General features: G+C 37.3%; 1 protein-coding gene across 2 annotated transcripts; it reads left to right on the top strand.

The window, feature by feature from the left end:
* Positions 1–12,730: 12,730 nt before the first annotated feature.
* On the top strand, positions 12,731–37,661 carry PWWP3B (PWWP domain containing 3B). 2 transcript variants are annotated; one of them, XM_037067741.1, is made up of 6 exons: positions 12,731–12,784; positions 14,952–15,131; positions 30,387–30,538; positions 31,288–31,386; positions 32,717–32,774; positions 33,802–37,661. In XM_037067741.1, the coding sequence occupies exon 6, from the start codon at positions 34,018–34,020 to the stop codon at positions 36,079–36,081; it is 2,064 nt and encodes a 687-aa protein (XP_036923636.1). In that variant the 5' UTR covers positions 12,731–12,784; positions 14,952–15,131; positions 30,387–30,538; positions 31,288–31,386; positions 32,717–32,774; positions 33,802–34,017; the 3' UTR covers positions 36,082–37,661. The 2 variants fall into 2 exon arrangements, with proteins under 2 accessions (XP_036923636.1, XP_036923637.1); XM_037067742.1 differs by lacking the exon at positions 31,288–31,386.
* The last annotated feature ends 34,428 nt before the right edge of the window (positions 37,662–72,089 follow it).

Here is a 72,089-nt window from a genome sequence, read left to right as displayed (position 1 = left end):
GGAGAAAGAGAGACAGACATGTGCCCTGAGTGGGAATTGAACCAGTGACCTTTTAGTTTGCAGGCCTGTGCTCAGTCCACTGAGCTACACCAGCCAGGGCCTGATAGCTTTTCTATTATGTGTATCTGGAAAAAAGTATTTCTTCTAACACTATGGATGCAACTAGAAAATAAAGAGCAAGACAAATACATTTAAATTAAGTCTATTTTTTATCCCTTCTTTTATAATTTGAGGAAATAAGCTTTTTATATTATCTTCTAGCCATCTGGAGACTACAAGAGATGATTTGATTGTAGAAGACCCCTTGGTAATTTTATTACTCTGAATTTAGTGTTAAAATTTGGAGGAAGAAAATAACAAAAGGGCTTTTATGTGAATAATGAGTGTGTAACATGTAAAGTGGCATTATATGTATATGGACCCAGATTAAAAATAAAATTATAACATAGGTACCTAAGTATAGGAACACTTTTGTTCTTGGCTATCTCATTAAGCATAGTGACTATACAACACATTTAGAATAAACAGCACAAAGAAACACAACAATAAGTAAAAAATTAAGCTTTTCCTGAAGTGAAGAATTTATGAGTAGGAAAAGAAGCATTATAAAAGAATACAGTTTAACTATTTTGAAATGAAAACATACATACAGGTGAGACATATTACACCTTTTTGCTATCTGAGTAGAGTATGTGAAAACACACATCTATATGATGTTATTGTGAGAACAGATTTTATATTCAAAGATTATTTTTTGTTTTAGTTATTTAATGCTATCCTTTTTATTACTCTTAGGTTGTTCTTATTTAAATTAGTGTACCATTATAAGTATATATTTACACATATGGACTAGATGCACACAAATACATATTATAGAAATGTTTAAACTTGAGTTTGACATTTAATCTGAACTTTAGAAAAAGTAAATATTTTTATATGTAAAACTCTAAATAAAATATATTGCATTGTGACTTGATATGTTTGATTCTCTGTGTTTATGGATTCTGATTTTCTTAGGAATTTTCCAGGTACCCCCCAAATATTTGCTTATTATTTTCAAGGTCTCAAAGTCAATTAGAGAACTTAGAAATTAAATTTAGGTTGGCATTCAAGAAAAATACAATCATTGTTAGTATTAAAATTTGACTTTATAATAATACAGAGAAAATTTATATTATAGTCCAAATGGAATAATTGTAGGCCCACATATTTTGAAGCAATGTCTGAAGTTGGCAAGAATCAATCCTTTAGTTAAAAACCTGCCTTACTACAATTTAGTTTCCCGTTTTAAACATTTAATGGGAGTAATGGTACGTTTACTGAGAGGTGAAATCAGTATATAGATTATAATCCCAAACTGTTGCCAAACTCAAGGAGTTTGTTTCTTGGGGTGTTCTATTCAAGAAGATGTGGTTGTAACCATTTGGTTTATTCACTTGCAGCAATAAAGGAGGTAGGATTAACATGCAAAACTGTCTTCCTCAATGGAAGCATAGCCACTGTTAATTACACTGTTTGGTCAATTACATGCTGATTTCTTCTTTGCAGTTAGCTATACTTCTCTGGTTGAGCTCCTGCCAAGCTAATTTCTTTACAGCTGCATCTAGAGTACACTGTGCTACATTTTAACATTTAGCATGAATAGTCTTTAGTAAGAATGGTTCAGACTTTCATGCCCTTATTCTGACAAAACTACACAAATCAAGGAAAAGACAAGTGAAAGGGCTATGTGGGTTATGAGTCCCATAAAGCAGAGAGCTCCACATAGTTTTTAATTATCTCTATAGTTTTTAATTATCTCTAGTGTAAAAAATTTGGACATCCCCAAAGTTTGTATTTTTATAAGGTATATGATGTCTATGCAGAATGTATTCAGCCAGGTAACATGAAAAATAGAGGCAGTTATGGAAGAAGAGACAGGACACAAGAAATATTGTACATAGGACAATGACACCTCAGTCCCCTTCAAAGTAGGCACCTTGGAACATCACACAGTTCTCCCAATCACCATCAGCTGTCCCATTGTATTTTCCTGAATCTTATCCATGGTCTGAAATCTCGTCCTTTTCAATGGCATTTCTGGTTTTGGGAAAAGCTAGATTGAATGGCGCCAAATCTGGGCTGTAGGGAGACTGAGTCACCTAGGTGATATGATGTTTCACCAAAGTACTGCACAAGACGTGATGCATGAGTGGGCGCATTGTTGTGATGAAGCTGCCAGCCACCAGTTGCCCATAGCTGTGGCCTTCTGAATCATCCCAATAGTTTCTGCAGAGGAATGTTCAATCTTAATGCAAAATTTGATGCAGATTCATTGCTCTACTCACTCAGTCATTTTGAATGCAGTGACCACACAGTACATATGCTCACTCAATAGTGTCTACTGCCCCCACTGACTATAGTAAAGTCATCGTTATTCACGCATCACATCCAGGATACTCTCCTTGGCTGCCAGGTCACATTGATTTTGCACAAAAAATTCTCATTATATCAGCAGTGGTTAGAGTTATTCTGAACAGACCTCATATAGTAATGGGCCATATATATCTTCAGATTCTGTTTTTCCTTTCTCCTATTATTGCTATGTCTTCATTAGCCTCTTGCTATACACCTAATTAAGTTAGTGCTAAACACTTTTAATCATTGTAACTTTGTTTACATGTCTTCATATATGACAGTGTTAGTCTTTCTTTACTTCTTCTTTAAATTTTTATCACTTTTTAATTTTTTGAATATAGTTGTCTCCATTTTCCCACCATCACTTTGTCCCCCCAACCCTGACCCTTAACCCTACCCTACCCCTCTTTGGCTTTGTCCATGGGTCCTTTATACATGTGCTTTGACAAGGTTTCTTAATGACACTCCTTTTTCAGAAGTTTCCTAGAAATTTATGGATGTTTCTCATTATATCAACAATGGCTGCACTTTTTCCAGACAGATCTTGTATAATGTACCAAACTACAAATAACTTATTATGAGCATTTAAAATATTTATAAGTAGAAGCCCATAAATAAATCAAGATTAAAAATTGAATTTTAAATATTTACTTCCTCCACTCCACTGGATAGTTTGAACGTGTGCTTGAGTATACATAGTTCTCCGAGGAGAGCGTTTCTCTACTAACAATTTAGATGTGCCACTCTGCTACTTAAAGCTCTAGATGTTGTCTGTTAACTTTTATAATGTTCAACTTTAAAGGATAATGTCAAATTTCCCCCCCAAATTTAATTTAAATAAATACTTCAGCAGTGTATGGACTTTTCAGTTGCTCCTTATCCTCACCAGCATTTGTTATATACATGTTTTATATTTTGGTGTGTTTGTTTTCTATGTTCCATTGGTTTCTTTTAAAATATTTCAATGCTAGGAACCTAAGTAGCCTAATGGATAAGGCATAGGCCTCCTAAAATATTTTAATACTAAAGAAAAGTAAAATAGTAACAACTATAAAAGAGCAAACCTCAGAGAACCTTTTTGTTTTGAATAGCAATTTTTCAAGGTCTTATGATTTTAAAGAGCAAAGTTTGTCAGTTCTCTGTTCCCAATGTTGCTATGTTTTAATGAACAATGTTTGTTAATGTTAAATCCTTGACAAGCAGTAGAACTGATTCCACAATTTTGCAGAGATTCTCATGAAAAGAAACTAGTTTTATAGAGTTGCTGCATTGAGAAGCTTTCAATTTTGAAATAGTTATAGAGATTTTGAGAAAATGTGCTATTAAACATCATATGAGGCATTACAAGACCAAAATGAATAGACTTTAATCTGGAGAGAACAAAATGCTTTGTAAATTAATAGAGCCTCAGGAAAAGCTGACCAGAATTTTCCTCCACTTCTGTTAGAATGGAACAAAATAATCTTGCTTTCCCAGTAATGTACATAAACATTTACAATTGTATCATATCTTGAAAATAATTTTAAAATTATAATAAAATAGTGTAGCAGATAAAACCAAAATGCTAGCCTTATTAAGGGAGGGAAGTGAATTGCAGGATACAGCTCATTTTGAGAGTGAAATGGGACTAGTAGAACCCCAGACTTAGGCAAATTATGTATCTATCAGCTTAAAGATTTGTCTACTCTAGAAGAAGCACAGAGAGGCTTCAAGTTGCATTACTGGAGCTTTATGCACAAGGAAAGTAAATATCAGGAGCAGGAAGGAAGTTTTGAACTGTCTATACATCTCCTTTGTTGAGTTTTCTACTCTTGTTCACTTATTGAAATAAAAGAACTAGTTTAGGGATATTTTAAATATATTTTATTGATTATGCCATTACAGTTGTCCTATCCCCCCGTTTCATTTCCCTCTACCCTGCACACCCCTCCCCCACTACTCCCCCCTTTAGTTTATGTCCATGTGAAACAAGTTGTTTAGATTCTATATTTCCCATACTATTCTTGTCCTGCCCCCTGTCTATTTTCTACCTACTGTCTATGCTACTTATTCTCTGTACCTTCTCCCCAATTCTCCACCTCCCACTCTCCTGTTGCTAACCCTCCATGGGATCTCCATTTGTATGGTTTCGCTCCTGATCTAGCTGTCCTCTTAGATTGCTTTTGTTTTAGGTGTGGTTGTTAATAACTGTGAGTTTGCTGTCCTTTCACTGTTCATATTTTTATCTTCTTTTTCTTAGATAAGTCCCTTTAACATTTCATACAATAAGGGCTTGGTGATGATGAACTCCTTGCACTTGACCTTATTTGAGAAGCACTTTATCTGCCCTTCCATTCTAAATGAAAGCTTTGCTGGGTAAAGCAATCTTGAATGAAGGTTCTTGCATTTCATGAATTGGAATACTTCTTTGCAATTCCTGCTTGCCTGTAAGGTCTCTTTTGAGAAATCAGATAACAGCCTGATGGGCACTCCTTTGTAGGTGACTGTCTCCTTATCTCTTGCTGCTTCTAGAATTCTCTCCTTCATTTTAATCTTGGCTCATGTAATTATGATGAGCCTTGGTGTGTTCCTTCTTGGGTCCAGCTTCTTTGGGGCTCTCTGAGCTTCCTGGATTTCCTGGAAGTCTATTTCCTTTGCCAGATTGGGGAAGTTCTCTTTTATTATTTGTTCAAATACGTTTTCCTTATTTGTTCAAATAAGAGGAAGAGCAAACTTGTTGCTCTTCCCCTTCCCCTTCTGGTACCCCTATAATTCAGATGTTGGAGCATTTAAAGATGTCCTCGAGATTCCTAACCCTATCCTCATTTTTTGAATTTTTGTTTCTTCATTCTTTTCTGTTTGTTTTCTCTTCCTTCTAGTCCACTCCATTGATTTGAGTCATCACTATTTGTTCCCTGTGCATTTCCCTTCATTTCAATTAGTTTAGCCTTCATTTGTTCCTCTAATTTGTGAATAAAATCAGCCAATTCTGTGAACATCCTTATCACCAGTATTTTGAACTGTGCATCTGATATGTTGGCTATCTCTTGGTCACTTAGAATTATTGGCTCTGGAGCTTTGAGCTGTTCTTGAGCCATAATGTTTTGGTCTGTTCACACCTGTTAGGTATGAGGGGCAGAGCCTTAGGTATTCACCAGGGTGGGGCGACCCAGTCTCTGGGTTGTGATACTGTATGTGAGGGTGGGGTCAGAGAGGGGCAATAGCATTTGTTCTTCTCTCTCTCAGATTTTGGGCCCCTCTGCTGCTTCCTGCAAGCAAACATGGCCCCCCTGGTGCCAGCTTCCAGGTATGTGGGCCTGTTCACCCTCCAGGACCCTGTGGATCTCTCCAACAAACTCTGTGTAAGCCTGGGAGCCTCTCCCGGCACCTGGACTCAGAAAGTTTTTTCAACTGGTGTTTTCAGGCTCTAATTTCCATCACTGGGGCCCTAGCCTGAGGGGTCTGTCTCACTGCTTGCTCCTTTGCCTGGTTTATTGGTCTGGCTGAAGGGTTCGTTGTTGTTGGACTTCCATACAGTTCAATTTTCTGTATTTTGGTTGTGTTTTTGTACTAAAACTTTGTTGTCTTTAAACTTGGTTATGTGAGGAGGTACAGTACTTCCACCTATGCCTCCATCTTGGCCAGAAGTCACAATATTTTTATTTATACAATCATATGCACTGAAAATAATATCTAAGTTTGTTGTTGACTGTTTTTACTTTGGCCTGTTGTGATTTTAATATATATATATATTCTGGCATTTTTTTATTATAGAATTTGTTATTACCAAATCATAAGCATGTGATTCTGTAATGTCATAGTTAGGCACACCATATGACATTTTACATGAAGTGTTCAAATTAAAATTATAAATTATTACTCCCATATTATTACCCTACCAATCACAGTCAAGCAGGCCTTACTTCTGCTTGTCCCTGTGTGTGTGCGTGTGTGTGTGTGTGTGTGTGTGTGTTGTTTTCAATTTCAGGATAGTCAGATTTTGTTTGATGATCTTTCTTTAGAAATGACTGAAGGGAGGAAGTATTAGAATAATTGAGTAAAAGGAGACACATTATATCCAGGTTCAGATTAAAAATGATAAAAAATTAATTTTACCTAAAAGAATGTATTAATTCACTCTATTCACAATCAAGACACATCGCATGCCTTTTTTATTTTTAGTGGAGTTTGACTTGACGGTAGTATATTTACTGGGGATAAAGTATGAGAGAAAGCCTGAAAAAATATGTAAGGAATATTTTAACTGCATCTTTATGATATGAAAAAGGGATTTACTACCATTTACTTTTTTTTCGGGAAGTTGCCCACCCTAAGGGTTTGAATGGAAATGCAACAGATGCAGGTTGCCATTACACTTTAAAGTTCTTTAAAAGAAATATTTCTTTCCTTTAACTGTATTTTGGTTTAACTTGGTGATTCTCCTACTAAATGAAGGAAGGAACTCCTGCTTTGTCCATCAAGCCAAGAGGGCAGGGCCTCCTCTAGTTGAGAAGCATGTGAGGGAGCCTCCCTGGGCAGTCTTAGGGGAGGAGCCCTGTTACACCAGACTTCAGAAGCTTCTACTAAAGGGCAGAAGCCTGGGGATAATGCTGTTGTAAGATCTAATTTTTATCAGAGATTTCTGGAGACTTTGGAGTAAAGGTGAGAAGAGAAGGACTGTTGCTTTGGAGTAGTGTGACAAGAGTGTTATTTTGTGAGAATCATTGTTTCTGTAAGGGAATTAATACCTGGATTTCATATTTTTCCAGATATTTCAAAAGTCCATATTTGACAAGTTGGGGAGGTGGTGATCAGATTACACCTGTGGAAAAATTACCTCATGGGATTGCAAAAACTGAACTTTTGAATACAGTGTTTTATGTTTCCATCAAAAGGCAGTGGTAACAGAGATAAATAATGAACCAGAACTTGAGAAATTAATCTTCCTTACTTTGAAAATAAGATTGTGATAATCCCAAATGAAAAATGAAGTTAGTTGGAGGTGTTGGCTTTTTATACTACTTTCCTTGTGTTTATTATGTTTCTACCAAAATATGTTTCAGTGGTTTGTATAGTAATAACCTGAAGTACTCTATAACTGTGGAGATTAAGTACTTGTGAGAATCTAAAGCTTGGTTATTTGTCAGGGGATACTTAATGTTTAAAAGAATTTCTGGTTTACAGATGTGCAAAGGATGACCTTTGTCTACATCTCTACCTATCTATCAAAAGAATGATATGTTTCTATTTGTATTACAAAGTGAAAATATTTGAAAATCGTAACCTAAAGAATATTAGACATATATTAAGATGATAAAACACAACAAACAATATATCTAGTAATAAAGGATATATAAAGGGAAAAAGAGAGGAAATTTTCCACTTTTTTCTTCCACATTTTAATTAGCATGTAGTACCTATGTCAGCATAAAAATAATAGCAATGGTAATTTTAAAATATGGGGAAAAAACTACCTTACCAAAAATGTGTAAACACAAAGAAACACAGAAAGATGTTCAAATGTGTTGGTGAATATCTATAATTTTAAACAATATATGCATATATATTAAATGAGAGGGAAAATCAAAAGGATTAGACTCAAATATAATCAGTAAACAGCTCAGGGTTTAGAGTACTGATGGTATATATTGTCTTCTTTAGATTTTGTGTACCTTTAGATTTTTCTGGAGACACGTAATGGAGTCAAAAGGGAACAATCCATTCTGTTAATAGACATTTAAATAGATACCCCAACGCACTGCATTGTCTCTAGGTGAAGGTGGATTTTTCTGTGGATCTGAGAACACTGGCTGTGTGGTTGTTTGTGCTTTTCTTGCACTTCAAATATTTAGACTATATCGGAAACTTTGGTTGAAGCAGAGATATTTATTTGTATTTTATGTGCTTTTGAGGAAATAGTTGAAAATATATTTAAACACTTTGGGATAGTCATATAGGACAGCGAATGCCTAATGTTTAATAGCTTGCAGCTGTAAAAAGAATAGCATTCATTTATTTGGTTTGATTCCCTGTTTCCTTTTGAATATCCTAGATTTATGTCAGAGATGCACATGACCTAGGGAATCTGCATATGAAGCCCACTGAGGCCCAGAAAGTTGGTACGACCTTAGAAATGTAGAGCAGGGAGAAGCAGCTAGAGTAAGAATCACAGTAACTAGATCACAGGGCCAGACTGTCCATGCTCTACTTGACATTGAGTGAAGATTTTCCTGTTTCATGAAATATGAAATGTTTAACATTAAAAACATCTTGAGAACTTCAGGTATAATTCATTTTGCTTCCTGCTCTGCAGCTGTAGCATTTTAAATTGAAAGCCAGATTTCATAGTAAAATCATGGTAAGTGGAGACTTTGAGGTACATACTATTTTGCATCATGTTCTGCCACCATAATGTTTTATAATTAAAGGCCATAGCTTCTAGCTTAGGGAAAAAATGTTCATGTGTTAAACCATGATGAAGAAATTGTGCAAGAGGCTCTTCAGACATTTTGAAGTTCCAGCAAGTGGCCTGACACTCCAATCCTTGACAGCTATGCTAGGTTATCACCACATACTAGATTGTATAGTTACAAAGATTTCTGTAAGGTTTTATGTCCTTCCTTAAGTAGACATATGTATACTCTCTTGAATAATTATTTTGTAGTGATTTGACATATTAGGGCCTTTCCTAACAACCATCAACATTCTCTTTAAGTCATGCTCGTTTTTTTCTTTTAATCCAATTATTTATTTATTATAGTTATTTAATTATTTTTCAAGTACAGTTTTCTGTCTATTAGTCCCATACCATCCCACCCCCTTCAAATCATGCTCTTAATGAGGTTGTTGGTAGTGGACCCCACTATCAGTGTCCATGAGATCTTTCTTTGCTTTGGACAGAGAGGGCAGGTATAACAGCTTAGAAAACATTAAAACTTAGCATTTCCTCATGATATCCCAGTGGGATCCAAAAGGCACAACTTACCCAGGAACAAAAATAATGTCCCTGACACAGAGAAATACTCTCTCACATACATTCCCTTCTCATAGTACAACAGAAATAGTAAAAAAAGAGGATACTTGTTTTGTGTTATCATAATACCTCTTTTCTGTTTTGTTCCCCTTGCCCCAAATAAGTTCCATTTATCTGACCTTTATCAGATACCTATTGTTTATTATGATTTCTATCTTGTTTTCATTCTAATTCTCCATATTCTTTTTTCAAGCTATTTTGTGAAGTTTCTGAAGAAGAAGCTATAATGAATGAGAACCATTTACTAGCCCTAATGCAATAGAGTTATGGGCTCCTCAAAACACTGCTTTTCTAGAAAAACAGGCAGCGAAAACCAGACAGGTGACTTAAGGATTTTTCCACCATATTTCTCATTTGATTTCTTGTCTATATCCAAATGCATTAATTGAACATGAGCAACTTCAGTATTCCTTTGGTTAAGTTAGGATTTCTTTTCCTCTTTTCCCATTCTTTCTCTCTCATTTGTCTCTTGCTTCACACTTAGCTATTTAACTCTTTTTTGTTATTGTACCATGAAATATGGTTTAATATTTAGACAACCTAAGTTAATATCAGAGATGTACATGACTCATGCATCTTTCTTAACTATGCTATCTTGTATGAGAAGATGAAAACTCAGCATTGTCAGGGATTTGAAAGTTTTCTCTCCACTTAGATAATAAAGGTCTCAAACCCAGAACTGTCTGCCTGCCTACCTATTTGAACACTTCAGAAACAACTCTGTTTTAATGCCTCTATGACAGACTCTTAAAGACAAGATATTGGGTTCTTCTACCAGAAATCTGTATCTCCTCATCAAAGAACCCTTGATGTCCTTTATTCAGATTGGTTTCTGGAATAATTTTTAAGTACAATGACCTTTCTGTTATGTGTTTCTGAAAGAATGTTGGAGTCTTTCTTTAGAGTTCCCAATGCAGACAGTTTTATTTGTTTTCACTTGTCAATTACAGGAAGAGCTGTGTCATACTGCAGATCTTTTTCTCTAATCTGAATAGTCAGATGGTAAGAGATAGGAGTCATGTTTACTAGTTCACTCTAATAATGCAATGGATTGTGAGTGTGTCATCAACTTTAATTATATATTTTTTATTTTTAAACTCAGCATTATCTTATGATAACTAATACTCAGAATGATACTTTGGCAATTATAGGCAATAAAAAATTAAGTCTTAATTTCTTGAACACTTTGTGAACAAAAAAAGCTCGATAAAATGGATAGAAATGTTTTTGCATATTGAATTAGCAATTGCAAACAATAAAAGCACAAGAACAAGGAGTTGTCTGTTTTAAAGGAGATGGAATGAAATGGGCATGTCTCTGTATAACAAATTATTTTTTAGCCTCTGTCCAGGTATAGCTACATCTGAAAGGGAAGGTATTGCCAAGCCCTGCAGCACAAAGACACAGGTCATAGCTACACTATAGCCAAGTGAATGCTATCATGAAGATAAGGTCAATGCAAAAGATAATGAAAAAGATAATTTTTATTTTGTGTGGGAATGTGTATATATGTAAAAGATAGAGAGTTAATAGATAACTATGGTAGTTACTGAAGATGATTGTAGTTCACCAATGTGTTCACTAGCAGGGACATGAGATTAAACAATACTCAATCTGAGGTTATATTCACTAATGTCCTCAGATCTGAAAGTGAATGATATCCTTAGCTCCATCAAAGAGGTGGTATTCCAAAACCAGGAGACAGAGAGTACTGGTAGAAACAAAACACATCCTTCTCTTTGGGGTCAGATAGACTTTGATTTTGTCTCGCCCTTCGCCCTCTTCACATCTTTGTAATCTTGCACATGAGAAAAAGTACCCATTTCATCAATCCTTTGCCAACTCACCATTGCAATATTTCTTTGCTTCTTTCTAAGTCAAATTAGGTAGAAAATGAAATGTTGTTTGTATTTACATTTCTTTTACTATTAGGGAAGCTCAGTGTCTTTTATGTATTGTTCACTTTTAATCTTTATTTGAATGTTTGTATTTTCAGGAGCCCCTATAAATAACATGTCCCTTTCTTCACTTGACATATGGATATTTAAAAAATGATGTTGCAGATGGAAGCCAAGATGTAATCTTTTGCACAAAGGGATGGCAAATTGAAAGACAGTGGTTATCGAGAGATTTAAGTGGGACTTATAACAACAAATTTAAACAAATTTACCAAACAGCCTAGGGACTTAAAACATATAAGAAGAACAGAGATACCTATAGTTGTATTACATAAATTTGCTCACAGAGAAGTAAATATCAGGACCAGGGAAGAATTACGCCCTCAGAACATTGTGAATTGCCTATTGATGTCCTTTGCTCATTTTTAACTTTGTGACTTATTTCTTATTAATTTTTAATAGCTGCTTTAGATTAGAGATTGTTTTTAATTTAAAGGTTTTATCAAGCGCTGGCTGGGTAGTTCAGCTGGTTAGGGCATTGTTCATAAATGCCAAGATTGCATGTTTGATCTCAGGTCAGGGTACATACAAGAATCAACCAATGAATGCATAAATGAGTGGGACAAGAAATCTCTCTCTTCTCAATGTATAAAAAAATTAAAAAGTTTTGTCAAATTATTCTGTTTTTAACTTTGGTTTACTGTGTTTTTACCATAGTTTTTTTCAATTTCATTATATTCAGATACCTGTTTTCTATAGGATTTTGATTAATTTTTTGTTGGAGAAATTATTTTACTTCAAAAAACTATGAAATATATGAAATGTTCTAAAGGATGATTGAGACAATCTGAGTAAAAAGAAAGACATATCATGTCCCAGGGCCACAAGAATTAAAATTGTAGAGATTTAATTCTTCACAAAATTATGTATTAATTCACTGCAATCACAAACAAGAATGTAACACATTTTTTTTACATTTTTAATTTAATTTTCTCAATTTAATATTCTTTTGAATTATTTTCTGGAGTGCAGAATAATGATTACACAATCATATACTTTACAAAGTGTTCCCCTGATACTTGACCAGCTAGCTGTATCTTAACATCTTCGTAAAAATAAAGTGCCAGAAAGTGCAAGAAAGATATGTAAGAGATATTTTTAAATGGGTCTTTATAGTATGACAAAAGGATTTGCTACTTTTCAGGAAATCACCTACCCCTGTGTTTTGAACGGAAATTAAAGGGACACATGTTGCGATTTCGTTTTGAAATCCTTTAAAAATGACCGTTTTTCCCCTTTAAGTGAATTTCAGTTGACTTGGCGATTCTCCTCCCTCTAATTGAGGGAAAGGCCCCCTGCCTTCCCCATCACAGGGAGGGGGCGGAGCATTCTCAGAAGCTTGGAAGAGAGCCTTTCCTGGCCCATCTTGGGGGAGGGGCTGTATTTCACGAGGCTGCAGCTGACAAGAAGCTTCAAGGTAATGGCTGTCTTAAAGCTAGTTATTTTCTGGGATTCTTCGGGCTGTGGTATTATGGTGGAAAAACAATAGATTGTTGACTGTGAGAGGTGGGAATGAAATAGGGTTTTGGGGAAATTGCTGTTATTGTGACAGAGTCAACCCCCAGAAAATTTAGTTTCTCCCGATATTTTCTGAAGTCCACAGTGTGGGAATGGGAGATCAGATTACCGCTTCTAAATTAAGACTTCAGTGAGGCATGCTGTTCCTGTTAATTTTTTACATGGCATGCCGTGTTTCTATCTCTTTATTACAGAGTTTATTATATTTTGATGTAAACATTTTACACAAAATTACTGATAAAAATGTAAACATAAAAAGTGACACATACAAACATACATATAAATATACACAAACATGAAAGGTATCCAGATATGCTGCTGAGTGATAGCATATGTGTGTTTGTGTGTGTGTGTGTGTGTGTGTATGCATTTTCCTTAAGGAGAGAACTAGAATCCTCTCTTAACAGTCAGCATCTCTGGAACATTCAGATCACTGGGTGTTTCAAAATATATTTTTATCCAGTTTCAACATTTTTAGAATTGATTTATTCTATGATCGTTTTTTATCATTAGAAGGACAAAATGAAGCTGAAACAGTACCCCCTTTTGGTTTCAGACAAATAAACATTCATAGACATACACACATACAGACAGACGTGCAAACGTACCCCCTTGTTTGGTTTTTGCCAATAGTGGAAATTTTCCTGGATCTGATCAAGCCCATAGTCTGGTTGCCGTGTTGGCTACAGCCCTGCATGCATCCTCCTTGCAACTCATTCTTTCAGACCCACAGGTATGGCAATCGTCAGCAAGAACTGTCTTTATATTTTAAGTTTAAGAGTGAGGCAGAGAGGGAATGTGGTTCATTTCTATTAGAGCTTTTTAAAATATTATGTGGCATGATGCAATACATACAATCGAATGCTATATAGCTGACAAATGGAAATATGAACATGTAGTAATTTGAAAAGATGTCTGAGAAGTAGTATTAGTTGAAAAATGAAAATTGCAGAATGGCAGAGATAAAGTACTGTATTAATACAATTTGTGTAACAAAATCAGAAAAAATATAAGGTTACCTACTAATGGTATTATTTGTATGGTTGGAGAGATAGGAAACTTTAATATCTATTTAAAATAATTTGTAATGCATATTTAGTCATATTTAAAAATATCAGAAAAAAGTTTGAGATAAACTGTTACAAATTAGGGGGTAATTATATTTTAAGCGATTCATTAAAAATGACATTGAAAATACTAATATGGAAAAACTTTCAAACCATGGACTTGAGCATAGTAAAAAGGTTTTCTGAAATTGTATGTATCCATGTATACATGTAAAGAAAAATATGGAATGATACTCAGGAAACAATAATAGTGATTATTTTTCCCAGAATTATACTTTTTTTATAAATCTTTATCTTTTCAGTTTTCACTAAGCATCCCATTTCTTTTGATTAGACCTTTGGAAGTAAAGACATTATCATTCTATTTTTGTGCAATGCATAACAAAGCTATAATTTTGAGCATAGTATATTCTGGAAGCCTGAGAAAACTGCTGGCTTGGCAAGATGTAGTTTCCAACCTTCTTCTGTAAGGAGGATCTGGTAGTAACAAGATGCAGTTCTGGTACTGGTCACAAGATGGCACTTGCTAGATTTTCAAAAAAAATTTTAAGCAACTATTTTACAAAGTGAACAAAGCCATGAAACCTATTTTATATTAGCAGACTGTGAAACAGCATGTAAAGTGTAATTGTAATTCTGTTTACAAATTTATATGTGTCTTGAATAAAAGTCCCCAAATTAGCACCAATGGGAGAAGTAAAAAAGCATTAAAAATATATTTACATAGAATTTGGCCAACCAAAGAATGAAAGCAATTGTTATTTCCCTGTTTCCTATCCATACCTCACACTTTTCCTGAGAGAGATGATTTCAGCATGAACCAAGTAACAACTGTGTCACAGAGAACATTTTAATAAAAACAAAAAGAAAATAAACATAACATCTACATTACAGATGAGAGTTCATCTCTTTCCTATGTTTCACAATGACATGCTGCTGAAGGTTTTTTTTTTTTTCCATTTAACTGGTCGATTCCCTGTCTCCTTTTGGACAACCTAGGTTAATGTCAGAGATGTACATGACCTAGGGAATGTGCATGTGAAGCCATCTGAACCTCAAAAAGGAAGTGCAACCATAGAAGCATTGACCAGGAAGAAGGTCCTGCTGGACAAGCAGCTGGAGTGAGAATCAAAGCAACAGGATTATTGGACTGGGCCCTCCAAAGTCTATGTGACATTGGTAAGGCTTTCTCCTTCCCGTGTTAAAACATGTTTAAGTTGAGAATATGGAGTGCAATTTATTTTAATTCTAGCTATTAGCCATACCATTTTAAATAAAAAACCTTAGATATTAGTGTTAGGATGTAATTAAATATGTTAAATTCTGATAAAAATTATACAAATGGCTATAATGATGTTTACTTATGGAAGACTTGTAAGTCTCAACCAACTGCCTGACTCTAAAGGAATCCTTGCAAATTACCCTATTCCATAGGTAGCTGTTGTGTCCAAATATCTGACCCCTCAGTACATTTTCTTAATGAAGTCATTGTGTTATTGTCTGAGTCCAAGAGATAACAACACCATTATTAGTGCCTGGCTGCCTTGGGTAGATAAGGCAGCATTAAAAAGTTAAAAGATTACCCTAGAATAAATCTTGAGAGGCCCCAAAGTATCAAAATATCCAATAACAGAAGTGATGTCCCTAAACACCAACATCCCACCCCTCCCAATCTCCTACCATATACAGGCTCAATCATTCCTTTTATGCAGTAACTTGAATAAGGCCTGTATACTGGGGCATTATAGAACTGCTTCTCATTTCTGAAATTTTGAGTATTTTCCCCCAATATTTCTTTGGTGCCCAGTATGTATTTGTATTTTTGTATATCTTCTCCATTTTCATTGTCCATCTTCTTTCTTCTTTTTTAAAATATTTTATTTATTTATCTTTAGAGAGGAAGGGAAGGAGAGAGAGAGAAAAATACCAATGTATGGTTGCCTCTCGTGTGTCCCCTGCTGGGAACTGGCCTGCAACCCAGGCATGTGCCCTGCCTGGGAATCGAACCGCGATCGTGTGGTTGGGAGGCCCGTGCTCAATCCACTGAGCTACACCAGCCAGGGCCATCTTCTTTCTTCTTTAACGGAAGAAAGCCTTTTACTTATTCTCTTTACTTTTTGTTTGAGTATCCTCTCATGTTGTCCATTCAAGTTATTTTAAAGCTTCCTTGCAAGTTTTCAGGAGGATATGTATGAGCACAAAAGGAGAAAACTATTAAGAGCCCTAGGACAATAGAGGCTTCTAACATCACTGTTTTTTGTTTAACTAGGCAGTGAAACACAGATCAATGGCCTAAGAATTTTTCTAGATGCTTCAGATTTCACAGATTAATTTCTAGTCTATATCCAGATGTAGTAACCAATAATATACACTTTCAGATCTTCAGTGGTTCATTTTGAATTTCTTTTCTTCTTTTCCCCTTCCTTCTTATGTTCATATCTACTCCTGCTACACTCTTAGACTGTTGCTGAACTTTTAAAATTATTTTAATTTTGTAATATCTTTTGATACTTGTAGTAGCATTTGTCACTCCAGCCAGCTAGTAAAATTAGAAGAACTCTCTCCCAAATCCATGTCGGTATATCTACCTATTTGAGAAATTTTAACATACAACCCCTTGTCATAATGCTTGTCTGAGAAACTCTGAAGTTTAGACATTTTATCTTTAGCAGTTTCTCATATCTCCTCAATAAAGAACTGCTAAGTACTTTTATTCAGAGTGGTGACAGGAATAATTTTGGTCCAGCCTGGATCTTCTCTTCTGAGTGTGTCAGAGAATGGAGAAGGAAGTGTGTTTTTCTTTGAATCCTCAAGGCAGGTCCCATGGAGGTCTGTCTTTTTGCTTGTTAATCCAGGGACTAATGCTACAGCTTAGTCCCTCTAATTTAACATTCAGCATGTAGTAAAGCTTTGTGCTATGATGATTAAGTTATAAGGTTCTCATCAGCCTTTCTTTTATTATGTTTCTAATTCCATCATTCTGAATCTTGATTTTTGCAGCTTCATCCATTGGCACTGTGTAGGTTTTAGAGTTAACCACAATACAAAATCTTCAAACATAGCAGGTTTATCTTCTTGTGACTTTTGGTCACTGCTTGGTATTAGTTTTCTTTTTTCCTCTTTTTATTCATGTTCACATACATTTCAACAGAGATTACATGTCCCTTTGGCCCTGCAAGTGATTCACTGTCTGGTTTGCCTTTTAATTACTGAGGATGCTCATCCTTAGTAAATTTTATTCTGCTGTTCTTTCTCTTCATATGGGCTGATATTTATCTAGTGAACATTAATAACAAGAGGTCAACTTTGTTCACAACCAGTTTTAGTTTCTTGTGCCTATGTTTTAGGGGTCATGGACTATTTTGAATAGTCATTAAGTATCCAAGATTCTTTGCTTTACCAGTGCTCATGGCTCCCTCATGCTCTTTGGGGGTATTCTAAATGGATCATTTTTACTCTTTTATATGGATGTTATACACTAAAAATTTGAAATTTGTTTATTCTGTAACTACTCTTTTTCATATATTTGGTTTCTGCTTTCTCAGTGGGGATATATTCTTACCTTGATCTCAATGTCCAGATTATAACACTTTGGTTTCTACTCCTTCCTTTCCTTTTGCTCACATGGTTTAGTGGCATGTGAGAACTTCACTGTAGTTAAAGGCTTTGCCAATGAAGATAATTTCACAAACTATAAGATGTTGATGTCATTTGGATTCTTAACATTTGTCTTGTGTTAACTTTCAACAAAAGAGATATTTAATGAAGATAAGAATATATAGAAAGAATTGTACCACTGCATCAAAAGTCAGTTGTCTTAGGTGCCCCCCTAACATTTTCAAGCAAGTTTAGAATAGATGTTAATAAAAATTAATTAAAGAGATTGAACTATTGAGTTTCTAATATATTCTTTGAACACTCCAGAGGATATTTTCACACATACATTGTAATACCCAGGACCTTCTTTGGCAATCATTTACCTAAAGCACAAATCAATATTCCTATATGTGGTCCCATTGTTCTCATAGTAAAATACTAATTTTTATATACATTATACCCTGACTTGGGGTATTTTCATAGCACTAAAGAGAATTCAGTATAGTTTAAAAGTCGAATTTACTTGTTTAGGTGTATAGTTTTATAGTTTTTACAAATATGTACAGTCATATAACAACAAATACAGGCATGCCACAGAGATATTGCAGGTTCAATTCTGGACTACCACAATAAGGCTAATATGACAATAAAACAAGTCACACAAATTTTTTGGTTTCCCACTGCATATCAAAGTTGCATTATACTATGTTGTAGTCTGTTAAGTGCTTAAGAGCATTATTTCTTTGGTTCACAGGCCCACGCTCAGTCCACTGAGCTATGCCAGCCAGGGCTTTAATAGCATTATTTCTAAAAAAACAATGTACACACCTTAATTTAAAAATACTTTATTGTAAAAAATGCTGACTTATTATCTGAGCCTTCAGCGAGACATATCTTTTGGTTGGTGGAAGATCTCGCCTCATTGTCAATGGCTGCTGACAGATTAAGGTGGTGATTGTTGAAAGTTGGGGTGGCTCTGGCGATGTCCTTCTTTTTTTAGTTTTTTTATTGTTCAAGTACAGTTGTCTCCATTTTCACCCCACCCATTGTCACCTACCCCCCTCGAACCTACCCCCTTTGGTTTTGTCCATGTATCCTTTATACATGTTCCTTGATGGACCTTCCCCTATTTCCCCCCATTATCCCTCTCCTCCTTCCCCTGTGGTTACTGTCAGTTTGTTCTTCAATTCAAGGTTTCTGGTTATATTTTGCTTGCTTATTTTGTTGATTAGTTTGCACCTGTGGGTGAGATCAATTTCTTAAAATAAGACATGCCTGCCCTGGCTGGTGTAGCTCAGTGGATTGAGCCTGGGCCTGTAAACCAAAAGGTTACTGGTTCAATTCCCAGTCAGGGCATGCCTGGGTTGCAGGCCAGGTCCCCAATAGAGGGCACTTGAGAAGTAACCGCACATTGATACTTTTCTCTTTCTCTTTCTCCATCCCTTCCCCTCTCTTTAAAAATAAATGAATAAAATCTTCAAAGAAAATAAGACATGACTTCTTCACTAACGTTAATCATTTCTAGTTTTGATAAAAAGCGAGAGATGTGAAGCTCTGCCTTTAGCTTGAAAACGTAGATACCATTGTATGCTTTTTAGTTGGCCTAATTTTGATATTGTTGTGTCTCAAGGAACAGGAAATCCTGAAGAGATGGAGAAAGACAGAAGGGTGGCAGGTCAATGGAGTAGTCAGAATACACACATGTATTAGCTAAGTTCATAGTCTTACATGCGTGTGGTTTGTGGTGCTCCAAAACAAATAATAAATCAGAAATTACTGATCCAGTATTATAATATTGAAAAAGTTTGAAATACTAAAAAAGTGGCCAAAATGTGACACAGACATGAAGTGAGCAAGTAGTGGTAGAAAAAATGGCACCAGTAGACTTTCTAGACACAGAGTTACCACAATCCTTCAATTTGTAAAAAAAAAAAAAAAAAACAATACCTGGGAAGCACAAATAAGAAGAGCACAATAAAGGGAAGTATGCTGTACAGTCAAGTTACAAAATATTTCCATTACTCCAAAATGTTCCCTTCTGCCCCATTGAAACTCTCTGTTCCAGTTCTTGGCAACCAATGACCTAAATTCTGCCCCTATAGTATTTTTTATTTTCCATAATGTCATAAATGTAACATACAGTATATAGACTTTTGCATCTGGCTTATTTTGCTTAACATGTTGATGGAATTTACCCATTTTGTTGCATGTATCCATAGTTAATGCCTTATTATAGCTGAGAGGTATTCTATTATTCTACAATTTGTTTAATAACTCACCTACAGATTTACAGTTTCAGTGATTATTAGTAAATTTGTTATAAACGTTCCAGAACAGGTCTTTGTCTGTATATAAGTTTTCATTTTTCTTGGGTAAATACCTAAGAGTGTAATTTCAGGGTTATATGGTAAGTTTATGTCTAGCTATGTTAGAAAAGTCACCAAAGTGTTTCCTAAAGCACCTGTGATATTTTATATTTCCACCAGATAAAATAAATAAGTTTCATTAGCTCTGTATCATTGCCAGTAACTGATACTGTCAGGTTTTTCCCCCTTTTTAGTATTAGTCATTTTTACAAAGGTGTTAGTGGTTCCTCATGATTTTATTTGTATATCCTTAATTACTAATATCATTGGAACATTTATTAGATGTTCATTTGACATTCATATATAGTTTTCCCTTGTTATCTGAAAGTAGAGTATTCCTATGAAACCTTTCATAAGCTAAATGGCCTAAAGCAAAGAAAGACTTAACATTAATTTATATGGGAAAAATTTCTAGCATTCCTAAATCCCAAAAATAACCTACCAAATCATAGTGAGTTAACACATATAACTTAAAATAACACTAACATATAGTAAAATCAGGAATGTGATACACAGCCTATATAAAGTACAAATAATGCATGCACAGTGTAGTTTCAATTATTAAAAAGATTGACTGCTTTCTCCTTATGTGTAAGATAGCAGAACACCTCAGTTTGTACACCCATTTATCCACTCAAGCAATAGATTGTCCACTTTGTTCAGTACTGGGTGCCAACTGAAAGAAACCACTTTGCTGCTAGGAGAACCACTTAGTAACTTCTACAGCTTTCAAGATTCTTTCTGCATGTAAATAGCAATAATGGTGGACACAGGCAAGTTCAAAACATGCATAATGTTTCATTCACCATGACTGAAACCCTTAATTACATCTACTTTTATGCTAAACCTAACACCTTTACAAGTTCTCTTAGGTTTTTCTGATACCTAAGGTTTTTCTATTTTTTAGGACACACCTTGCTAATGGATGCACAAAGTAAATTGAAGTAAAGCATAGGTGCTCACAGACACAGTTCACAGTTATGAGGGATGAAGGTTGACAGATGCTGAGTGTAGTTCCTGGGGAAGGGGCTGGGCAGTGACACTCTTGCTGTTGGTGGTGCATGCTGCTTTTATAACTGCTCACTTCAAAACAAAGGCTAAATGGCTATTTTTTCACTTTTTCTTGATAAAAGAGAAAATTGTCTTAGGATTTCTTTTGGTTAGCAAAAACAGGTACTAATATAGGTCTTTAGTAAAATTCAAGTGGCATAATGTGAACTTTTTAGAAGTGAGCGATACTTGTATCTTCATTGATGAAGGTCTGTTTTAAATTTCTTGTTCATTTTTATTGGGTTGCTAATGTTCTTATTGAATTATAAGAGCTCTTTATATATTCTGGAGAAAAGCTCTTTATCAAATATGTGTTTTGCAAATATATTTTCCCACTCTGGATTTTTCCATTTTATTTTTTAAGAAGTTTTTAAATATTTTATTTATTTATTTTTAGAGAGAGGGGAAGGTATGGAGAAGGAGGGAGAGAAATATCAATGTGTGTTTGCCTCTCCTGTAACTCTCCCACTGGGGACCTGGTCTGCAACCCAGGCATGTGCCCTAGACTAGGAATCCAGCCTGGGACCCTTTGGTTCCAAGGCCAGCATTCAATCCACCGAGCCACACTAGCCAGGACTCATTTTAATTTTCGAGAGCAGAATTTTTCAAGTCTAATTTATCAAAAAATTTATGGTCCATTTTTTGTCCTAATAAATCTTTGTCAAAATGAAGGTTTCAAACATTTTCTACTTGGTTTTCTTCTGGGAATTTTATAATTTTTGTTTTGCATTTAACTCAGGAATTCACTTTTGAGTTAATTTTTGTATATGACCTTAACTAATGTGTCAAGATGGATATTTTTGCATATGATGACCAATTTTTTCAACACGATTTTTTGAGAGTTCCAGCATTATTTGTTGAAATTTCTCCGTTTAACTACTACTGTGAAAAATCCATTAAGTATAAGCAGTGCCCTCTGTTGCAATATCCTCCTCTGCAGCCTCCTTTCCCAGGACCTAGGCACTTGTGGGGATGCTCACATTTCTCCGAAGAGCCCCTGCTCTCCGCTGACTCTGCCAAGGTCTATGTCCAGTCTTGTAGGGCACAAGCCTGATCTTTTGCCGGTGCTGTGTTGGTGGTGGGCATAAACTTGGGTGTACCGAGCCGCTACTTCTCTGTGGTCTGTGCTGGCAGCTTAGAGGCTACCACTAAGCAGTACAGCGACCTCAGCATGTGGGGAAGTAAAATTTGCTCTGTCCACTACTTTTTCTGTTTGAGGAACTTGGGCTTGGGAATCACCTCTGTTCCTAGGCAAGGGACCCTCACTGGCTGCCATGTTACAAGTGACTGTGACCTGCCTTGTGGGTCTGTGCCAGTGCCTGCGTTGACCTTTTCCTGGCCGACCGCCAGCTGATCTAAAGGAGCAGGTTCTCTAACCCAAGAAAGGCAAGGGTAGGGCCTGAAGTGAAGGCAAGCTGGGATGTAGGATGGATCTGGATCCTCATTCAGAGAGCAAAGAGACCAGGCCTAGGGTGTACTGAGGATTCTTGAGCCCACTACAGAATTCAGAGTTTTGCACAAAACAGGCACTCAATAAAAGTTTGTTAAAATCGAATGGGTTTTAGCATCTGCAGGCAGGCAGGCAGGAAGCCAGTGGAGCTGCCAGAATTTTAGTGTGAGTCGTGGTGTGGAGGCACTAGAGAGAGAGGTAGCTGGAGGATGTTAGCCTGAACTCTAAATGGACCAGCAATCTTGAGATTGGGTTGGTGCAGACAAATATCAGAAAGGATTGTATAAAATTGATGTGGTTCTTTAAAGCATAAATGAATATTTACTGCTCTGTTTGTATTGTATTTATATAAATTATGCTAGTAATATACTGTCTTGATTACTGTACTCCTGAAATCTGAAAACATGAGTCTTCCAACTTTATATTTCTTTTTCAAAATTGGCCTGGCTGTTCTGGCTTTTCCAAAAGTAAACATTTTAGAATTATATTCTCAATTTTTACTAAAAGCTTGCTGGGATTTTTATTGAGATTTTACTGATTTTATAGATATGTTTGGGCAGAAGTTATATCCTAAAAATACTTTAACTTTCAGTCAGTGAACACGGTATGTTTCTCCATTTATTTAGGTCTTTGTTAATTTCTCTCATCAGTGTTTTGAAGTCTTCAGCATAAAATCATGCACATATTTATTACGTTTGTTCTACCTTAGTATTTTTTGTTTTGATTGGTATTATAAATGGTTGTTTTTAAAACTTCAACTGCCAAATTTTATTGTATGGAAATTAATTGTTTTATATTAACTTTATTTTTTTTTCTGAATTCTTTTTTTATTTACTCTTTAAAATAGATTTTTCCCCAATTTTTTTATTTAATTATTTTTCAAGTACAGTTTGTTTTATATTAACTTTATATCTCGCAATCATAAACTTATTAGGTCTAGTAGCATTTTTTGGTAAATTCACTGAGATTTGCATAGATTATCATGTTTTCTGAAAATAGTTTTATTTCTTCTTTACCAACTTGTATGCCTTTAATTTATTTCTCAAGTATTGTATTGCCTAAGATCTCTAATATAATGTTGAATAGAAATGGTAACAGCAGATGCCCGTGACATGTTCCTAATTTTGGGGTAAACACATTTCTTGTTTTACCATTAAATATAATGTTAACTTGAGGGGTTCTGTAAATGCCCATGATCAGTTGGAGGAAGATCCATTTAATTCTTAGTTTGCTGAGAGTTTTTATCATGAATGTGTCTGGAATTATGTCAAGTGCTTTTTCTGTATTACTTGAGATGATCTTCTTTTTCCTTTTTATTCTTTTGATATTTACATTGATTGATTTGCAAGTGTATAACCATCCTTACATTCCCACAATAAATTGCATTTGGTAATGCTGTATCCTTCTCTCTATATATCATTTTATTTTCTGTTATTCTATAACATTTCCTGAGTAGCTTCTACATCTATGTCATTGGACCTATCTTTGTTTATGAGATACAGCCTGTAGTTTACTTGTTATGTTTTTTTTCTAGTTTTAGTGTCAGGATACTGCTAATATAAAATACAGATTTTATATTATGCCCGCCCTTTCTCACTTAATTGCCATGTAGCTTTCGTAACGTACATTGCTTTGATTAGAATGGAGCATAGAGTGCCATAGGGTTTTTCTCAATGATCTTCCTCTACCCTAAATTTTCAGCAGATCCTTCACACTTGAACCTCTAGAAGGATGCCTGTTTTGTGCTCTTGCCTATTTTACAGTAGTAGACTCCTGTTATTATTAGATGGTAGGATCTTGGTGAAACAGGGAGCACTCCCTTGTCCTGCTCAGCCTTAAACTTAGGGAGCCCCTATGCACCTGGATTGTGAGGGTTGCACATTTTTCAGCATTCTTTCCTTTTGGCAAGGCAACTAACTGCTGATTTGCATCTGGGTTAGGTCTTTGGTGAAAGATATATTCTTACTCCTTCCTCATCAGTATCTGACCACTGCTTTTTATTCCTGTAGGATTCTGGGCCCAGGATTTTCTGCTCCTCCTCCAGAAACATTTTTTTAACCTGGGTCAACAAGGAGAGGGTTTGCTGTTTCTCCTCTAGTGGCTTAGTGCTTTTGCTTCCCATAGAAGGGTTTGGATGGTATATGGAGTTGGCATTTCTGTCGTCCAGAAACTCTTGATTGCTTCCTGCACACCTGAACCACTGAAATGGGCTTTTTATTCTGCTTTGTCCCCAGTCATGTTTGTGTGCTTCTGATTAAGGACTGTGAAAAGAACTTGGCTGTTGAATGTATTAGTGCCTGGGATGCTAGATACTCCAAACTACTGACACTTTAACCCATTAAGAATGTGAGAATTAATTAAGATTGAAGTTGATTTCTTTTTACCTGCTTCCTGGCAGCCCCTTGAGTCTCCATATTTGCCAAAGGTGAAACAGTGCTTATGTTCCTATTTTAAGAGATTGGTAACCCTTTGGAATCTGGTTTATCTCAGATCTCTGATGGGCTTAAGGATGCTTATTGTCTATATTTCTGTTATTAAGTTATGGGCAACATTTTATGGCTTTTTATATCCTAAGAGGAAGTGAAACTGATGCTTTCTAATAATGTATGTATGGGTGTTATTTTTGTTTTCTTTGTTATTAGATATGTTTTATGAAGATGCAAATGGTTTTTAAAGCATACTCTTAAAGAGTTTATTTGTATATAATGATTATTGAATTTTTCTATTTAAATTTTTATTTTTCAAATTATCCATTAAAATCATACTTTATTATAGAAAATATATGAATTTCTCTGTATATGCTTCTTTGTGTTTTACCCACATAGATTTGTGTGTTCATTACCATAGTCGGAATACAGAGGAGTTCCATCACCCCCTCAATTTTCTGTGCTATCCTTATACAGTCATACCCCTCTCCTTACCTAATTCCTGGCATCTTAGCATGATCATGTCACCATCAGTGTACTTCTGTCTTTTTTGAGAATGTTATATAAGTGGAGTCATACAGTATTGTGGTAGACACATCGTAAGTGACTCACCTCCTTGTATAATTCCCTCTGCCTAAGTGTGAGCAAGACATGTGACTTGTTTCTAATCAATAGAATTTGGCTTAAATGATGGGATACCACTCACTGATATAGTTGCATTATGTATGTAGGACTAATTTATATTAAATTAGATACAGAGCCAGGTATAGAATTCTCTAAGTTCCAGTTACTCCTAGTACATAACTATTGCAAATTAATTAATTAACCCATTCATCCAATACACATTAATAGAACATTTTACATTTACAATAGAGTAAGTACATTGTATCATAATGATTAAGAGCATGGGCTCTGGAGACAAATACCTGTAAAATTTATTAACCTCTCTAATGCCTCATCTACAAAATGGGAATATTCCTAATACCTATCTAACAAGATTTTATAAGTATCAGAGGATGATGTAAAGAGAGTACTTGGTACAATGCCTGGCACACAGTACTGAACACTTTTGGCTTTCATTGTTGGCATTATTATTAATGACATTACAGTTGTTATGCAGAATGAATCAGTTATAGAGGTTATCTTCCATAAAATTATCATGTGATTATTGAATGAGGTAATATATGAAGTGCTTGGAACAATGCCTGGCACATAGAAAAACTTTTATAGATATTATTATACTTATAATATTTATCTTCATCAAAATAGTCACATTGGCATTTTTATTGGTTAACATTCTTCTCCCACTACTTCTACAAAACAGGAAAATATAAAGTATTATATAAAGAATTTATGTTTTCCTGAGCATTTTGTTTGGAAAATAGTGAGGTGTTGTACCATACACTGATTAATCTACAATATAGAAATTAAATAAAATAAATACAAGGGATTGTAGTTTTAATGTAATGACAACACTTTATGTGCCTTTGTTTTTTTCCAAACATGTGAAATGGGAAGACAGAATGAGAAATATTAAATGATAAAGTATATAATTGAATATATCTCTTCACTTAACTAAAGTTGTATTTTACACTGGTCTAATAATTCTCTTGAGACCATAGAGTTATAGTTTGAAAGCTTTGAAAAGATTATTTCTGTAATAAGAATGATATTTTGATGATGACTGTTACTTTGTTCTAGAAGAGAGATTAGAAAGCACAGTGATTTATGTAGGTTTGAAGTTTACTGTTCTACTAAGTTAAAGTGATTGGAATGAGGCAGTCCCATTATTCAGGGATTCAGGTACTTCTCACTTTGATGAGTTACATTCTTTTTTAAGTATATTGATTATGATATTACACTTGTCCCATTTTTTTCTCTCCTTTATCCCCCCTCTGGCCTGCACCCTGCCACCCACCAATATTCTCCCCTCTTTAGTTCATGTCTATTGGCTTCTCTATTTTCTTTTTTTAAGAATTTACTTATTTATCTTCAGAGGGGAAGGGAAGGAGAGAAGGGGAGAAATACCAATGTATGGTTGCCTCTTGGGAGTCCGCTGCTGGGAACTGGCCTGCAACCCAGGCATGTGCCCTGACTGGGAATTGAACCAGGACCGTGTGGTTCACAGGCCCGCACTCAATCCACTGAGCTACACCAGCCAGGGTGGCTTCTCTATTTCCTATACTATTCTTAACCTCCCCCTGCCTATTTTATGCCTACCAATTATACTTCTTATTCACTATACCTTCCCCTCCCTGTTCTCCTCTCGCTCCCCACTGATAACCCTCCATGTGGTCTCCATTTTGGTGAATCTGTTCCTGTTCTAGTTGTTTGATTAGTTTTTGTTTTTCAGGTTCAGTTGTTGATAGTTGTGAGTTTGTTGTCATTTTTGTGTTCATAGTTTTTGATCTTCTGTATTTCTTAGATAAGTTCCTTTAACATTTCACATAATAAGGACTTGGTAATGATGAACTCCTTTAACTTTACATTAGCTTGGAAGCACTTTATCTGCTCTTCCATTCCAAATGATAGCTTTGTTGGATAGAATAATCTTGGATGTAGTTCCTTGCTTTTCATGACTTTGAATAATTCTTTCCACCCCCTTCTTGCCTGTAAGGTCTCTTTTGAGAAATCAGCTGATAGTCTTACAGGAACTCCTTTGTAGGTAACTGTCTCCTTTTCTCTTGCTGCTTCTAAGATTCTTTCCTTATCTTTAATATTGGGTAACTTAATTATGATGTACCTTGGTGTGTTCCTCCTTAGGTCCAATTTCTTTGGGAACTCTCTGGGCTTCCGGGACTTCCTGAAAGTCTTATTTCCTTTGCCAGATTAGGGAAGTTTTCCTTCATTATTTGTTCAAATAAGTTTTCAATATCTTGCTTTTCCTCTTTTCCTTTCAGCACTCCTATGATTCAGATGTTGGAACATTTAAAGTTGTCCCAGAGGTTCCTAAGCCTCTCTTCATTTTTTGCATTCTTGTTTCTTTATTCTGTTCCAGTTGGATATTTATTTCTTCCTTTTGTTCCAATTTGTTGATTTGAGTCTCTGTTTCCTTCCCTTCACTGTTGATTTCCTGTATATTTTCCTTATTTCTCCTTGTATAGACTTCATGTCTTTCTTCATTTTGCAACCAAGCTCAGTCAATTCTGTGAACATCCTGATCACCAGTGTTTTGAACTCTGCATCATATTGGTTGTCTATCTCCTCATCTCTTTGCTCTTTTTCTGGAGTTTTCATCTGTTCTTTCATTTGGGCCATATTTCTTTGTCTCAGCACACCTGCTATGTTGTAAGAGTTGGAGCCTTAGATATTTGCTATGTCAGGGCAACACTCTTTGCTTTGTTGTGGCACTGTCTTTGGGGGAGGGTCAGAAGGAACAATACCACTTGCTGGCTATGCTCTAGCCCCACTTTCCAATCAACTGTCCTGTGAGACTGTGAGTTTCTCCTGCCCTTTTAACTCCCACAGTTTTACAGCTAGAGGTTTTGAGTGTTTTGTTTCCCTTTCAGCAAGCCCAGCCTCACCCACACATCCACTGCCTTGCCATGGGTAATCTCCTCTGGATGTCTGCCCTTCTCTGCCCCTCCTACCAGTCTGGATGAATGTTTAACACCTTGGTTTTCAGAGTTCCACACAGTTCAACTTTCTGGCAGTTCTGGTTGTTTATTGTTTTTAAATTGGCTGTTATCTTTCATTTGATTGTGCAAGGGATCAAAGCGTTTTCTACATACACCTCCATCTTGGGTGGAACTCCAAGTTACATTCTTTATCTAAGTCACTTAATGGGCCAGAATGGCTGGCTGAATTCTGTCATCATCAAATTGTAGGGGAGAAGCAAAAGAAGGAGGGAAAGTAGAAAAAAGTGCAAGTTGGCTGTTCAACCCCTTTTGAGGTACCTTCTCTAGAACCTTTATACCTATTTCTGCTTACATTTTTTGGCAAGAAATTCTATCACATATCCATGGTTTATAGTAAAGGAATCTGGAAAAATAATACTTTTTGAGAGGTTATATAGTCATCCTGAGTGAAACTAAGATTCTGCTAATGAAGAATTCAAAGAGTAGATTTAGCATCTACAACTAAAAGTTTCTTCTGTCTTAGTTATTATAAACATGATACACAGTTGTAAAAAGGGCATTAATTATATAATAGAAGTCTATACAAGATCAAAAGGGAAAACTTTCTGTGGTGGAGAGAATGCTATATGTCCACAAGACCATGTTTCATTCTCCTCCTGAGTCACAGGGAGACAACCTTCCCCAGACTCTATGGCAGTTTTGGCTACTTGATTGTGACCAGTAGTAAAACTTGCTAGACCTGGCACCTAAAACCTTCCATAGGATTTTTTAACACCCTTCTTTATAACATTGGTAGCCAGGTGAGAAGAACACAATGGAGCATATCAGGGCCAAAGGAGATGGTAGAATAATAGAATAGAAGGTTCTATTCTATTCTAGTAGAGAATCATTAAGGGAAAATAATTAAGGAACTCTTAATGATTGCCTTGGAATAGAGAACCTTCCCCCTTTCTGACCATATGATGAAGTACATTGAACTTTGACATCAGCAAAATAAACTTTTGGGGTCGAACCTCTGATATTTAAGGGTCGTTTATAATATAAAACATTACATACAATTATTAGACTCCTCATTAATACACTAGCCTAGAGATGATCATCATTATTTATTGGTATTTATTTCAATATTAATGCTTATATAAATGTTGATTAAAAATATATGTGTATATATATATTTGTATATATATGAGATATTATATGATACACAGCCATTTCATCTCCAAATATTTTCATTCACTAAATTATCACTAATGATATTTAAAATTGACTTTCTAAGTTAAATCAGAAATCAAAATGTATTACAAGAGAGTCTTAGTAAACACAATTTGCAAAATTTATTTTAGACTTATGTATAAACAAAGACATAGAAATTTTTAAAAATTAGTTTCCCCACATTGAGTTGCCTGAGTGAAAAATACCAATGAAACATCAATATAAGAAGAAGAGATTGCTAATTATGATTCAGGTATGTGGAATGTATAATTACTACCAAACCACTGATTTTCAGCCTTTAGTTGGAAACATCCGACTTTGTGAAGAAGTCCGTGAAACTTTCCTGAAGCATTTAAGAAAAGAAACATGTAAAAGGAATGACTACCTTTCCTAGAAACAGAAAAAATATTATAAAGGAGTAATTTTTTATAAAATAATGTACAGTTTTAGTGCAATCCCAATAAAGATTCTTATCTATTTTAATTAATCTTGACCAGCTGGGTTTTAAATTTACCTGCGGTGGTAAGGTGCCAGCTAAGGCAAGGAAAAATATGTCAAGAATATTTTAAAAGAGATTTTTCTTTTAATAAAGTGATTTGCTACCACCTTTAATCATTAAGTTACACACTTTAAGGGTTTGAATGGAAATTAAACAGATACTTGTTGCCATTTCATTTTTAAATTCCATAAGGAAAATTTTCTACCCTTTAACACTACAGCAGTTTAACTTGGCTGCTGTCCCTCCTCTGATTCAGGGAGGGGCCTTTTGTCTTCCCAATCACAGGGAGGAGGCGGAACATTTTCTAAAGAAGCTTGGAAACATTCTGTTTGGGAAGCATTCGGTGCCTGGACAGTCTTGGTAGAGACACTGCATTTCAGGAGGCTGCTGCTTACAAAAAGCTTCAAGGTAATGACTGTTTTAAATCTATTTTCCAGGGACTTCCCAGGGCCCTAGAGTAAAGATGAGAAAAATACTAATGGTGGTCTTGGAGGGAGTGAAAATGTTGTGTGGTTTTGAAAGAATTGCTGGTATTTTGAAGGAATTAATCCTTTAGAATTTCTGTATCTCCCAAAACTTTAAAAGTCCACAGTGGGAAAATGGGTGATAAGATTACAGCCTCTGTTATTAAGATTTCAGTGCAGTATTCATGCTAATATACTGGCTTGGCATTCCATGCTTATGTTGCTGGAATTTTGTTACTGTTTGAACAAATTTACATAGAAAATGATGGATAAAATATTTGACGGCAAGGGGGAGAATGCTTATAAGTGCTTATAAGTTGATTGTCACACAGAAAGATTATGTGTCACCTTTATATGAACATGGAAAGAAAAACAGTTATGTAGTTTACTGAAGATACTTATGTATACACATGCATAATGTGTATACACACACATATACACACACACACACATACATACCCTGGGAGACAATAAACTCCCATGTTAGCATTTCCAAGTGGTCAGGTTACTAGTATTATAATACTACTTTTTAGCCTATTTAAGCATTGTTAGAGTAGATTTTTCCATGATTATTTTTATAATCATGAAAGAAAAATGAATGTGAAACAACATGCCCATTTTGTTTAAAACACATAAGCATTCATAGACATACACAGATATGCAAACATGTTCCCTTTGTTTTTTCGATGATAGTGGACATTTTCCTGAACTTGATCAAGTGTGTAGCCTGGTTGCTGTGTTGGCTACAGTCCTATGTGTGTCCTCCTTGCAGCTGATTCTTTCAGACAACAGGTATGACAATTGTCAGGAAGAACCACTTTTCTATATCTTTTAATAGTGAAACAGAGAAAGGATTGGATTTATTTCTATAAGCAGTTTATAAAGTATTATGTGAATGCTGTAACCACCCAGTAGAATATTATGTATCTGAAGAATAAATATATGTGGTGATTTGAAAATAAAGGTGTATGTTGTAGTAAAACATATATGGTACTACAATACATGCACCCAAATCTGGAAGAACATATCTGTTGCACTCTTAGGATCGTTTGTGTAGTAAGAGAGACAGAACTAGCTTTACTGCTGTCTATTTAAAATAGTATGAATATATAATTATTTATTTACTTAGTTTACATCATTAGGGGAAATATTGAGATAAAATATTGCAAATGTGGGAAAATACATTAAAATAATTCATAATAATCATGTGGAATATATTTATGTAGACTGATATTCAAAACATATCCTTAATTGAGATCTGATATTGGTTTGAAAAGATTCATTTCTACATGTAAAACAAAATTTTGGAAATATAGAAAATATTCATAGTAATTACATGTACAGTTGTACTTTATTTTATCTGTATCTCTGTATATTTTCAATTTTTAATAAGCTTCTGTGTGTTTTTATAATCAGAAACATTGTAATTGGAGACAATATGATCTTGTTATAACCCTACAAAGCAAAACCTTTGAGCTTAGAATAGAAAATTGCAGAAGCCTGGGAAGTCTGTCTGGGTAAAAGTAGTTCCTGTGCTTCACATTAAAAGGATCAGATCATGATCCAGTCTTGCCTATACTTCCTGGGGGAGCTGCAGTTCTATTTCTGGTCACAAGATGGGGCTTGCTAGGTTTACTAAATTTTCTCAAGGCAACCATTTTTATGAAAATGGCAAGCAAAACAATGAAACATATTTTTATATTAGTGGACTATGAGACAGTATGTAAAGTATTATTAAAATTCCAATAAAAAGTATATGTGCTAAGGAGGAAAAATCCACACAGTGATCAATGTGAGGATTCAAACAACATCTACAGTCTGGCTCATAGCAGACACAAGGTTTTTTGTTATTTCCCTTCTCTCTTGTCCCCACTTCACACTTTTCCAGCTTGAGAGATGATTCCATCATGAATAAAATAGAATTATTGTGTCACAGAGAGAATTTTTAAAAAAGAATAAGAAAAATAAACATGGCATCTACATAACAAATGAGATTTCATCTCATTCCTGTGTTTCAGAATGACATACCTTCTAAAGTTTTGGTAAGGGAGTTTCTTTATGCTTTTTCCATTTATTTGTTTTGAATTCCTATCTCCTTTTTATAGCCTTTCTTCTTTTGAAGTGAAAATCAAAACAACTAGATCAAAGGAACCAATCTTCTATGATCCGTGTAATACTGGGTAAGCCTCATTACATTTCATATTAAAAACTTTTGAGAACTTGAGTGATAATTTATTTTCCTTCCTTCTCTGCAGCCAGAGCATTTTACATACTGTCTGGAAGCCACATTTCATACTAAAACCATGTTAGACTGAACATTTGAGGTATAATTCATTTTGCTCCCCATTCAATGGCCATAACATTTTGTAATTAGAAGTCATCACTTTTAATTTGGGAAAAGAATCTCATATGTTAAACCCCTATGAAGAAGTTGTGCAAGAGGCTATTCAGGTTTCTACCTGAGTTCTTAGCCACCCGACTCTCAAGAAATCTTTAATAACTATCCTATTCAATGACTTAACATAGCATATATTCTGAATCTCGGCCTTCTAAACTCATGCTTTTAGTAAGGTCATTGTTTTATTGTTGGGGTCCAGGAGATGCACAATTTATTATCTTGGTCTGCCTGATTCAGGTAAACAAGAAAATGTTTATAACTTAAAAGTTATAGATTATATAAATTATGGAACAGTCCTTCTCAATTCTTGGACAAGTTACAATAAAATCACTTGAGAACTCAGAAATACAAAATGTTGTATCTTATTTAGACCTTCTGGATAATACTCTCAGGATAAGGCCTAGAAATATAGTTTTATTAAGGACTCTAGATAATTCTGAAGCAGGCAAAGTTTAGGGTCCCCCTGCTCTTGGTATAAAATTGGGAACACAAATGCCCCAAACTACCTAATAGCATAGAATCCCTGACACACCACTGCAAACTTTCACTCCTCTACCAAAATGTACACCAACTCAATCCTTAATAATCATGTGCAATAGTAAGGGCAAGTTCTTGAATTTGATGTATTATAAACCACTTCTTCGGTTTCTAGCCTCACCTTATATTATGTTGCATTTTCCCCTCCATCTCATGCCCCACTGATTATTATTCTTCCTTTTAGCTCATCTCTATTTATAATCACTCACCTTCTGCTTTGGCAAAATAACTATTTGCTGATACTTTTCTTCTTTTCCTTTTTCTTATTCTAGTATCTTCCATATCGACCCATATAAACAACAAGATCAAGCATACTTGGGAAAATCTACTGGAGGAGAACAGGCTACAAGCTATACATACTTTGTAGTTCTGAGACAAAGGAGATTTTGGTGAGAGTATTGTTTTTGGTAGGAACAGCCTTAGCAGTGAGAATAGCCATACAGCTCAGTGTCTGATAATAATCTTTTAACACACAAATCGAAATCACAATGGATGCTGAATATGTCTTATGCAATTGGAAAGACCAGTTCTGGCCAGCAAAAGTTTTATCTAGAACTGAGACTTCAACAAACAGTAAGAGAAAAAAGACATTTTTCCTAGAAGTTCAAATACTCTCACTAGGTGAAAAAATTAAAGTGGAAAGCACAGAAACAAAAATCCTAAATAAATCTCAAATTGAAGCCATTGCCTCCTCATTAGCAGCACAGTCAGAGGGCAATTCTTCACCTAAAGATGAAACAGTTTATGAAAGGTCACTAAAAGTGGCACTGGGTATTCTGAATGAGAGGACAAATTTGAATCAAGCAAGCAGTTCAGATGAAGAAGAGACCACTACACTGTCTCAACACATATCACAAAAGCATTCTGATTTACCCCCTTGTAAAAAGTATCGGAAGCATAAAGGAGACTTATCAAAGTATCTTGAGGAAAGTGAAAATCAAGCATCCGTGTTAGTATCTTCAGAGAGTGATGACTCCCTATATGATGAAAAACCACAGGTGCGTGCAACCATTGATACTATTCCGAGTGAGATGGAAACAAAGTTATCACCAAACTCCAGGTGGTGCCAAACTTTCCTTTCAATTTCAGAAGAAGATGAAAAGGAGGACAAAAAAAATATTGACATCATGCCTTTGCATTCAACAATCAAAGAAGAAGATGCTTATGTTAAGGAAGAGAAATTCACTCCACCTTCACCAGATATCTTAATTGTGCCCAAAGCTTTGAAAGAGGAGCCAGAGGACATCTGCCCAGAAACCCTGGCTGTTTCCCCTGAATTCCCTACTTTCTCAGAGAATATTGATGATCCTGGAGAGGGTCCCTCGAATTCATGCTTAAATACCAGCCAGAATCAACTTGTGGAATCAGAGATGGGTGCTGTGGTGTCCTCACAGCATTGTTCATGGGAATGTCAGCTTTCATATAGTGCTTTTAACCGTGTCATGGATTCTTCACTTACTGGGAATAATGAAAGAAGTCTTCAGAGTGTGGATTTTGAGGAGCATGGGGAAGAACGTCAAGCTTCTGATAAGTCAGTACCTCTAAATCCTATTGATACTTCTGTATATGATGATGATGATGATGAAGATGAAGTACTTCCACGCCTTGTTTTTAATTATGAACCACGTTCATTTGAAACAGGTATGATAGTGTGGTTTAAATATAAAAAATATCCATTTTGGCCAGCAGTGGTGAAAAGCATCAGGCGAAAAGAGAAAAAAGCAAGTGTGCTTTTTGTTGAGGCAAGCATGAATCCTGAAAAGAGAGGCATTAGAGTGCCTTTGAGAAGATTAAAGAAATTTGACTGTAAAGAGAAACAAGAACTAGTGGAGAAAGCCAAGGAGGATTACAGTGAAAGTATTGACTGGTGCATCTCGCTGATTTGTGACTACAGAGTTAGAATAGGTTGTGGTTCTTTTACAGGTTCTTTCCTTGAATATTATGCTGCTGACATTAGTTATCCAATCAGAAAAGTAATCAAACAGGATACCTTCAGGAACTTATTTCCAAAGCTGCATAATGAAGATTCTATGGAACCAATGGCCATGACTTCCCAGACCAAGAAAATGTCCTTCCAAAAAATTCTCCCTGACCGAATGAAAGCAGCTCGTGATCGAGCCAATAAGAACCTAGTAGACTTCATTGTGAATGCAAAAGGAACAGAGAATCATCTTCTATCTATTTTAAATGGCACAAAAGGGTCCAGGTGGTTGAAATCATTTTTGAAAGCAAAGAGGTTCACTCCCTGTATTGAAACATACTTTGAGGATGAAGATCAGTTGGATGAGGTGGTGAAATATTTACAAGAAGTCTACAAACAAGTAGATGAAAGAATGCTAGCTCTGATAAGAGATGATAAAATTAAATTTATCCTAGAAGTTCTTCTGCCAGAAGCAATCATTTGTTCAATTTCTGCTGTTGATGGTTTGGATTACAAGGCAGCAGAAGCAAAGTATCTAAAAGGACCATCTCTAGGATATAGGGAAAGAGAGTTATTTGATGCCAAAATCATATTCGAAAAGAGACGGAAACCATCAACAAAAGCTCACTAAATTACCTAAGCATCCAAATCATAACAGGAAGCTTTCATAGATACTAATTAAAAAAACTCTAACATATGTTTTCCAGAAATGAGTAACTTTAGGTAATATGTTCACTTTTTCTCAGTCTCTGTGATCTGTGAATATCACTACATTAACATTTTCTTTCTCATGCTTCTTCAATGGCCATTTTATTGGCAAGTTTCAGCAGCTCTAATGTCTCATACATTTCTAGAATTCATAATACCTAGAATAATTTTTAAGGGAAAGTACTGTTTTTTTTCCTGACATATTTGTGTCTATGGTGTATAGTTAAATACAGTGCATTTACATATAGAAATTGCACTAGTATTAGATATTAAGCAAGATGATTACAAAAAAAATCTAAGAAAATTTGAGTATATATTTTTGCTCAGTTTTTATAAAATATTGGGTTTCTCTTAAGATAGTTGAATTATTTTTCCTGCCATGTCTATTTATTTTTAAAGAAAAAGTTTCTGAGATGTAGAACCAAAGATGAAGATGCTTTGCTGTATATTATAACTAGCTGTAATTGTTTTTGCAAGAAAACAATCTGGAATTAAAAAATAAAGTAAATGGATTACCTGCATGCCATCTATATCATTGAGAATAACATCTCAGCATGCAGAAAATAATATTGGCAACATGGAACAGGATTGTTCATTCTACACTTCCCTGAAATTCAATTTATGGAGTGTCCATTATTCAAGAGCTGAACAGTTTCTTAGAACAGACAGGTTTTTGGCTGCCTTTATAATGAATAGTAACTGTATCTTAATACAGCCATCTGACCACATGTGGAAAGCAGCTATTGTCATTGCATTCATAGTCTGGCTACTCTAGATTATGAGTCCAGGCTGACTGCTTAAGGCATCCATTTAGTTTGATATAAATTGTAGAGAATGCAGGCACTTTGTTCTTAGTATTGTATCTCTAAATACATAGTCATTTGTTTCAAACCAAGCAATTTATATCATATGGCTTATTCATAGAATAGTTCAGTTGGTTTTCCAATGCTATAAATGCCAGGTAGGAAGTCATTCCAGGCTTAACAAAAAGTAGATGTACCAGAATCTATGAATTTAGAAATGGGTCATAGAAAAAGCCTCCATTTGGCTGAGTATGACAATTATTCAAATGTATTTTAAAGTACACAGTTAAAAGTAAAATTCTGAAACCAATGAATAGCTTATTCTAACTGGAAATAAGACTAGTGAAAAAAATGCTTTAAGGGCTACTTTATTCTAGAAACTTGACATAAAAATAAACACTAAAAGCTTAACATGAACCTGACTGCATTTTTACTCTTAGAGTAAGACAGCTGTTACTCTTGGCTTTTGTTATCTGTCCACATGGCCACATGTTTATGTAAAATTTGCAAAAGTTTGAAATTTTGATTTGTAATAAAGCCACTATATCTTTCATTTTAGATGTGTATTTCATTATATTTCAGACTGTATAGTTAAATAACTGGTGTTTCTCTTATTGGAATTTTTGCTTGTTGTAGTTGTCATCATTTTAAGGCTTGTTATACATTATCTTATCATTCTAAATAAATATTTACTTTCATGGTTGATTTTTGCATTACTTTAAAAGAAAGCCTTCCAAATTGTATAAGCGTTAGATTCCATATGATCTCACCTTTAACTGTCACCTAATCAACAAAACAAACAAAACAAACTAGCAAGAAAAATATAACCAGAAATAATGAAATTAAGAACAGTCTGACAGTAACCAGAGGGGCAGTGGGAGGAGATAATGGGGGGAAGAGGGAAAGGTTTTCAGAACCAACTATAAAGGACACATGGATAAAACCAAGATGGGGTGGAAGCAAGGGAGGGAGGACAGGAGGGTTGGGGTAGGGGAGAGTTGTGGGGGGTAAGTGCAAACAATTTAATTGAACAACAATAAAATAATTTTAAAAAAAGACTCCATACAGACTTGTCTTGGTCTGCCTGACAAAAACCAAGAATCTTTTGGCATGCAGCCTATATCAGTCCTTATTAGTTTCCTCATGATTCTGAGGAGTGTTTGAAAACAGACCTTTACCACACCATAGGAGGATCTCATATCCTGGGAAAACACAATGTTTACTCTATAACATTCTGTACCTTTGATTCCAATATATTTACCACCTTCAGTTTTCTCTTTGAACCCATTTAATGTCTCGGTTTTGATGTTGCTTTTTTAAAATATATTTTATTGATTATGCTATTACAGTTGTCCCAGTTTCCCCCCTTTACTCCCCTCCACCCTACACACCCTCTAGCCCCCACATTCTCCCACTTTAGTTCATGTCCATGGGTCATACTTACAAGTCCTTGGCTTCTACATTTCTCATAATATTCTTACCCTTCTCTTACCTATTTTCTGCCTACCATCTATGCTCCTTATTCTCTGTATCTTTTCCCCCTCTCTGCTCTCCCACTCCCCTGTTGATAACCTTCTAAGTGTTCTCCATTTCTGTGTTTCTGTTCCTGTTCTAGTTTGCTTTTGTTTTTGTTTTAGGTGTGCTGGTTAATAATTGTGAGTTTGCTGTCATTTTAATGTCCATGTTTTTTAACTTCTTTTTTCTTAAATAAGTCCCTTTAACATTTCATGTAATAAGGACTTGGTGCTGATGAACTCCTTGAACTTGACCTTATCTGAGAAGCACTTTATCTGCCCTTCCATTCTAAATGAAAGCTTTGCTGGATAGAGCAATCTTTGCTGTAGGTCTTTGGATTTCATGACTTGGAATACTTCTTTCCAGCACCTTCTTGCCTGCAAGGTCTCTTTTGAGAAATCAGCTGACAGTCTTACGGGAACTCCTTTGTAGGTAACTCTCTCCTTTTGTCTTGCTGCTTCTAAGATTCTCTCCTTATCTTTAATTTTGGGTAATGTATTTATGATGTACCTTGGTGTGTTCCTCCTTGGGTCCAACTTTGGGATTCTCTGAGCTTCCTGGACTTCCTGGAAGTCTATCGCCTTTGCCAGAATGGGGAAGTTCTCTGTTATTATTTTTTCCAATATCTTTTCCACTTGTTGCTCTTCCTCTTCTCCTTCTGCTAACACTATAATTTGGATGTTGGAATGTTTAAAGATGTCCTGGAGGTTCCTAAGCCTCTCCTCATTTTTTGAATTCTTGTTTCTTCACTCTTTTCTGTTCAGTTGTTTCTTCCTTCCGGTCCAATCCATTGATTTGAGTCCCAGTTTTCTTCCCATCACTATTGGTTTCCTATACATTTTCCTTTATTTCACTTAGCCTAGCCTTCATTTGTTCCTCCAATTTGTGACCACATTCAACCAATTCTGTGAGCATCCTGATTACCAGTGTTTTGAACTGTGCATCTGATAGGTTGGCTATCTCTCTGTCACTTAGTTGTATTTTTCCTGGAGCTTTCATCTGTTCTTTCATTTGGGTCATTTTACTTGTCTTGACCTGCGTGTTACATACTGAGGGGTGGAGCCTTAGGTATTCACCAGGACAAGGCGACCCAGGTAGGTGTGTTGTGATGCTGTATGTGGGGGAGTGGTCAAAGAGGTAACAATGGCACTTGCTGTGCTCTCTGCCAGATTTCAGTCACTTCCCCTGCTTCCCACAAACAAATTGGGCCCTTCTGGTGCTCATTCCTGTGTGGGTGGGTTTGTGTACCTCCTGGGACCCTGTGGGTTTCCAATGAACTCTCCTGCGAGGTTGGGAGTTTCTCTGGGCACTTCAACCCTCACAGGTGTTGGCAATCAGTGTTTTGAGGCTTTATTTCCTCACGTTCGGACCCTGGGTTGTTTGGCCTGTCTCGCTCCCCAGTTTTGCCTGATTTATCTGAGTGCGAATGTGGGACCGGATGGGTCATACCCCTCTACAATCTCCCACTCCACTGGATCTGCCAGTTGCCACCTTGCATGCCTGGGGTCCACCAGCTGCCTTGCCCTGAGCCCTCTCTGTCCCTGCTCCCTGACTCCGCCCCTCCTACCAGTCTAGATGGATGTTTCTTCTTTAAATCCTTGGTTGTTGGACCTCCATACAGTTCAGTTTTCTATCAGTACTGGTTGTTTTTTATTTTTAAATTGTTTTTGTCCTTGTTTTGGTTGTGCACGGAGGCTCAGTGTGTCTACCTGTGCCTCCATCTTGGCCAGAAGTCTGATGTTGCTTTTTAAAAAAATATATTTTGATTATGCTATTAAAATTGTCCCATTTTTCTCCTCTTTATTCCTATCTGCCCTGTACCCCCCTCTTACCAGCATTTCCCCACCTTAGAATATGTCGATGGATCATATATACAGGTTCTTTGGCTTCTCCATTTCCCATACTATTCTTAACCTCCCGCTGTCTATTTTGTACCTGCCATTTATGCTTCTTAGACCCTGTACCTTTTCCTCCATTCTCCTCCCTCCCTCTCTCTGCTGATAACCCTCCATGTAATCTCTATTTCTGTGCTTCTGTTCCTGTTCTAGTTGTTTGCTTAGTTTGTTTTTATTTTTTTAATGTTCAGTTGTTTATAATTGTGAGTTTGCTGTCATTTTACTGTGCATATTTTATCTTTTTTAAAGTAAGTCCCTTTAATATTTCATTTAATAATGGCTTGGTGATGATGAACTCTTTTAACTTGCTCTCATATGGGAAGCACTTTGTCTGTTCTTCCATTGTAAATGATAGCTTTGCAGGATAGAGTACTGTTGGATATAGGTCCTTGTTTTTCATGACTTTGGATACAGTGATCCCTCATCTATTCGGGGGGTTATGTTCCAGAGACCCCCATGATAGGTGAAAATTTGCAAAGTAGTGGTGTTATATTTATTTTATCATTTATATATATTTTAAAGCTTTATAAGCCCTTCCCATGCTCTTATAAACCTTTCCCACATGCTTATAAGCACTTCATATGCTCTTAAACACTTTCTACACTCTTAAACCTATGCAATTTTAACAATGTATAAAATTCTATATGAGTACTCACCAGTGAAGTATACTACAATTCAAATTATGAAGATCATGAATTATGTGGCTGTGCAGTACTGATGGCAATGAACGTGATGACGATGAGATGAATGTACTGCCCAGACAAGAAGAGCATCACAGCTTTTCTGAAGGCACCGCTTTTCATCAGGCGCTTCATCAGGTGGTGCAGTATCTTTGCCCTGGGTGGTCACTTCTATTTCTGCTAAAGGCATAGGTGTAACTGATCTCTTCGTCTGAGGGATGAACATAGTTATGGAGAATTTCTGGCACTGCTTTTTATCCACAGAGGCAGATTCTCTATGTAGAGAAACACTCCTGAATCCAAAGCATCTCTGAACTCTGTGAAACCAGCCCTTGCTGGCACTGAATGGGGATGGTCTGGTGGGAGAAGCACTCCATGTTCTTCATCATTGTCACTGTCGTGAACATCCATGCTTTCCACAAAACTATCACAAAATTTCTTGGCCTTTGTCTGGATGGTGTTGGTATCCAGCAAGATTTTCTTCCTGCAGTCATTTATCCACAGGGCCAATGCAGACTCCATCCTCACAATGGCCTTATTGCGGGAAGTGACCACGCTTTGCAGTCTTGTTAAAAGTCATTGTTGCCATAGACCTAATATTCTTCTCATCTTTCTTTACATAGCAAACAGTGGATTCATTGATGCCACAGTGGCAGCCTATAGCCGCATAGCTTTTGCCTTCCTTTAACATGTTGAGAAGTCCCACCTTTTCTTTGATGGTAAGCATATTCCTCTGGTGCTTGGGTTCACTGCCATAAGCCTTAGAAGGCTTAGAATGTTTGGGTAGCATTGTGGGGCCTGAAATAAATTCAAACTTTTCTGAAAATTTCACAAAAACACAACACCACAGAGCAATACTACATGCAGCAATCAGATATTGATGTGGAGTGTTGCTGAGTATATGGGCACAGTGCTGGAGAGCAAACAGACGAATACTATGGTCGCTGAGCCAATCAGTGCCCAGGATACAGAACACAGTGCTGTGGTTGGTCACCTTCCATTTCATCAGTCAATAGTGTGCAGGGTACAATCTCACGTTGGCAAACTTGAGCAAGTGGTAGTGGTGTACTGCATTTCCATTTTGTACAGTATGGTATTCATCTGCTGATGAAATACATACTGTATTTTATTTTGATTTAATACTCTTTTAATATGTTTGAATTTACATTTTTATATTTTTATATTGTTTTAAATTTTTAAGTAAAAAATAATTAGAATCATAAATATTATATAAATACCTATATACCTCACAATCTCACAATATAGTGAAAACTACACAATACATAATTAAATTTTTTTAAAGAAGTTCATTTTTTTAAAGACTTTATTTATTTATCTTTAGAGGGGAAGGGAAGGAGAGAAGGAGGGAAATATCAGTGTATGGTTGCCTCTTGTGCTGGGCACTGGCCTGCAACCCAGGCATGTGCCCTGACTGGGAATCGAACTGCAATCATCTGGTTCGCAGGCCCATGCTCGATCCACTGAGTTACGCCAGCCAGGGCAGAATTAGATTTTTTTTTTGAAAAACCTAGCTAGAAGGAACACATGAAGTCTAGGATTTGGAAGCGGAATACAGAAAAGCTTCTCTTTGGCTAAATACGACAATTACCTGAATATGGATAAATATACACAATTAAAAGTTAAAGTATGAAGTCAATTAATTGTTTATCTTGAGCCTTTTTTTGTAAAATTAAATGTTTGTAAAACTACTTTATTTTAAAAAGTTTTAAAAATTATTTTATTGTTGTTCAAGTACAGTTTTCTGTACCCCCCAACATTGCCCCCCACCCCAACCATCCCTCCCTCTCTCCCTCCCCTGATTGGCCCCCAACATTTTCTGTACCCTCCAACATTGCCCCCCACCCCAACCATCCCTCCCTCCACCCCCTTTGTCTCTGTCCATGTGTCCTTTATAGTTGCTCCTGAAAACCCTGCCCCCATTTCTCCCCATTATCCCCTCCCACCTCACCTCTGGTTACTGTCTGATTGTTTTTAATTTCAATGTCTCTGGTTATATTTTGCTTGTTTGTTTGTTTTGTTGATTAAAAACTTGATGTGAAAATAAACAATAAGGGATTAGCTGAGTAATAACTGCATTTTTACCACTTAAGGTAAGTCACCTGCATCTCAGATGATATCAATTACATATATTTTTTCATAGTAATGACTATAGTAACTGAATTCATAGGAAAGAATGAGACCACTTTCTTAATATCCCCTCAAATTACAGAAAAACTCCTTTTACAGAAATTATATTACATTTCCTATTGGATATGTGATTATTCATTTTCCCTTTGTTTAGTAAGTGAATGTTTTAAGAGGAAGACAGATGTTCAGGAAAAATAATTGCAAATATAAAATATCATATTTTATATTTATATTTTCAACATCGATTTCAACGTATAATATAAAAGTTTTTAAATATTTATTTGCATATATTGCTACATACAGCTATAAATCTTGAATGGGATGCTCGCAGAAGATCTATGAGGATTTTGAATTGTAATTAAAAGCAGGCAAATCTGGAAGGAACAATCAAATTCAAGGAATCATGGAACCAAGAGTAGCTTAACATATTTTTATTCTTCTTATATCCCCTGGCTTAAACATAATGCATTCTGAAAACCAGAAGTGAGAACTGTGTTATATAAAGTGAGAGTTCCAAAGAGCTAAAAACTTGAAATGGAAATGCCTAATATTAACAAAGATCACAGATACATCCCTTTTTCTTTTTATCTTTGATATACACCTTCCACCATATACAATGTTTTAGAAAGTGCATTATCAAATTAAATGTAAAACCAGAAACTGTACAACAACCACAAGAAAACGTAGGAGACACTCTTTGTGACCTTAGATTAAGCAATGATTTCTTAGTTGTGACATCAAAAACATGATTGATAATAAAACTAATAAATAGCATATTATCAAAATTAAAAGTATTCTCCTTCAAAAACACTGTTAAAGAATGAAAAGACAAACTACAGAAACAAAATATTTTCAAATACTACACCTGATAAAAGACACATATCAAAAATATACAAATATCTCAGGACTCAATTAGAAAATCACCCAAGATAAAATAAAATTACAAAATTCAATAATAAGACAAACAACAGCCCCAGCTGGTGTAGCACCGTGGATTGAGCATGGGCCTGCAAACCAAAGGGTTGTTAGTTCTATTCTCAGTTGAGGCCGTGCCAGGACTGAAGGCCAGGTCCCCAGTGGGGGAGGGGGGGTGCGCATGAGATCAACCAAACATTGATGTTTCCTCTTTCTCCCTTCCTCCACCTCTCTCTAAAATAAAATAAATATTTTTTAAAAAGATAAAAAATAACACAACATAAGATGGGAAAAACATTTCAGAAGATATTTTGTTAAAGAAGATATACAGGTGGCAAATTAGTGCATGAAAAGATGCTTAACAATACTTCTGGCCAAGATGGAAGCATGGGTAGATATACTGTGCCTCCTTTCACAACCAAAATGAGGACAACAATTTGAAAACAAAAAAACAACTAGAACTGCCAGAAAACTGAACTGTATGGAAGTCCAACAACCAAAGAGTTAAAGAAGACACATTCATCCAGACTGGTAGGAGGGGTGGAATGGGGCAGCCTGGGCAGAGATGTCTCTCAGCAAAGTGGTGGCTGGCAGGAGGCAAAATGGTGACGAGTAGGACAGAGCAGATTCCATTTCCTTTTACCCATGGGAGAGGATCCTGGTCGGTCTGTGGAGGAGCAACGCAGGCAGCCGGTAGTTCCCTAGCATATATGAAAATAAGGGACCAGAAATTGTGACAGTCATGGAGGATCCATACTGTAGGGAGACGCCAGTGGTACAGTGGACCAGAGCAAAGACAGGATCAGCAGGGGCTTCCACAGTGCACAGCTCAGGGTCCAGTGTCCGGCGCCTGGTGCACCTCAGCAGGCACCCAGTGTGCTGGGGTTGGCACCCAGCACTCAGGATTGGCTCCCGCTGCATCTCCCCTGGACTATTTGGGAGTCATGGGCCTGCCAAAGGGCCCTTGGGAGAGAGTTGGGTTATCAGCTCCCTCCCTCCCCAGCCAACAAGGTTGGGCACCAGGAGAGACGTGTTTGCTTCAGTTTGCAGAGAGAGTACTAAGGACAAAGGGCCGAGATCAACCATGGACTCTGTGGTCACCAGCTCGGGAAAATTGAGAGGCTCAGTGTTGGGCTCTGACTCCCATAGTCACTGGTCTGGCTGGGGGATTAGACTGTGCTGAGAGGCAGGCTTTCTAAAGGAGAAAGTTTTTGTAGTGTATACTGAAGGTTCCTTCTACTACAGCCCCTGGTGTCTGCTCCCCACCCAGCCTGGCAGCAAACTGGAGGTTGGGCAGAGGGCCTGGAGTTTGCCCACAGAACTGGGACCAGTCTGGACCCGAACCCATGGGAACCAGGCAGCCTGGCCTGCATGCACACACGCACGTGCCCTGCAACCCAGCCCACGGTGGTAACCCCTAGGAAAAGAGTGCTGTGAGGAAGTCCTAGATCCCCTTCCTAGGCTGCTGGGGAGAAGTGCCAGTTTGGCTCTTGGACGAACACTGGCAGAAAGACAATACTAATTGCCCCTCAGCCTGCTGCTGCCAGAAAAAGTGGTTTGGCCAGTTTGAAACTGACAAGAGAATTTTTTTTAAGTAATCATTTATCTTTTTAATTTTACTATTGCTTTATCTTTCAATACTTTTTTCTTCTTTTCTGTTTTATTCTTTCTTCCTTTCTTTCCAAACTTATTGCTTTTTCCTCCCATCTCCTGCCCTTTTTTTCCTTTTACCCACAAGCAACACAAACAACCTGGAACTGGGAAAAGACCAGAGCTGGAGCCAAAGAAGAGGCTTCCCAACAGTAGAGACAGAGAGACAAATTTCACTTTGCTATAGCAGAGAAGCCACAAGTTGCTGCATATTTGTATTATTATTATTTTTTCATTATTCTCACTTCTTTATATTTTAATAGTATCTTTGTATTCCTCCTCTTTCTGTATAGGCTTCTTTGCCTTGGCTGGTCACATTGTATCATTTGACAAGTTTCCCCTGTTATCTCTTCCACAGTGTATTGCCAATTTTCTATACTTTACGCTACTTGTTTTCCATTAGCTCACAACCCAAAGTTCTATACCCCCTATTGAGACAGATCACATAGAGTCTGTCATATGATCGTTGCCCTAATATTATTGTAAATAATAGCTGTACTATACAACTATAAATACTTCACAACACATCTCCTGGATCTTAGTCTACTTCACAGTTTCTTGAATTCTATTACTGGAGTAATTAACTATATTTGCTCATATACTACACCTATTTACTAACCTTTACTCTCACCTTATGCCAGAATCTGACTGCAACCTCACTGCTTTCTAGATCCAACTCACTGGCCTTCTCCCTTCAACAAGAGACTTATCTTGTCTCCATCCTCTCTTAAAAGTGACAAGTTGGATTGAAGATTACAGTTAACACTATATATAGCCTAAAGATATTCTATCTCTTCTCTACTGGTTGTGACTGTAAATATCATAAAACACTCTCTCACTGTCATAAACCACTTGTCTCCCCCTCCAAATGATCACATACACAAAAAAAGGAGTAGGTGGAAGCAGAGACCACCAGAATAACCAAAGGAGTCTGCACCACTGAATTTCACAGGCATTCACAAAAGTTCACATCATAAACCCAGGGAGTCAGAACAGATCAGTTTAAGAAGCTGAAGCTAACAAGAGGACTCTCACAAACAATGGGAAGACAACAAAACAATCCCCAAATGAAAGGAAAGGAGGAAGTCTAAAAAAGAATGTAAGATAAAATAAAGGCAAGTCAATTATCAGATATGGAATTCAAAGCACTGGTTATCAGGAAATTTAAAGAGCTCGCAATGAGCTACCAGAAACTATAGGGTAGCTACAACGAACTCACCACAAACTATATCAACATGAAAAAGGAAATAGAAACTGTTAGCAAGGGACAAGAGGAGATGAAGAATACAATTTCTAAATTGAAGAACACAGTAGAAGGAATCAAAAGCAGAATTAATGAACTAGAAGATCAGATCAGTGAGTTGGAGGACAAAGTAGAAAAAAAAACTCCCAGAAAGAGTAAGGAAAACAAAAGAGGCTCAGAGAGAAAGAAGCGGTATTAAGAAAAGATGCTAGATAATATGAAATGTAATAATATCCAAATAATAGGGATACCAGAAGGAGAAGAACAAAAACAAGGGGTAGAAAACCTATTTAAAAAAGAAATGAGGGAAAACTTTCCTAATTTGATGAGGAAAAAGAAAACCACAAATCAAGGAATCACAGAGAGTCCCAAACTAGAGGAACCCAAAGAGGCCCACGTTAAGATATATCACCATTAAAATGCCAAAATTCCAAGATAAAGAGAGAATCTCAAAGGCAGCAGTGGAGGAAAAAGAAGTAACACGCAAGGGAGCCCCAATAAGGTTAGCTTCTGACTTCTCAATGGAAAAGCTCCAAGCAAGAAGAGAATGGCAAGAAATATTCCAAGTAATGAGGACCAGAGGCCTGCCACCAAGGATACTTTACCCAGCAAGGCTCTCAATCAAGATAGAGGGCCAAATAAGGAGCTTCCACAGTAAAAGAAATCTAAAATAATATACCTCATCCAAACCAGCTCTGCAAGAAATACTAAAAGGTCTGCTTTAAGGAAAGGAAGGAAGAGAGAGAGACAAAGAGGAACACAGGTACAAAAATGTCAATGAATAAGTACCTATCAATAATAACATTAAATGTAAAAGGATTAAATGCTCCAATCAAAAGACATAGAATAGCTGAATGGATAAGAAACCATGACCCACACATATGCTGCCTACAAGAGACCCACCTCAGGACAAAAGACCAACACATACTAAAAGTGAAGGCCTGGAAACAAATTTTCCAAGCAATCGGACAAGAAAAAAAAAACAGGGTAGAGATAGTCATATCAGACTAAACGGACTTCAAAACGGGGCCATAAGGAGAAACCCAGAAGGTCACTTCATAATACTCAAGGGAAGAATCCAACAGGAAGACATTAACATCGTAAATAATATGCCACCAACAGAGGACCACCCAAATATATAAAAAAATCTTAGAGGATTTCAAGAAAGATACTGAAAGCAACACAATTATAGTAGGGGATTTTAATACCCCACTGCCAGAAATGGAGAGATCTTCCAAACAAAATATAAAAAAAGATTCTGTGGCATTGAACAAAGCCCTAAATAAATGGACTTAACTGATGTATATAGAAACATTCATCTCAAAGAAGCTAAAAACATATTCTTTTCAAGTGCACATGGAACATTTTCAAAGATAGACGACATGATAAGATACAAAAGGAAACTCAAAAAATTCAAGAAAATCTAAATCACACCAAGCATTTTTTCTGACCACAAGGGACTGAAAATGAAAACTAACCCCACCCCCCAAAAACCCAAACACTCAAAATCATGGAGATTCAATGGCATGCTAATGAACAACAAATGGGTCAAGAATAAAATTAGAAAAGAAATAAAAAAGTTTCTGGAAACAAATGAAAATGAACTCACAACAACTCATATGTCCCAAAACTTACGGGACACAGTGAAGACAGTCCTGAGAGAGAAGTTCAGAGCAATACAGGCTTACCTAAAGAAGACAGAAACATTTCAAACAAACAACCTAACCTTACACCTGAGACTGCAAGAACTCAAGGAACAACAACAAAGACGGCCCAGAGCAAGTAGAAGGAAAAAAAAATAACCAAGATCAGAGCAGAATTTAATGACATAAATACTAAAAGCACAATTCTAAGGATCCTGAATCCAGGAGCTGGTTCTTTGAAAAGATAAAGAAAATAGACAAGCCTTTAGGTAGTCTCATCAGTAAAAGAAGAGAGAGGACCCAATAAGAAATGAAAGAGGAGAGATTACAACTTATACCACAGAAATAGAAGGGATTGTAAGAATTTACTATGAAGGATCGTATGCCAAGAAATTTGAAAACCTAGGTGAAATGGACTAATTTCAAGAAAAATATAAATTTCCGAACTCAATCAAGAAGAAGCAGAACCAATAACGGCAGATAAAATGGAAGCAGTAATCAAAACATTCCTGTCACACAAAAGCCCTGGACCAGATGGTTTCATAGAAGAATTCTACAAAGTATTTAAGGAAGAGCTAAATCCTATCCTTCAGAGACTATTCCAAAAAATCCAAAATGATGGAAAACTCCCAAACTGTTTTTATGAAGCCAGCATCATCCTAATTCCAAAACCCAAAAAAGAAACAACAGAGAAAGAAAACTTCAGACCAATATCGCTGATGAACATAGACACTAAAATCCTCAACAAAATATTGACAAATTGCATCCAACAATACATTAAAAAGATAATACACCATGACCAAGTGGGGTTCATCCCAGGGATGCAAGGACCATTCAACATTAGCAAATCAGTAAGTGTAATACAACATATAAAGAAAAGCAAAGACAAAAATCACATGATCATATCAATAGACCCGATAAAATCTTTTGATAAGGTAGAACGCCCATTTATGATAAAAACACTCAGCAAAGTGGGAATAGAGAGAGCATTCCTCAATATAATGAAGGCCATATATGAGAGACCTACCGGAAATATCATACTCAATGGGCAAAAACTAAAATCTTTCCGCTAAGATCAGAAACAAGATGAGGTTGTCCACTTTCACCACTTTTATTCAATATAGTATTAGGAGTTTTAGCCACAGTGCTCAGACAAGAAAAGTAAATAAAAGGCATCCAAACCAGAAAGGAGGAATCAAAACTGTCAGTGTTTGCAGATGATATGATAGTGTACATGGAAAACCCTATAAACTCTACCGAAAATATGCTCGACCTAATGAATAAATTTGGCAAAACAGCTGGTTGCAAATCAATATACAGAAATCAACGGCATTTTTGTATACTATCAATGAATCAGCAGTAGCAGATATCAAGAAAAATCCCATTCAACATACTAAAAACAAAAATAAAATATCTGGGAATAAACCTAACCAAGGGGGTAAAAGACCTGTACTCAGAAAACTACACAATACTGAAGAAAGAAATCAAAGAAGACACAAATAAATGGAAACATATACAATGTTCATGGACTGGAAGAATTAATATCATCAAAATATCCATACTACCCAAAGCAATTTACAGATTCAATGCAATACCTATTAAAGTACCAATGGCATATTTCACAGACATACAACAAACACTTCAAAAATTTATAAGGGACCATAAAAGACCCTGAATAGCAACTGCAATTTTGAGAAAGATGAACAAGTAGGAAAGATCACAATACCTGATATCAAACTGTATTACAAGGCCACTGTAATCAAAACAGCCTGGTACGGGCACAAAAACAGGCACATAGACCAATGGAACAGAACAGAGAGCCCAGAAATAAACCCAACTCTCTACAGTCAATTAATATTCGAGAAAGGGGGCAGTAACATAAAATGGAGTGAAAATAGCTTCTTCAACAAATGGTGTTGGGAGAACTGGACAGCTACATGCAAAAAAAAAAAAGAAACTTGAACACCGACTTACACCATACACCAAAATACATTCAAGGTGGATAAAAGACTTAAACAGAAGGCTTGACACCATTACAGTCCTAAAGGAGAAAATTGGCAGGAAAATGTCAGCTATTTCATCTAGCAACATTTTTACTGATATGCCCCCTATAGCAAGGAAAATAAAGGGGTGAATAAACAAATTGGAGCACATCAAAATAGAAAGCTTCTGCGTGCCTAAATAAAACAGCATTAAAATTAAAAGACAACCAACTGTATGGGAGAACATATTTGCCAATGATACCTTAGACAAAGGGTTAATCTCCAAAATTTACAAAGAACTTACACGACTTCACTCTGCGAAGACAAGCAGCCCAATTAAAAAATGAGCAAAGGACTTGAACAGATGCTTCTCCAAGGAGGATGCACAGAGGATCCAGAGACCCATGAAAATATGCTCAATATTGCTAGCTATCAGAGAGATACAAAATAAAACCACAATGAGATACCACTTTCCACCAGTGAGAATGGCTATCATAAACAAAGCAACAAACAACAAACGTTGGACAGATTGTGGGGAAATGGGGGCCCTAGTTCACTGTTGGTGGGATTGCAGGTGGTTCAACCATTATGGAAAACAGTATGCAACTTTCTCAGAAAACTAAAAATGGACCTACCTTTTGACCCAGCAATTCCACTGCTGGGATTATATCCTAAAAACCCTAAGACACCAATCCAAAAGAACCTATGCACCCCAAAGTTCTTAGCAGCACAATTCACCATAGCCAAGAGCTGGAAGCAACTTAGGTGCCTGGCAGTAAATGAATGGATCAAAAAATCATGGTACATATTCACAATGGAATTCTATGCCGCAGAAAGGAAGAAGGAGCTCCTAGTCTTTGCAACAGCATGGATGGAGTTAGAAAGCCTAATGCTGAGTGAATTGAAGTAAGCCAGGTGTTGAAAGACAAATACCATATGATGTTACCTTTACCAGGAAGCTAAACTACAAAACATACAAACAAGCAAATAAAAACAAAGACTCTGAAACAGAGTACAGGGGGACAGTGACTGGATGGGAGCGTGAGGGAATTTCAGGGGGAAAGGGGGAAGGATTTACAGGAACTAGTATAAAGAACACATGGAAAAGAAATAAGGAGGGTGGAAATGGGAGGGAGGTGGGTAGCACTGGGGTGGGGCGGGTGTGCTGGGATGGGAGTAAAGACAAAAAACTATACTTCAACAATCATTAAATAAGCAAACAAACAAATAAATAGATAAAAAGTGGTGGCTGGCAGACCAGGGCATACAAGGTGATGACTGGTGCACCCGGTGGATTGTGGAACAGGTGTGGTGCCCAAGGCTACAGTTGCCAGGAAGATGGCGGCTGGGTGGCAGATTGGGTGGTCCCACATTCGCAGGCAGATAAGCCAGGAGGAACAACTGGGGAGTAGGACCGACAACACAACCCGGGATTCCAGCTGGGAGAAATAAAGCCTCAAACCACCAATTGAAAACACCAGTGGAGGTTGAGGCAGCAGTGGGAGAAACTCCAGTCTCACAGGAGAGTTTGCTGGAGAAACCCACATGGTCCTAGAAAGTACACAAGTCCACCCACCAGGGAATCATCACGAGAAGTCTCACTTTGCTTGTGGGTAGTGGGGGAAGTAACTGATATCTGGCAGAGAGCAGAACCAGCACCATTGTGCTCTCTCAGACCCCTTCCCCACATACAGCATTACAACGCAGCTACCTGGGTTACCCCACCCTGATGAACAACTAAGGCTCTGCCCCTTACTACATAACAGGTGTGCCAAGACAAAAAAAAAATGGCCAAAATAAAAGAACAGATCAAGCTCCAAAAAATACAACTAAGTGATGAAGAGGAAGCCAACCTATCGGATTCTCAGTTCAAAACACTGGTAATCAGTATGCTCACAGAATTGGTTGAATTTGGTCCCAAATTAGATGAAAAAATGAAGGCTATGCTAAGTGAAATAAAGGAAAATGTACAGGCAACAAATAATAATGGGAGGGAAACTGGGACTCAAATCAATGGTGTGGTCCAGAAGGAAGAAACAAACATTGAACCATAAAAGAATGAAGAAACAAGAATTAAAAAAAAATAAGGAGAGGCTTAGGAACCTCCAGGACATCTTTAAACATTCCAACATCTGAATTGTAGGGGTACCAGAAGGAGAAGAGGAAGAGCAACAAATTGAAAACTTATTTGAACAAATAATGAAGGTGAACTTCCCTAATCTGGCAAAGAAAATAGACTTCCAGGAAGCTCAGAGAGTCCCAAAGAAGTTGGACCCAAGTAGGAACACACCAAGGCACATCATAATTACCTTATCCAAGTTGGAAAACAGAGAGAATCTTAGAAGCATCAAGAGAAAAGTAGACTTCCGGCTAAGATGGAGGCATAGGTGAAAACACTGTGCCTTCCTGCACCACCAAGTTTAAAGACAACAAAGTTTTAGTCACAAAAACACAGCCAAAACACAGAAAATTGAACTGTATGGAAATCCGACAACAATGAACCATTCAGCCAGACCAGTAAGAGGGGCAGAGTCAGCAGCTGGCAGAGCAGGGTCAGGCAGGAAAGATCGGTGGACCGACCCAGTAGCGCAGGCGGCGGTTGGCAGATCCCAGGTGTGGGGTGGCAACGGGAAGACCCAGTGAGCGCGCAAGGCAGCTGGCTGACCATAATCACACATTCACGCACAGATAACCCAAGCAAAGGACCGCTCAGGCTAGGGCCCCAGAGAGGGAAATTCGAGCCTAAAAGCACCAGTTGGAAAGACTTTCAGGGTTGAGGTGGCAGGAGAGGCTCCCAGGCTTACAGAGATCTTGTTGGAGAGACCCAAGGGTCCTGGAGGGTGCACAGGCCTACATACCTGGGAGCCAGCACCAGGGGGACCACATTTGCTTGCGGGAAGCAGCAGAGGGAACCAATATCCGAGAGAGAGTGGAACAAACACCATTGCCCCTCTCTGACCCTGGCCCCACATACAGTGTCACAACCAGGAGACTCGGTCGCCCCACCCTGGTGAACACCTAGGCTCCCCCCTCATACCTAACAGGTGTGAACAGACCAAAACATTATGGCTCAAGAACAGCTCAAAGCCCCAGAGCCAATAATTCTAAGTGACCAAGAGATAGCCAACCTATCAGATGCACAGTTCAGAACACTGGTGATCAGGATGCTCACAGAACTGGTTGATTTTAGCCACAATTTAGAGGAACAAATGAAGGCTAAACTAATTGAAATGAAGGGAAATGCACAGGAAACCAGTAGTGATGGAAAGGAAACTGGGACTCATATCAAGGGAGTGGACCAGAAAGAAGGAAAAATGACCAAACAGAAAAGAATGAAGAGTCAAGAATTCAAAAAAATGAGGATAGGCCCTGGCTGGTGTAGCTCAGTGGATTGAGCGCAGGCCTGTGAACCAGAGGATTGCGGTTCAATTCCCAGTCAGAGCACATGCCTGGGTTGCAGACCAGTTCCCTGCAGGCCAATTCCCAGCAGGGGACGCACAAAAGGCAACCATACATTGATGTTTCTCTCCCTCTTTCCTTCCCCTCTAAAGACAAATAAATAAAAATAATATTTTTTAAAAAATGAGGATAGGGTTAGGAACCTCCAGGACATCTTTAAACATTCCAACATCCAAATTATAGGGGTACCAGAAGGGGAAAAGGAACAGCCACAAGTGGAAAACTTACTTGAACAAATAATAAAGGAGAACATCCTCAATCTGGCAAAGGAAATAGACTTCCAGGAAATCCAGGAAGCTCAGAGATTCCCAAAGAAGTTGGACCCAAGAAGGAACACACCAAGGCATATCATGATTACATCAGCCAAGATTGAAATGAAGGAGAGAATCCTAGAAGAAGCAAGAGATAAGGGGACAGTCACCTACAAAGGAGTTCCCATCAGACTGTCAGCTGATTTCTCAAAAGAGACCTTACAGGCAAGAAGGGGCTGGAAGGAAGTATTCCAAGTCATGAAATCCAAAGACCTTCATCCAAGATTGCTCTATTCAGCAAAGTTTTCATTTAGAATGGAAGGGCAGATAAAGTGTTTCTCAGATAAGGTCAAGTTCAAGGAGTTCATCATCACCAAGCCCTTATTATATGAAATGTTAAAGGGAGGTATCTAAGAAAAAGAAGATTAAAAAACATGAACAGTGAAAGGACAGCAAACTCACAGTTATTAACAACCACACCTAAAACAAAAGCAAACTAAGAGGACAGCTAGATCAGGAGCGGAACCATAGAAATGAAGATCACATGGAGGGTTAGCAACAGGGGAGTGGGAGGAGAAGAAGGGGGGAGAAGGTACAGAAAATAAGCAGTATAGACAGTAGGTAGAAAATAGATAGAGGGGAAGGCAAGAATAGCAGAGGAAATACAGAATCTAAAGAACTTGAGACACATGGTCATAAACTAAAGGGGGGAATGGTGGGGGAGGGGTGTGCAGGGTGGAGGGGAATGAAGGGGGGAAAGTAGAACTGTAATAGCATAAACAATAAAATATATTTTTTAAAAAAAGAGAAAAAGAGACAGGTACCTACAAAGTAGTGACCATACAACTGTCAGCTGATTTCTCAAAAGAGACCTTACAGCAAGAAGGGGCTGGGAAGAAGTATTCCAAGTCATGAAGGGCAAGGAACTACATCCAAGATTGCTCTATCCAGCAAAGCTTTCATTTAGAATGGAAGGGCAGATAAAGTGCTTCCCAGATAAGGTCAAGTTAAAGGAGTTCATCATCACCAAGCCCTTATTATATGGCATGTTAAAGAGATTTATCTAAGAAAAAGAAGTTAAAAATATGAACAATAAATGACAGAAAACTCACAGTCATTAACAACTACACCTAAAAAAAAAAAACAGTAGCAAACCAAGCAAAGAACTAGAACAGGAACAGAACCACAGAAATGGAGATCACATAGAGGGTTATCAACAGGGGTGTGGGAGGGGCAGAGAGGGAGAAAAGGTACAGAGAATAAGGAGAATAAATGGTAGGTACAAAAAGACAGGGAAAGGTAAAAATAGTATAGAAAATGCAGAAGCCAAAGAAATTATATATATGACCCATGGACATGAACTAAAGGGGGGGGGGGATGTGGGTGGGGGTGTGTGTAGTGTAGAGGGAATTAAAGGGGGGAAATGGGAGAATTATAATAGCATAATCAATAAAAATAATTAAAAATATTTAACATCATTAATTAAAAAATATAAGTTAAAATCACAATAACTTACAACTGCATACCTAACAAAATGGCTAAAATTAACATTAACTATACCCAGTACTTGCAAGGATATGGACAAACTGAAAATGTCAGGCACTGTCCATAGGAATATTACAAGTCCAATGAAATACTGCTTGACAGTTTCTTTAAAAGTGAAACACACACCTACGATGTGATCTAGATAATCCACTCTTATTTATCCAAGAGAAATGAAACATTTGCACACAAATATTTATAGAAATTTTATTTGAATTAACAAAAAACTGTAAACATGAACAATTCAAATGTCCATTAAGAAGTAAATGGATAAGGTTGGGAAGATGGCAGTGAACTAGGTGGGAGGGGAGTCCACTTTTCCCTGTGCATGGGTGAAACACCTAGCCAATGTTCTGAGGAACAGAGGGAACAGCCAATGGTATCCCAGCAAATATGAATGTTGGAGGCCAAAACTGTAGAGGACATTGAAAAATCAGATTGTAAGGAGAGTGCTTTGGGACAATAAGGTCCCTGGGACCAGTGCAGGAACCAGGGTGGCTGCAGCCCCAGGCCTGGAGACCCGCCCAGGTCTGCTGCAGGATTCTTGGGAGAGAGTTAGATCAATGGCTCCCTCCCTTGCCAAGAAAGGTTTGAGCAGCATCAGGAGAGATCTGAGTGCTTGAAGTCACTGGGGGGTAATAAGGATGAAGTGGCAAACAAACAAGGGAGGTGTGCACCTGCTGAGACTCTGGATGCAGGCTGGAAAGAGTTGGGCCTTGAGGGACCCTGACCTGGATAGTCTCTGGTCTTCTGGTCTGGTTGGAGAGTTGGGCTACATGAGGGGACAGGCACTTGATTGAAGCTGCAGGCTTGAATAGGAGGAATTTTTCAAAAGAAAAAAGAGGCACTGGGTGGCTCTTTGGGGAATACCCCTGCAGCAGCCACCCCCATCTCATCCCAGCTGTGATCATGCAGCCTCTGCAGCCTCAGCTGTGGGCCCACCTCTGCTGCCAGGACCACGACTGTGCCTGTACAACTGGCCACAGCAGTGGAGGGCACCCAACCATGCCAGTGACCCCAGGGGGCACCATTGACCCAACCACCACCTACCCTACCACTGTTGCTGCCCCAGCAACAGAGGACAGTGCACACCCAACACAGATGCCCAGCAACTAGGCTCCTGCTGCAGCAGCAGAAGCCAAGCATTCACACCCACAGCCCCTAGCTCACCTGACCCATCTGTCCAGAAGCACTGCATGCCCTACCCCACCACCCTGGGTGCAGAAGCAGAGGAGGTGTGTGCCTGAATCTGCTGGGACAGCCACAGCTGAGCTCCTGCCCTGCAGGGCCCACTGGCTTTCTAAGAGGAAGACAGAGATGTCCCCGCAGAGAGCAGCAGGGCTCAGGGATTCGACAGTCACCAGAAAGACTAAACTCAGTGGGGGTGATGAACTAACCTGAAGAGCCTCTGAGAGTCCCTAGGATCTAGGGCACCAAAGAGCGAGAAGGTGGTGTATGAGTTACCCCTAATTGGAGCACTTCAAGGACAGCAGAACTGGTGGACTGAAGGCATAGGCCAGCGTAGAAAGGCACTGAGGGCCTGACAATGAACTGGTTGATCGGCTGAAGGCTGGGAAACTGTGAAATGTGTGGCTCAGACTTGGCTCCCATTCCCAAAAAAACACAGGAAGGGAGAAAAGTGAAACCAATACTCCCTCAGCCTGTTGCATCCTGGAAGACCAGAAGAATCGGCTTGGCTTGTTTAAAGCCAGGAGGAGGCTTCTCTTTTTTAAAATTGCTTCTTCCCTTCTTTCATTTTTTAAAATTCCCCTTTCCTTTCTTCTTTTATTTTTTTACTCCTTCTTATTTCCGTTTTTTATTCCAGCAAATGAGACAATAAAATCTGGAGCTATGAAATGATGACAGTTAGACCCAAAGAAGAGTCATCCCCAAAACTGAGACAGTAAGACAAATTTCACTTTGCTACTCCAGAGAACTGGTATTATGGCATATTTGCATTATGATTTTTCATCTTTTATTTTATTAGTATTTTTATTTATCTTCTTTCTGCTTAGTCTTCTTCACTGAGTTTGTTAAATTGCTGATTTGACTGGTTTCCCTTGTTCTCTCTTTCATAGTGCACTTTTAATTTTCCATCTTTGACTTTACTTATGTTTCAATAACACACTACTCTAGGTCCTGTGCTTTGTATTCCTGTTATTCAGGTCACATAAATTTTGTCATATGATTGTTGCTCCATTACTGTTGCAAATAATTGCTGTTCCATACAAGTATAAATACTACATAGCATCCTTCTCAGACTTCATTTCACTTCACTGTTTCCAGAACTTTATTATTGTTGTGGTTAACTCTATTCTCTTGCACACTACACCTATTTTCTGTCATTTACTCTCACATTATCTCATACTTTGACCTCCCACAAGCACACTGCTTTCTAGATCCAACTCACAATTACCCCCAAACAGGAGTCGTATTTTTCCACCTTTTCTGAAAAGTAGCTAATTAGGTGAAATGTCACAGTTAACACTACATATCCAAGGATTTCCTACTTCTTCTCTATGGGTTGGTACTTTAAATGTCATAGAATACACTCTGGCTGTCTTAAACCATTTTGCCTTCCCCCTCCAACTTATCACAAAAAAGAGTAGGTAGGAGATGTGAACACCAGTATACTGACTGGAATAGGAACCCCCCCCCCCAAAAAAAACACCAACAAATAACAAGGACAAAAGTAAAAGAGGGAGTGTAAGCAACACTAACCTCCACACAGGACCAATCGGCATATACAACTAAATGGTGGAGAAATTACCAAGAATAAACAACTGAACAATAGAGAGACAGAAGCCTCTAAACATCATACAGACAGAAGAACCAGCTTCAAAACATTCTGTCTACACTTGCACAACAGAGTACAATAAGTGATAGATGGAGTCACCCTCAGTTAACCAGCTGGAGGGAAGGAACCACCAAATAAAGACCCAACAATAATCAAAACCCAAAGACATACAGACAGCCTACATAAAATGACAACACATGACCAGCGAGCTAAGGAGAACAAGGAGACTGCACCACAGAATCTCACAGGCATTCTACCATAGAAGTTCACACTACAAACCAAGGAATCGAAAGAGATAAATTTAAGAAGCAGAGGCTAACACAAAGAATCGCACAAACAATGGGAAGACAAAGAAACAATCCCCAAATGAAATGAAAGAAGGAAGCCTCAAAAAGAATGCTAAATGAAATAGAGGAAAGTCAACTGTCAGACACTGAGTTCAAAGCAATGGTTATCAGGAAGCTCAATGAGCTCACAAAAAAATTTCCAGAAACTACAGGGAAACTACAATGAATTCCTTGCAAACTATATCAATGTGAAAAAGGAAATAGAAACTATCAACAAGGGCTAAGAAGAAATGAAGAATAGAATTTCTGAATTGAAGAACACAGTAGAAGGAATCAAAAGCAGCTTAGATGAAACAGAGAATTGGATCAACGAGCTGGAGGATAAGATAGAAAAAAAAAACATCCACAATGAGTGAAACAAGAAAAAGAGGCTAAAAAGTGAAGAGATATTAAGGGAAATACAGGAAAAAGTGAAAAGTAATAATATCTGTATAATAGGGATACCAGAAGAAGAAGAGCAAGGAATAGAAAGGCTGCTTGAAAAAGTAATGATGGAAAACTTCCCTAATTGGATGAGAAAAAAAGTCACACAAATCCAGGAAACACAGAGCCCCAATCAAGAGGAACCCAAAGAGGCCCACTTCAAGACACATCATAATTAAAATGGCAAAATTCCAAGACAAAGAGAGAATCTTAAAGGCAGTGAGGAAAAACAGAAAGTAACATACAAGGGAGCTCCAATAAGACTGCCAGGTGACTTCTCAATGGAAATGCTCCAAGCCTGAAGAGACTGGCTAGGAATGTTTGAAATAATTAAAACCAAGGGCCAGCAACTGAGACCACTCTATCTATCAAGACTCTCAATCAAAATGGAAGGCCAAATAAGAAGATTCCAAGACAAAAGTAGCCTCAAAGAATATACCTCCTCCAAACCAGCTTTGCAAGAGATGCTAAAGGATCTGCTTTAAGAAAAGCAGATCTCTCATTGTTTTTCTTCAAAACAGTGAGAGAGGGAGGAAATCAGGTAAGAAAAATGGCAATGAATAAGTACCTAACAATAATACCTTAAATGTAAATGGATTAAATGTCCCAATTAAAAGACACAGAGTAGTTATTATCCACTGAATGGGTAATAACCTATGACCCACACATATGCTTTCTACAAGAGACCCACCTCAGAACAAAACCTATACAGACTGAAAGTGAAGGGCTGGAAACAAATATTCCAAGCAGACAGTAAAAAGAAAAGCTGGAGTAGAAATACTCATATAAGATGAAAGAGACTTCAAAAAAAGACCCATAAAAAGAGACCTAGAGGGGCACTTCATAGTACTCAAGGAAAAAATCCATCGAAAAGACATAGTCATGGTAAATATATATGCACACAGCATTGGAGCACCCAAATACCAAAAAAAAAACTCCCACAAAAACTTGGAGGACTTCAAGAAAGATATTGACATCAACACAATTATAGTAGGGGGTTTCAACACCCCACTGTCAAAAATGGATAGAATTTGCAAAGAAAATATCAGCAAAGTTATTGTGGCATTGAACAATGCTCTAGATCAAATGGACTTAACTAATATGTACAGCCTTGAATCCCAAAGGAACAAAATACACATTCCTTTCAAATGCAGGTGTAAGATTTTCAAAAACAGACTGCATGACAGGACAAAAGACAAGCATCAACAAATTCAAGAAAATGGAAGTCACATCAACCTTTTTCTCTGACCACAAGGGACTGAAACTAGAAACAAACCTCAGGGGAAAAAAATGAAACTCTCAAACTCATGGAGATTGAATAGCATGCTATTGAACAGTGAATGGATCAAGAATGAGATTAATGAAGAAATCAAAAAGCTTCTGGAAACAAATGAAAATGAACACACAACAACCTAAAACTCATGGGACACAACAAAGGCGATCCTGAGAGGGAAGTTCATAGCTATATCTGCATACCTAAAAAATATAAAAATATTTCAAATAAACAACCTAACCTTGCACCTGTAAGAATTCAAACAACAACAACAACAAAGATGGCCAAGAGCAAGTAGAAGGAATAAAATAACAAAGATCAGAGCAAAATTAAAAAACACAGAGACTAAAAGCACAACTCTAAGGATTAATAAAAACAGGGGCTCGTTCATTGACGATAAACTTAATCAAGAAGCCTTTATGCAGACTCATCAAAAAAAGCGAACCCAAATAAACACAATCAGAAATGAAAGGGAGAGATTACCACTGATACCACAGAAATACAAAGGATTGTAAGAAATTTTTACGAAGAACTGCATGCCAAGAAATTTGAAAACCTAGGTGAAATGGATAAATTTCTAGAAAAATATAATCTTCCAAAACTCAATGAAGAAGAAGCAGAAGGCCTGAACAGATCAATAACAGCTGATGAAATTGAAGCAGTAATTAAAAAAGAAATCCCAACACACAAAAGCCCTGCACCAGATGCTTTCACGGGGGAATTTTACAAAGCATTTAAGGAAGAGCTAACACCCATCCTTCACAGATTATTCAAAAAAATTCAAGAAGGTGGAAGACTCCCAAACTCTTTTTGTGAAGCCATCATCATCCTAATCCCAAACCAGATAAAGAAATAACAAAGAAAAAAACTTCAGGCTAATATAGCTGATGAACATAGATGTTAAAATTTTCAACAAAATATTGGCTAACCACATCCAGCAACACATTAAGAAGATCATGCACCGCCCTGGCTGGTATAGCTCAGTGGATTGAGCATGGGCCTGCAAACCAGAGGATCATGGTTTGATTCCCATCAGGGCGTGTGCCTGGGTTGCAAGCCAGTTCCCGGTGGGAAATACATGAGAGGCGACCGTACATTGATGTTTCTATCCCTCTCTTCTTTCCTTCTCCTCTAAAGATAAATAAATAAAATCTAAAAAAAAAATCATACACCATGATCACATGGGATTCTTCCAAGGGATGCAACGATGGTACAATATTCGCAAATCAATAAACATAATACTTCATGTAAACAAAACAAAACACAAAAATCACATGATCACATCAATAGATAAAAGGCATTTGATAAGGTACGGCACCTATTTATGATAAGAACACTCCATAAAATGGGAATAGAGGGAGCATTCCTCAACATAATAAAGGTCCTATATGAGAGACCTACAACAAACATCATACTCAATGGGCAAAACCTTAGAGATTTCTCAGTAAGATCAGGGAGAAGACAAGGATGTACACCTTCACCACTCCTAGTCAACATAGTACTGGAAGTTTTAGCCACAGCAATCAGACAAGAAAAACAAATAAACAGCATTTAAATTGGAAGAGAGGAAGCAAAACTATGACAATTTGCAGATGACATGATAGTGTAAATAGAAAATCCTATAGACTCCACCAAAATACTACTTGACCTAATAAATCAATTTGGCAAACTGTGGGATCCAAAGTCTATATTCAGAATTCGAAGGCATTTTTGTTCACCAAGACTGAAATATCAGAAACAGAAATCAGGGGAAAAAATCCCATTTGATATAGCAACACAAAAAATAAACTACCTAGGAATAAATCTAACCAAGGAGATAAATGAACTTTACTCAGACAAACTGAAGAAAGAAATTAAAGAGAACACAAACAAATGAAAGCATGTACGTAAGCCATGGATTGGAAGAATTAACAGTATCAAAACGCCCACACTACCCAAAGAAATTGATAGACTCAATACAATCTCTACTAAAGTACCAATAAATAAAGCCCTGGCTGGTGTAGCTCAGTGGATTGAGAGCGGGCCTGGGAACTAGAGGATCGCGGTTCCATTCCCAATCAGGGCACATGCCTGGGTTGCAGGCCAGTTTCCAGCAGGGGACACACCAGAGGCAACCATACATTGATATTTCCCTCCCTCTCTCCTTCCCTTCCCCTCTAAAGATAAATAAATAAAATCTTTAAAAAAAATTAAAAAATAAATTTAAAAAAATTTGCTCAGCATGAAAAACATTTACCCTTTAAAAAAAGTTCCAATAAATATTTCACAGATACAGAACAAGCATTTCAGAATTTATATGGAATCATAAAAGACCCTGAATAACTGCAGCAATTTTGAGAAAGAAGACAAAGTAGGAGGGATCACAATACCTGATATCAGTCTGTAGTACAAGGCCACTCTAATCAAAACAGCCTGGTACTGGCATAAGAACAGATGCACAGACCAATGGAACACAACAGATAACCCAGAAATCAACCCAAGTCTCTGTCATCAGTTAATATTTGAATAAGGGGGCAGTAGCATTGAATAGAGTTAAAATAGCCTCTTTCAATAAATGGTGTTGGGAGATCTGGACATCTACATGCAAAAAAAAAAGAAACCTAATCACCAACTTACACCACAGAAAAATAAATTCAAGGTGGATAAGACTTTTATATAAATAGTGACACCATAAAAGTCATATATGTTATCATTCAGAAAAATCTCAGGCAGTCTATGCAGCAACATCTTCACTGATATGTCCCCTAAGGCAAGGGGTATAAAGGAAAGAATTTAAAAAATGGGACCTCATCAAAATAAAAAGCTTCTGCATGGCTAAAGAACACATTAGCAAAATCAAAAGGGAACCAGCTATATGGGAAAACATATTTGCCAATGATACTTCAGACAAGGGTTTGATCTCCAAAAGATATAAAGAACTTACATGACTCCACTCTAAGAAGACAAGCAACCCAAGTAAAAAATGGGCAAAAGACTTGGACTTCTCTATGTAGGACATACAGAGGGTCCAGAGATACATGAAAAGATGCTCAGTATCACTACCTATCAAAGAGATACAAATTAAAACCACAATGAGATACCACTTCACACCAATTAGAATGGCCATCATAAACAAATCAACAAGCAACAAATGCTAGAGATGTATGGAGAAAAGGGAACCCTAGTGCACTGTTGGTGGGAATGAAGACTGATGGAGTCACAGTGGAAAACTGTATGTAATTTCCTCAGAAAACTAAAAATGGAACTGCCTTTGACCTGGCAATTCTACTGCTAGGATTATATCCTAAGAATCCTGAAACACCAATAGAAAATAACCTACACACCCCAATGCTTGTAGCAACACAATTCATCACAGCCAAATGTTGGAAGCAACCTAAATGCCATCAGTAAATGAGTGGATCAAAAAACCATGGTACATTTATACAACGGGATAGTACACAGCAGAGAGCAAGAATGGAGCTCCTACCCTTTGGGACAGCATTGATCAAACTGGAGAGCATTATGCTAAGTGAAACAAAGCAGGAAGTGATGTACAAATACCATATGATTCTCACCTTTAGTAGGAACTTATTCAACAAAAGAAAAAAATCAAGCAAAATATAACCTCAGACATTGAAATTAGGAAGAATGATACAGTGCCCTGGCTGGCATAGCTCAGTGGATTGAGCCCGGGCCTGCGAACCAAAAGATTGCGGTTCGATTCCCATTCAGGGCACATACCTGGGTTGCAGGCCAGTTCCCAGCAGGTGACGCACAAGAGGCAACCATACATTAATATTTCTCTCCCTCTCTCCTTCCCTTCTCCTCTGAAGATAAATAAATAATTTTTTTTTAAAAAAAGAAGAAGAATACAGTAACCAGAGGGAAAGTGGGAGGGGATAATGGGTGGAAGGGTTTTCCGGAACTACTATAAAGGACATATGGAATAAACCAAGGGGGAATGTGGAAACAAGGGAGGGAGTTGCATTTGTCTGTGGTGGAGGGGAGTGGTGGGGGTAAAAGTCAGACAATTGCAATTGAACAATGGTAAAATAATTTTAAAAATTCATAAAACAAAAAAAGTAAATGGATAAACTACAAACTGATGTATCTACATCTATACCAATATCTACATATTCATCTACATCTCTATCTTTATATATTTCTGTATGCATATATTTCATAAATGAAAATAAATTTTGATATATGTTACAAAATAGGTTAATCTCAAATTAATTATAGTAGAGAAAGAATCCAAGCAATAGAAGTAAATATTTCATCACTGCATTAATATGAAATCATAGAAAATGCAAAGTCTATGTGTGTCTTTAGAATAGGAAGAAGGTCGCAGGGAGTGGGCACAAGGAGAGGTTACAGGAAAAATAAGAAATCTAGGAATAATTGAAATTTCACTACCTGTAGGTGGTTATAGTTTCATGGGCTTATGCATATGTCAAGACCTACATTGTTTAACATAAGTACATGTACTGTATTTTATGTAACATGGACAGCCATCGAATAAAGTAAAATGATTAGAAATGACATACTATGTAAACAATAATCAAAAGAACACTAGAGTTGATATATTAATATCAGAAAAATAGATTTCAAAACAATGAACATTAAAGGGATAAAGAGGGACATAACAATGATAGAAAGGGGTCAATTAATTGAAAGAAGTAAATGCCTTAATAGGTTTGTTCCTAACAACAGACTTTCAAAATAATTGAAGCAAAAAAGATAGAAAGTAAATAAAAAATAAAAAATATGCATTTATATTTGAAGGTGTTAACAATAAGTTATAGAATAAATGAGTTTGAAAATGATTTAGACAAGATTATAACCTGATTGACCTAATTGATGCTTACTGCACATTCCACACAACAACTGGCATAATAAATATTATTCTCAAGGGTGCATGTGTGATTTACCTAGATAGACCATATTTAGCATCACTAAAACAACCCAAAGAGATCAAAATATTAAAATTATACAAAGCATTTTCTCTGACCATAATGAAATTAAACTAGGAATAAATTATGAAAATATATATAAGACCAATTATTTTAAAATTTAATAGCATTAATAAATAATTCTTAAAAGGCAGAGGGGAAACCATATGGGAAATTATAAAATATTTTAATGGAATAAAAGCAAAATGCAACATAGCCAAATTTTGTGACACATTTAAAGCAATACTTAAAGAAAAATCTATAGCATTAAATATTTGGAATAGGAAAGAAGAAAAATTTCCCATCAGTTATCTAAGCTACCATGTTAAGAAATTAGGAAAATAAAGCAAATTAGCCCTCTTAAAAGCAGGAAGAATGAAATAATACAAATGAGAGTAGAAGACAATGAACTTGAAAGAAATCAATCAAAAAATAAGATAAATCAAAATGCAAACTGATTCTTTAAAAATTCAAGAAAATTAGAAAGAAGTGGGACTTCTGGCTAAGATGGAAGTGTAAGTAGATACACTTTGCCTCTTCACACAACCAAAACAGGACAAATTTAAAAACAAAAAATAAACAGAACTGCCAGAAAATCAAAATGTGTGGAAGTCTGACAACAAAGGAGATAAAGAAGAAACATTCATCCAGACTGGTAGGAGGGGCAGAGACAAGTAACCAGGATGGAGAGGACTCGCAGCAAGGGCCCAGCAGCTGGTGGGCCAGGCAAGGCAGCAGCTGGTGGAGTGGGCAGTCCCACATGTTTTGTGCAGATAAACAAGGAGGAACAACTTGGGAGCAAGACAGACCACACAGCTCAAGATTCCAGTGCAGGGAAATAAAGCCTCAAAACCTCTGACTGAAAAAAGCCTGTGGGGGTTGAGGTGGTATAAGAAACTCCCAGCCTCACAGGAGAGTTTGTTGGATTCACCCACAGGATCCTAGAAAGGACACAAAAATACTCATCCCAGGTTCAGCACCAGAACGGCCCAATTTGCTTGTGGATAGCAGAGAAATTGACTGGAAACTGGCAGAGAGCTAAGCAAGTGGCATTTATCCCTCTGAGACCCCTCCCCGACATACAGTGCCATAACAAAGTGACATAGGTTGCCCCGCCCTGGCAAATATCTAAGGATCTGCCCCTTATTACATAAAAAAAAATGCTAAGAGAAAAAAATATGGCCCAGATGAAAGAAAATATCAAAGCTCCAGAAAAAATATAACTAAGTGATGAAGAGGTAGCCAACCTATCAGATGCACAGTTCAAAACACTGGTAATCAGGATGCTCACAGAAATGGTTGAGTATCTTCACAAAATAGAGGAAAAAGTGAAGGCTATGCAAAGTGAAATAAAGGAAAGTGTACAGGGAACCAAGAGCGACTGAAAGGAAACTGACTCAAAACAATGGTTTGGAGCAGATGGAAGAAAGAAACATTCAACCAGAAAAGAATGAAGAAACAAGAAATCAAAAAAGTGAGGAGAACCCTGGGTGGTGTAGCTCAGTGGATTGAGTGTGGGCCTGTGAACCAGAGGATCATGGTTTGATTCCCAGTCAGGGCACATGCCTGGGTTGTGGGCCAGTTCCCAGCAGGGGACAAATGAGAGGCAACCATACATTGATGTTTCTCTCCCTCTCTCCTTCCCTTCCCCTCTAAAGATAAATAAATAAAATCTTTTAAAAAGAATAAGAGAAATGTTTTTTTAAAAAGTGAGGAGAGCCTTAGGAACCTCCAGGACAACTCTAAACATTCCAACAACTGAATCATGCAGGTGCCAGATGGAGAAAAGGAAGAGCAAGAAATTAAAAACTTATTTGAACAAATAATGAAGGAGAACTTCCCTAATCTGGCAAACAAAATGGACTTCCAGGAAGTCCAAGGAGCTCAGAGAGTCCCAAATAAGATGGACCAGAAGAAGCACACACCAAGATACATCATAATTATATTACTGTAGATTAAAGATAAGTAGAGATTCTTAAAAGCATCAAAGAAAAGGGACAGTCCTGGATACTGTGGCTGGGTGTATTGAGTGCTGGTCTGCAAACCAAAGGGTCACTGGTTCAATTCCCTGCCTGGGTGCATGCCTTGGTTGCAGGCCAGGTCCTCACTACGGAGCATGTAAGAGGCAACCACATATTGATATTTCTTTCCCTCTCTTTTTCCTTGCCTTTCTCACTCTAAAACTAAGTAAATAAAATCATTTTTAAACAGAGGAAGAGAGACATTTACCTTCAAAAGAGTTCCCTAAGATTCAGGTATTTTTTCTCCAAAGAAACTTTGCAGGCAAGAAGGGGCTGCAAAGAATTACCTGAAGTCATGAAATGTGAGGACCTATATCCCAGATTACTCTATCCAGCAAAGCTATCATTTAGAATGGAAGGGCATCTCTGGCTGGTGTGGCTCAGTGGATTGAGTGTCAGCCTCTGAACCAATGGATCACTGGTTTGATTACCAGTCAGGGCACATGCCTGGGCTGCAGGCCAAGCCCCCATTGGGGGAGCATCAGAGGCAACCACACATTATTAGTACTTCTCTTCCTCTTTCTTCCTCCCTTCCCCTCTCTGTAAAAATAAAATAAATAAAATCTTTAGAAAAAAATGAAGGGGCAGGTAAAGTGCTTCCCGAATAGCGTCAAATTAAAGGAGTTCATCATCACCAAGCCCTTATTATATGATATGTTAAAGGGACTTATACAAGAAAAAGAAGATGATAAAAAATAGGAATAATAAAATGACAACAAACTCACAGCTATCAACAACCAAATCTAAAAAACAAAAACAAACTAAGCAAACAACTACAACAGGATCAGATTCACAGAAATGGAGATCACATGGAGGGTTATCAGTAGGAAGAGAGGCGGGGAGGATCGGGGAAAAGGTACAGGGAATAAGAAGCACAAATTGTAGGTATGAAATAGAGAGTGGGGAGGTTCAGAACAGTGTAGGAAATGGAGAAACCAGAGAACTTGTATGTATGACCCATGGACATGAACTAAGGTGGGGGAATGCTGGTGTGTGGGGCACACCAGCAATGCTGGAATAAAGGGGAGAAAAAATAGGATGACTGTAACAGCATAATCAATAAAATATATTTTAAAAGACTGTCAGCTAATCTTTTTCAACAGGAACATTTCAACCTAGAAGGGATTGACATACAATAGTCTAAGTGATTAAAATTAAAAAAAAAAAAACAGCCCTAACTGGTGTAGCTCAATGGATTAAGTGCAGACTTGCAAACCAAAACATCACAGTTCAATTTCCAGTCAGGGCACATGCCTGGGGTTGCAGGCCAGTTCCCAGCAGGGGACGCATGAGAGGCAACCATACATTGATATTTCTCTCCCTCTCTCCTTCCCTTCCCCTCTAAAGATAAATAAATAAATAAATAAATTTATTAAAAAATAAAATAATACCATATGATCTCACCTTTAACAGGAACCTAAACAACAAAACAAACAAGCAAGCAAAATATAACCAAAGACACTGAAATAGAGAATAGGCTGACAGTGACCAGAGGGGAGAGGGGAGGGAATTTCAGGGGAAAAGGGGAAGGATTTACAGGAACTAGTATAAAGGACATATGGACAAAAACTAAGGGGGGGTGGAAATAGGAGGGAGGTGGGGAGCACTGGGTGGGGTGGGCTGGGATGGGAGTAAAAGACAGAAAACTGTACTTGAACAATAATTAAATAAAAATATTAAAAATAAAAAAGATTAAATTTAAAATAAAAACTTTTTCAAAAGGGAATAAAAACTCCAGAAGTGATATCAACAAGATGGCAGCATGCAAAACATTGTATCTTCCCTCCCCAACAGACACAATGACTCAACAATACATTAATTCTTTTCTGAGAGAAATCCAGAAACTATCAGAGTGGCTCTTGTATCCTGTGTGAGTGGTAAACTAGCCACTTGTAAGACAGTTGGAAAGGTTGAGACACTCTCAACACAGGCACTAATCTTCTCCATGGTGAGAGAAAGCAAGAGATGTACCACATATCCATTATTCTGCACTTCCTCGGGGGCTTCCAGAGGCACTGGTTGCTGCCTTGCCTGTCTAAGGATGTTGATGGGACCAGAACACTGTAGACATCTGGAGGGCCATTAAAAACAAATACTGCAGTGTGAACTAGCATGCTAATACTCACGATAGTCCCACCCACCAACTCAGCAGAGATCAAACAGGTGAATAAAAACAGCTCCCATTTCCTACCTGGGAAGAGACCAGATGCCTGGGGATGGCTTAGAATAAAAATGGTGGTTTGAGAAGCATAAACTAGCAAAAAGCTTTGAGAAACCCCCAGAATCTAGCCAGGATGATTGGTGACAGTCTTCTATATCAGGCCCATTTGTGAAGAATAGGAGAGTTGGCTGTTCTGTTTAATGCACAGATACCAACACAAAATATCAAGGTAAATGAAGACTCGGGAGAATATGTTCCAAATGAAGAAGATAAATCTACAGGAACTTACCCTAATGGAATGTAGGTTTATGATTTACCTCACAGATAATTCAAAATAGCTGTAATAAAGTTAGATGCTCAACAAATGTTTATGTGGACATGGAGAAATCAGACCCTTCATGAAGTATTCATGTGAATATAAAATGGTATAGCTGCTGTGGGAAACAAAATAACAATTAATCAAAAAATTAAAAATAGAATTGCCATACAATTCAGCAATTCCACTTCTGGGTATATACCTGAAAGTATTGAAAACAAGGTCTCTAAAGGATATTTGTACATCCATGTTTACAGCAGCATCATTCACAATAGCTGAAACCTGGAAACAATTTGAATGTCCATTGATAGATAAAGGGATTAAAAATGTATATACATGCTATGGAACATCATTCAGCTTTAAAAGCTTTCAAAAGGAAGTAAATTCTGTAATATGTTACACCTTTGATAAACCTAGATGAAATTATGCCTAGCAAAGTAAGCTAGTCATAAAAAGACAAATACTGTATAATTCCACTTATATAAGGTACTTAGAGTAATGAAAACCACACAGACAAAATGTGGAATGGTAGTTGCTGGGAGACAGGGGAGAGTGAGAATGAGTAGTTATTTTATAATGGGTACACAGTCTCAGTTTTACAACACAAAGATAATTATATGGATAAATGGAAGCAATGGTCATACAACAGTGTGAATGCATTTAGTTCCACTGAACTGTATACTTTAAAATGATAAAGATGGTAAATTTTATGTTATGTGTATTTTTAAAAAGATTTTATTTATTTATTTTTAGACCAAAGGGAAGAGAAGGAGAAAGAGAGGGAGAGAAACATCAATGTGTGGTTGCCTCAAATGCGCCCCCTACTGGGGACCTGGCCTGCAACCCAGGCATGTGCCCTGACTGGGAATCGAACCCATGGTCCTTTACTTTGCAGATGGCACTCAGTCTACTGAGTCACACTAGCCAGGGCTATGTTATGTGTATTTTACCACAATAAAACACAAATAAATAAATCTTTTAAAAATGTTTTCTTGCCCTGTCTGGTGTGGTTCAGTTAGTTGGGTGTTGTGTGCAAACCAAAAGGTCCCCATTTTGATTCCTAGTCAGGGCCCATGCCTTGGTTGTGAGTTTGGTCCCTGGCCAGGGTGTGCACAAATATAAAACCCAACAGATCAATATTTCTCTCTCATATCAATGATTCTCTTTCTCTCTTTCTTCCACCCTTCTTCTCCTTCTCTAAAATCAATAAAAGAAAAAAATTAAATGCTTTCTTGACCCATATTTGAGACCCTAGCTAGAGTCCTGTCAGTTGCCTTTCTTGAACATCCTATAAACTCCACACCCCCAACCACCCCGTTACTGAGCTCTTACACTCTGAGCTACTATATGCTTGCCACAATCTCCCCAGTGCCAGGTGCCAGACAACCAGGAACAGCCCTCATGCCCCAGAGTTGGCTGACATTTTTCAAATTAGTCCATTCTAAACTTGGTTACCCTACCTCACTTGTTCCTTCCCTCCAGAAACTATAATGAAGGCTCTTGTCCACATTCCTCCTTCTCCCTCTGTCTTGTGCCTGACCCCATGCCTTTCCTGAGTGTCCATGCATGTCATACTGTTTCCTCACCAGGGAACAGTGAGTATTTTAAAAAACTGTAAAACTCTTTTTGGTTTTTCTCTCTTGAACTTTGTCTGGCCTCACCATCTGCTACCCAAAGCAAAAATATTTTAAAGGGGAGAGGGAGGGAGAAATGTTTAAAATAGGAGGAATGAAGAGAGAGGAAAAGACTGAAACTACTCCCTCTGTTTCCCCTTCTTCAAAGTACCATCCTTACAAAGGCTCTTTAGCAATGCCCATTTTGCAGTTCTCCCTCCAATTCCGAGGCACTCATGAGTGTGCCCCTTAGGAAACCCTGCAGCAGAAGTTCTCTGAGATCTCCTTTTCCTCAGAGTTCTGGGTCCCAAAAAGTGTGTGGC

The sequence above is a fragment of the Sturnira hondurensis genome, unplaced genomic scaffold (assembly GCF_014824575.4).
Source record: "Sturnira hondurensis isolate 20B ecotype Veracruz unplaced genomic scaffold, ASM1482457v3 Scaffold0017394, whole genome shotgun sequence".
Lineage (NCBI taxonomy): Eukaryota > Metazoa > Chordata > Mammalia > Chiroptera > Phyllostomidae > Sturnira > Sturnira hondurensis.
This window is presented reverse-complemented; position numbering and strand designations above follow the sequence as displayed.

Excerpts from the sequence above, each read along its gene's own strand:
- PWWP3B (XM_037067742.1), top strand. The coding sequence starts at position 34,018 with ATGGATGCTGAATATGTCTTATGCAATTGGAAAGACCAGTTCTGGCCA.